Below are 67,863 nucleotides of genomic sequence, written 5' to 3' on the forward strand. Positions count from 1 at the left end.
TTCTGTCTTTTAAAATTATAAAATACTTTTTGAGAAAATAACTTCCCTTTCTTTACAATCATTAATACCTTTTCAAATGTGAAATCCTTACTCCAATTTTGAGAATTTATTACTAAAACACCGAGCCTGAATTCCCAAACATTTGGAAGTAAGTTATATACCTATGTATAAACCTCTTTTTTTTTTTTAACCTGTACCTTCTGTCCTAGAATCAATATTGTGATAAGGGCTAGGCAATGGGGGTTAAGTGACTTGCCCAGGGTCACACAGCTGGGAAGTGTCTGAGGTCAACCCAGGACTTCCCAATCTCTAGGCCTGGCTCTCCATGTACTGAGTTACCCAGGTGCCCCCTCTGTATATAGTTCTTAGAGAAAAGTCTAATCCTATTACTTTCTCAAAATGTACTATTCCATTTAATTAGAAAACTTTTACATCTTTGTCTTATTACTTTGTCTCTACTGCTCACCTGCCATAATAATAGAAATTTGCCATGAAAAAGTACACAGTTATTACAGTGTCAAGATTCATCCTGTCAAGGGCACAGACTGATCTGAAGGGAAAAGCTCCCTTATCTCTGTTTGATTCTAGGCATGAATTTTTTTTGTTTGTTTTTTGTTTTTTAATTTGGAAATTTTTATTTAATTAATTTAGAATATTCTTCTATGGTTACAAGATTCCTGTTCTTTCCCTCCCCTCCCATAGCTGATGTGCATTTCCACTGGGTTTTACATGTGCCATTGATCAAGACCAATTTCCCTATTATTGATATTTGCACTAGGCTGATCATTTAGAGTCAACATCCCCAATCCTATCCTCATCGACCCATGTGATCAAGCAGTTCTTTTTCTTCTGTGTTTCTACTCCCACAGTTCTTCCTCTGGATGTGGATAGTGTTCTTTCTCACAAGTCCCTCAAAATTGTCCCGAGTCATTGCATTGCTGCTAGTAGAGAAGTAGGCATGAGTTTTGACAGTCAGTCATGGTTCAGGATTAACCAGGTAGAAACAGGAAAACTTTCCTGTTCAAGAAGGAAATAGTAGAATGGGAAACTGAGTCAAATGGATGCTACCTTAGACCACGACTGGGTCATCTCAACTTTTTTTCCCCGGCACAGTCTTCTTTCCACCTGACTCTGCTTTCTACCATTGGCTTCATGACAGTTCAGATGCCTGTCTCTGTAATCAAAACTCAGTGCCAAATTATGGTTCCAAGAGTTCTTACCTCAGCTAGCAAAAATCTCCCAATTCAAAGCTTAGGGCTTGGATAGTATTAATTACCTCCTGTTTCCCTAACAGTTACGTCCCCATTCTAGGGTTTCAGACCGGCAAATACCTGAGAATTGACTCATCAATGCATTGGTTACAGCTTTAAATCACGCTGTACAGCAGGGGTCCCCAAACTATGGCCCACGGGTCACATGCAAACCCTGAGGCCATGTATCTGGCCCTCACCCCACTTCCGGAAGGGGCACCTCTTTCATTGGTGGTCAGTGAGAAGAGCCACAAAGTGTGGTGTCGCTATTACTTCTGGTGACATAATCCTTTGCGTGGCACCTTAGAACTAGGCGCCCTGCAAAGGATTATGTGGCTGCATGATGAAAGACGTCAGCATGGTGAGCAGAGGGGATTCCGCACTGTGTATACTACTGCCAGGTTAGGGTTAGGTTTTTATAGTCTGGCCCTCCAACAGTCTGAGGGTCAGTGAAACTGGGCCCCAGTGTAAAAAGTTTGGGGACCCCTGCTCTACAGCTTCATCATTTTTATAAGGGATCACCAGAAATGTTCAAATGGAAACTCGCTCTTTATTATAGTAAACATATTATCGTCGTTGTTTTAAAATAAAATATATTCCATTAAATAGCAAAATGTTCACATTTCCAATCTTGAGCTCTTAAATGGCCTGAGATGAGTAGTTCTATGAGCACTCCTTCCAAGGAGGTAGATTGCAGCCCATTAAAGCCTTTTCATCCAGCGCATCATCCTGTGTTGGCCCTCCTGTGCCCCTTCTGTCAGGGCCCTTCTGTTTGGGTAGCACTGAGTGATGCCAGAGAAGCACATGGGCTGGCTTTCATAATGTTGAACACCTTCCTTTCTGGTAATATGTCTCTTAGGGAGCAGCCCACCCACCATGGCTGTTTTTCTTTATAGTCAGTGTTAAAAAAAGTCATTTCAACTGTTTCCAACTGTTGACCCATTTGGGTTTCTGTTGGCAAAGATACTGGAGTGGTTTGCCATTTCCTTCTCCATTTCATCTGACAAATCAGGAAACTGAGGCAAAGAAGAGTGACTTGCCCAGGGTCACACAGCTAGTAAGTATCTGAGGTCAGATTTGAATTCTGACTCCAGGACTGGCACTCCATCCATTGTGTCATCTAACCGTCTTTTTCTCTATTGCCTTTTTCACATATTGCAAATTTTTTAAAAATCCTTTTCTTTTTTACTGTTATTTTAATTACAAATTTCCACATAGGTTTTCCAAAGTTTATATGGTCCTTATTGTCTCTCCACCCCCCAGATGACAAGCAATTTGGTCTGGGTTACACGTTTATTGTCATGCAGAACATGTTTCTATAGTACTTATTTTTGTAGTGACTACTCTTAAAAAACGCAACCCCCCAAACATAAACCCAAATAAAAAATCGACAAATCATATTAAACCCTTACCTTCTGCCTTAGAATCAGCAGTAAGTACTAAGATACTAAGAACTAAACATGGATTCCGGGGCATTAGAGTGGCCAGGGCTAGGCAGCCCAGATGAAGGGACGTGCCCAAGACTACACAGCTGGGAAGTGTCTGTGGGGGATTTGAACGCAGGACCTTTCAATTCCAGGCCTGGCTCTCTCCACTGTGGTCACACCCGAGGAGCCGCGATATTCCATGATAGCCGTATATCATCGCAGGGTTTATTTTTGATTTTTGGTCAGGGAATGGGCTCCCTGGTGAGGAACCATCCCGAAAGGCCTAGTGTGGAGCGGCGAGGCGGCCTGGAGGCCCAGGGTCACCCCCGTGGCCGCCCCGGCTGACCTTCTGCCTTAGAACTGATACTAAGACAGAAAGCAAAGACTTCGAAAAAGAAAAACACGCGCGCTCTCCCTGCTTTGTCGTCTCCGAAGGGTTAGTGAAGTGCCGGGATCCCTCCGCGTGTGTCAGGGGCGGAGGCTGAACCGAGATCTGCCCACCTTCCGGCCGGCTCTTTATCCACGTAGCTGGGCCGAGGTCTGTGACCGTCCAGGGAGGAAAGTACGCTTCCCAATTAGGACGCCGCGCGGTGTGATCCCTGACGCCTGTTTGCGTGACCCTGAGTAAGTCGCTTAACATCTCGGTAACTCAGACCACTCTATCCATTCAGATCTGTGCCAAAATAACACGGATTGAGTCCGCTCGAGAGGATGTGGAGGATTTATTGAAAGCCCGGGCAGAGCTGGGGGTGGGGGCTGAGACAGCAGAGAACTGCCTAGGCAGGTAGGCACTGCCGATGGACGTGTATTCGTTTTTCTGCACTTTTTTTAAATCCTCACCTTCTGTTTTAGCAATTCTAAGAAGCTAGGAAGAGTCTTGAGGTTGGATTTGAACTCAGACCCTCCCGTTTCCAGCCTGGCACTGTATCCACTGAGCCACCTGTCTGCCCTTGAACCACTTTTTAAAGGTTGGGTTTTTTTTTAAACCCTTACCTTCCATCTTAGAGTCAATACTGTGTGTATTGGCTCCAAGGCAGAAGAGTGGTAAGGGCTAGGCAATGGGGGTCAAGTGACTTGCCCAGGGTCACACAGCTAGGAAGTGGCTGAGGCCAGATTTGAACCCAGGACCTCTATCTGTAGGCCTGGCTCTCCATCCACTGAGCCACCCAACTGCTCCCTAAAGGTTTTTCTGATGAGGAATGGCCCAGAGCCCTCTGCTAGTCTTTGTGTCATGTATGATAAAAACAGCTGAATCCATAAACTGTTTTTAAGGCATGGATCGGTTTTCCAAAGCCAACCCAGGCGACTGGGAGGGAGCATGTGTCAGTGTTTCCCGAGGGGAAGGCCAGCCACCTCAGCGCAGACCTTCAGTGGGTTGGGGCGTAGAGGTAGGGGAGGAATGGCACAAAACTGCCGGGAAAACTCTGTCCAGAGGACACTCTGGATTCCATCCCTCAATCTCAGCATCCAAGACCAAACCAGGAAAAACTAGGATGAGGAAAACATTAGCTGGAAAGCCTGGAAGAGAGCAGGGTTGGGCAGGGAGGACAGGAGGGCCATTTTAATTCCAGGCCTGGGAGGCTGGAGTTCCATGTATGTGGGGATTCGGTCATCATCTACTGGGCACAACTGTGTGCGCCAGCAGGGAGGGGCGGCTGGCTGGTTGCCCTTCTCTGGCCTCTGATCCTCCTGAGTTGTTGGTGGATGGAAGGGGACACCTGGATGGGCCAATGGATGTAAAAGCTAGCCTTCAGCCTCAGCATTGGCTGCTCCCTGGGTCACAGCCGTGGCTTACTTTGGGGGGATGCAGCTCAGTGGCTGTAAGAAGGGTGTTTGAGCTGCACCAGTAGTTGGGAGCAGAGAATCCCATTTGACCCTGCCCAGCTGCTTTCCTTTTTTTTAAATCTTCCATCCTGGAATCCTTAATCCTTTCTCTCTTGTCTCCCTTAATCTTTTCTCTTGTCTCTTGATAAGTCACCAAAGTCTCGGACAACTCTACCTCTCCGGCCACTGGGTAGGAAAATGACAGCCGAGACCCAGCAGCACAGGCCTGACACAGGAGAAGCTTTTCTTCCGGAGGGCTTCAGCTTCCTCGACAAGCCCTTGGCAAAACTAGGAAACCTGAAGCCCAGGCCCAAGCCTGCCCCCCTCTCACACTCGAGACCCAAGGCCGAGCTGCCCTTTGGGGGATGTCCTTATCTATGGAGCATGTTCCCTGTGCTGACAATTCAAGCTCCTGGGCAGACAGAAACATAGTAGGATTCTTGCTTTCCAAAAGCTCCGTTCTGTAGGGGCAGATAAGGTAGACACACTTTAAAAAAAACCTTACCTTGGAATGGATCCTGAGGGTGAAGCAACTGGGGGGGCTAAGTGACTTGGCTGGTTCTGAGGGAGGTACACACTTAACTGTGACACATGAAGCGCAGCAGGCAGAGCACAAAGTGCTAGATCAGAGAAAGGCTTCATGGACGGGAGCCTCTGCACTAGACTGAAGGTGGACTAGAGCAGAGATGGCCTGGCCTGGGAACTCCAGGTAGGAACATGAGCAAAGGCACAAGAGGTCCCTTTGGTTGGAAAAAGCATTAGGGACTAAGGCAGAGTATCTTCCAATGTAGAAGCCTTGACTGCTGAGAGGGAAGTTTGGCCGTTTCCTAATGGTTGTCCTCCATCCTCTTTTCCTCTCTCCACTTTCTCCCTGTGTTCTCCTTTGCTCTCACGGCAGACGATTCCCAAGCCTTCAGCGTTATTCCTCATCATCTTCCCCTGAACTCCACTCCCTATCTAAGGGTACCTTCAGCTCACCAAGACAAACTAAAATCCATAATACCTGGGTTTAGTTCATGGCCTCAGTGTCCCCTGACCCCTCCTCCTTTTTCCTCTGGATCTGGGTGGTTGTTAGGCACATTCCTACTTATATTAATTACATTCATAATGATATCATCCCTAATATACAAATTTATTACCTTTCTCCTAGCCCAGGGCCACCTCTCGGGGCTCAGCTCAGATGCCTCTGCCTCCATGAAGCTTTCCCATGTCACTCCAGCTAAAGGTATTCTTAGCCTTCTCCAGTCCTGCTTCTTCTTCGGCATCATTGCTACCACACTGTGGACTGCTCTAGGCATGCTGGCTGTATTATCCCCAGCATTAAGCAAGACTCCTTTTACCCATTAGTGGGGCATGTCAAGTTATTAGGTTTCTGAGCATTTGAGTGGCTTCATCAGCCAAACCTTTGTCTTTCCAAGACTATTTGCACAGCTCTGAGATAGCTGGAGAGATGGAAAGATAGATGGATAGACAGACTGGAGGTAGGAAGGTCAACTAGGAGGCTCCTAGTGCAATGGTGAGACAGGGTGGTGCAGGGTGGCAGCAGTGCAAATGAAAAAATGAGGACACAGAATCAATAGGCCTTGGCAAGGTCCATGAATGATATAGGAGAGGGAACAAGCCCTGAGACTATGCTTGAAGGATCTGTTGAAAGCACACTTCCAGTTCTGGCTCTATTGTTAACACTCATACCCCTACGTTCTTGGCCCAAAACATGTGAAAAGAGTTTGGAGACGAGAAGGCAAGGAGTCCGTAGGGCCTGGACAGGCTACAGAAACAGATCTTTTTCTAAAAACTCAGTACTCTATTTAGGCTTTGAATCACTCAATTAAAATATGATCTTCAGGAAAAGGTTTAATTTTTATTCTTCACAACAAATACCAGCCATACAAGAAATATGCAAACAAACAGGACATCTAGGTCCAAGCATACTGGAACTTGAAAAATAAATCTTGTCCCCTCTGTAATGTAGAGAAGCCGTGAGATATGATGTTGATGAGAGAAGGATGAGGATGGAAGTTGGACAAGAGGGAGAATAATCAGATGGACTCATGAGAATTTGTTACTGGAAAGTCTTTTCAGCTACTGTATTACCTGAAGACAGACAAAGCCCAGAAGATTTTTATACCACTTGTCTCTAGACTTCTCTATTTACCATGCCCTTTCTCCTCTAAGAACTACTCTTCACTCCATTTCTGACCATTAAATTGAAGAGGAGGGGCAGGGATATCTGGGACTCTTGAGATGGGGGACTCAAGGAAAGGCCAAGCAGCCCTAAAGCCTTCCAGCTCTGAAGACTTGGTTCCATTTCTCACATAGGGGACTCCCAGATCCAGCAGGATGACTAAGGAGGCAGAAGCTGAAAGCTAGAACTTTTATTGAGAGAAAAGATGGGGTCTAGGGAGCAAATGCAGAGTGGATTGAAGCTCCTGGCTCAGGGTCTCTGGAAAAAGCAGAGCAGTGGGACACCTGACTCTTATGACAAAGGGAACAAAAGCTTTGCCAACATGGCAGTTTCAGTTGCATCAGATCCCATAGACCCTCACCATTCTTAAAGACCCTTCTCCTGACCTGAGGATATAGTCTCAGCCTCATCCAGTAATACTGGCCCCAGAACAGAAAAGACCCCAGGTGTGCCAGGCTGAGAAGGATGTGGCAGCTCTTTAAAGAGAAAAGAAAGGTGGTAGGGAGAGGGGAAAAGAGTGGGAGAGAAGGAAGGAGTCATCATAGTTACTCAGTCTCCAGATGAGATGATTCCCCTCCGTGCCCTGTGCAGTCTCCTCAATAGTTAGTAGGGAACGTACCTGGTGGGGCCAGCCCTGAGCAAGATGTGTCAGGGCTCCTCAAATTGGAGAGTAACAGGGGGAATTCTTACTCTGGGAAGGAGACTGAGAAATTTCCTAGGAAGATCAATAAGATCAGTCTCAAGGGGATGAATGCCAAAGACTCTCATTGGGGTGAGGCAACAAGGAAAAGGGGATGAGGCCTGCTACATACTGAAATTGGAGCTTTTCCTGTGGAATGAGATCAACGTGGCAGGAAATAACTCCTCCCTCAAATCAGCCTTCAGAGGGGCAAATTCACACTAATCTTGGGTAGACCAGACCACAGAATCACCTTTCCCTGCCAGTCTGGGTCCAGATAAGGCCAAATGGGGACAGGCAACCTTTTCCAAAGTGAGCCACTTCCTGTGATGTGAAAACAATTTGGCTTTCAATCAGGAGAGTTCAATCCAGCCACAAGTTGTGGGAATCGAGATGCCTGGGTCCCAAACCAAGAAAAATCAAGATCTGAGGTATGGCTGGATAAACTCACACATGCCAAATGGGTGAAGTGTTTGAGGGCTGGATGCCAAAGCAAAAAGGAAAAGAGGCTTGGAGGCATGACTCTGGAGGTCCAGGCTCAGCCATCAGCACCATGGAAACCATGCAGGTCTTGGACCTCCAACCCTGTAGTTCAGCCAATAGATTGTAGAAGTTGAGGGACTTGGATGCAGGTTTTCTCAGCTAATATAGACACGGTGGAAGTCATGAGCCCCAAAAGCAGCATTACACTTTGGGCATTTTCTTTGGCGGGCCTCATAGCGGCCTCGCACACACTCAAAGCAGAAGACGTGAAAGCACTTGGTGAGGACGGCATCTTTCTTCCGGGTATTACAGCAGGGACAGGTCAGCCGCGCCTGGGACACAAGGTATGATGAAGGGTGAGGTCCAGTCTGTTGGTCCATCGTTGTGTCTTTACCCTCCCCAGGCTCAAAGCCTCTCCTCCCTCCTCCCACCCAGTTCGTGCTTCTGGGCCTTGCCCTGACCGCTCACCTTGTACTCCTTTATTTCCTCCTGTAGAATCTCATCAGCATCAGCATAGACCTCTACCTTCTTCTGCTTTTCCAGCTTCCGCCGAAGTCGAGAAATGTCCTCCTAGGGTATATTCCCAGGGATTAGTACCTAGAACCCTTGTTCCTGACGTGCTGCCAGGCAGAGGCCCCATCCCATCTCTTTCCCTAAGGCCCAGCCCCACCTGGGCCCTCTTGAGGTTGAAGCTCTCCTTCTCTCGAGCTGCTCGGCTCTCAGCCAGGCAGGGTTGGATTTCCCGAAGCCGGCTCTGCACATGTTCTAGCTGCACCTTGAGGTCCTCTGCCAGTTGTGCTGCTTCTACTGCCTAGGAGTCGAAGGGCAGATGGTGAATGAACAAAGGGCCTGGGAGAACTTTGGAACATCCAATCACCCAGCCTGGGCTCACCTTCCTTTTATTAAGTTCCAGGGCTTGGCTCCTTAGGGTTAGTTCTTTCTCCACACTCCCCAGGCTGCCCTGAAGAACCCGCTCCTTCTCTTCTAACTTCTGTACCACCAACAGCTGAGCATCCACCTAGGGATGAGAGAATGGGCCCTGGTGGCTTCTTTGCCTCTCTCCTGGGAGGTCCCCCCCACTCCCTTACCCCTCCTAGTGTACCTGAGACTTGAGACCCAGGACCTGTTCCCCAAGCTCATCCTTCTCTTCCCGGAGCAGCTTATGTATCTGATTGGACTTGATTCTCTCTGACATTAGCTTGAAGTTAGCATCGTCTTTTTCCCGAAGCTGCTGTATAAGGCGGCCATTCTGCTCCTGCATATCCTCAAAAGCCTGACCAGTCACATCCATTTCTGAGAGCAGTGCCTCCTCCTCCTGAGGGAATACAGGTGGGGTTGGTGGGAGTAAAGAGGAAACTTGGGAAGGAGAGGAAAAACTGGACAACTTGGCCCCCACACCTGCTTGGTGGCCCCTAGTTTGCGCTGCAGGTGCTCAATCTGTTCTTCTGCAAGCCTGATCCTTCGCAGAGCATCCTCATCAGCCAACTTCTTACTCTCTTTCCTTTCCTTCTCCTCCAGGTCCCGGATTCGCCCCCGAAGTTCATCTACCTGTGAAAAACACAAGGGCTAGTCTAGGGGAAAGATCATTATTGGCCCTTATGAACTTTCTGGCTTCTTTTTGAGAGGTGCCTGGCCTGAGTTGCTTTTCCCCCTTTTCAGACATCTTTCAAGACTCCCTACCAAATCTCACATTGGGAATATATATATATATCTCAGAAGTTGTCTAATGTATATAGCCCTTGTCTGAAAAAAGAATCCCTCTGCAATACAACACTGTCTAAAGACCTTGAGTGATAAAGAACTCATTAGCTTCAATCCATTTCATTACTGGACGGTTCTAATTTTAACAAGATTACCAAAGTAATTTCCAAAAAGTATTCCATGAGGTCAAACAAGAGTAAGTAAGTATACTTCCCCCTTCCACATAATAAGCTTTCAAAGATTTGAAGCCATTATCTATCCTCTGGACAGCCTCTATTCTCCAGCTTAACATCCAGAATTCTTCAACTGGCTATGGTTTTGAGCCCCATCACCATCCCGACTGCCTGTCTATGGACACACCTCACCTTGAGGTCCACAAATGAACAAGACTAGTCACCGTTCTCTCCACTATGTTTCTACTTCTGTAGCTGGAGATCCCCAGGGATTTTTTTTGGCTGTCAAATCACAATGTTTCTGAGCTTATATTCTCAGACAATCAAATCACAGGGGCCCATCAAATGATGCTGATGTTGCACTGGTCTTGGATGTGTCTCTCTTCTTCTCCAAAGGATAGAATGACTTTGAATCTAACACCCTCAGTTCAGTCCACATCCCTCTCTCCCTCTCTCTCTCCCTCCCTCCCCCAGCCAGTCTTTAATCACCTCAGCCTTGGCTTTGCGCTCTGCAGCCATGAGCTGCACCTTGTCCCTCTGCTCCTTGGGGGCAGACTTGTACATGTCCAGAAGCAGTTTCATTTCCTTCTGACTTTCTTGGGCCTTCCTAGGCAGGGAAGAAGCCAAGTGGGAGGAAAAAATAGATTTTGTGCAAGGGTGAAAGGAAGAGGGGATGAGAGAAAGGGGCCAAAGTGTGTTGGAATTGGAAGAAAGGATAAGAGGAAGGGGGAGGTCATAGGGAAGGGGCAATCACTGGGTACAACACATATCAAACAGGGACTAAAGCATTTGGAACACTGTGACGATTAAAGAGTTGGAAACAATTATATAGTCCAACTCGTCCTTAACTGACAGATGTGGAAAATGTGGCCTGGAGTGAGTGACTTATTCAAAGTCATATGGTGAGTGACAGAACCAGAACTAGAACCCAGAAAAAGCCAGAGTTGACTCCCAGCCACTACAGTTTTTCAACTTCTGCACACATTTGTCTTATTTTGCATGGGTAACAGAATGTATAAGAAAATGTTAAGGAAGAGACTCAGGAAGAAAGAACAGACTTGGGATAAAATAGGGAAGAAGTAGAAAAGTTGGTTCTCACTTGAGTTCCCCTCGTAGTCCCTTGAGTAATTCTGATTCTTTCCTCTTGCTTTCCTCAGCCTTGGCCTTGTCTCGATCTCCCCTTGAGGAAGAGGAGGAGGAAGATGATGTTGGGGTCCCAGATGCTGGCCCTTCTCGGTCCCGGGGCTCTCGCTTTCCTCGAGGCTCAGTTTCCCGGCTCCTGGAAGCAGGGGTTTGGGGTGTGGGATGTGAGGCTTGGGCCTGAGTGAGAGGCAATTCCTCCTCAAAAGTGGGCTCTTCTTTCTTCACCACACTGGCTGTGGAAACTGTGGGGATCACTGGGGTTGAGACTGCCTCTTTTTTGATCTCTTGGAGAATAGCTGGCCCTGACCCAGAACTCTCCTCTTCTTTCACTGAGGTCAGTGTTCCCCCTCCGCCTGATCCCTGATCCTCAGAGGCAGTTTGGGATGGAGCTGAAGTGCCTGAGCCCATGGTCTGTGCCCGAAGCTGTGAGAACCCAGAAAGGAGAGAAATGTCAGGGCTGTGAGGTCCCTAGCAGCACAGAACACTCTCCTCAAAGCCTGGTTCATCCAAGACTTTCTACCCCACCCCAACACATGTTCCATCTTCACAGACTTCTAATCAATATTTCCCTGGGCCCATTTACAAAATCATATAAATGATTACTAAGTATCTGTGATGTGTCAGGCACTATGCTAGCCCACGGCTCAATAACATAACATCACATACCTAGGACAACTTTGTAATTACAAAGCAAGCATTGAAAATATTATCCCCATTTTATAGAGGATGAAAAAGTCTTAGAAAGGTCAAGTGACTTGCCTGGGGTCATAAGGCTAGTGCAACGGCAGGTCTCCCCACTGATGGAGCCCCACTCCCAAGCCCCTGACCTTGCCGATCTCTGCCTGCACCTCCCTCAGCTTCCTTTTATATCGCTGGGCATCACCCTTCAGCTGGTGGTTGTGGTTCTGCAGGCTGCTGATCAGGTGCCTCATCTCCCGGTTAATGGGCCCTATGGACAAAGGTGGTTAGAAGGAACTTAAGGGTGGCAGTCTAAGCTCAGGTTTTCATTTCCCATCCAAGGAGTGAAGAGAAGGAAGCACAAAAGTACAGGAAGCTGGGAAATTACCACCAGACTTTTTGTACATATCTTTACAGTTCTTAAAACACTTCCCAAAATATCTGTATTAGTTGATTCTCATAAACCTCTAAGGAGGAAAGAAAGCCTCTTTATTATAACCACTTCATAAGAAGAAATGACTTACAGGACATCATAGACAGCAACAGAGCTAGAATTAGAAGAATCTGGCTTCTTGGCTTGGAGTCCATTGGTCTTCATAATCCATCCTGTCTCCAGACCTAGGTTTATCCCTGATAACCCCATGGACTCCCTTAACCCCCAGAGTCCCTTACCTGCCTGCTCGTTGGCTGCTAGGTTCTGCTCAAATTCAATTCGCAGCATCTCATACTCTTTTCGAACCTGGGCTAATGTATCCTCTAGCTGAATCACCTCCGTTCGAAGCTTTTTTTGTAGGCTCAGCTCATCACTCTGTCCATGGTCAAAAGCACAGAAATTGAGGCAAAGGCCAGAGAAAGGACAACTTTCTTATTGAATCTCCTTACTTAGTGCTGGGAAATCAGGTTTCTTATCCCCTAATCCATCGCACATTGTCCTAGTCCTAGATTGTACCTTAAAGATACCATGCACACGGCACCCTCCTTACCTTGCCCCCCATTCCCTCTTTCCTTTAAAAGACAGTACAACCACATTTCTGCTATGCTGCAGAGTGCAATTCAACTTCTCTTTCCAGGTAGGGAAGGAAGAATTAAAGAATCTTCTTGTTGTACCCCAGTACTGTTTCACCAACAAATGATAAGTAAAACCCATCATGACCCTACTTCATCTTCCCCTGCCACACAGAGGTAAGTCTCTATGTTCAAATAAAAATACACTGAAGTAAAGACTGTATCTAATACAGATGCCCAATTACATGCATATAACAACTATATAAATCCCTGTTCACAGCTGGTCTTTTTTTCCTTATTTAGGATGGAATTGGGTGATATGCACTAGGAATATTGGCTTTGCTTCTTTCCTTCCCCCTCCCTCAAATGGTATGATCCTTCTAAGAAAGAAAAGTTCCCAAATCTTCAAATGTCACTCTGAGACTCTCCTGGGGGGATCATAGAAGGAAGATTACCAGGGCTTAAGAGCAAATGATAAGCCTGGTATAACTCCTTCTCCCTTACCTCCATGTGCTCAATGTGCCTCAGATGGGAGTTCTTGGTAGCCAGAAGCAGCCCCCTTGCTTCATCAAGCTGCGTCTTCACTTGCAAGGATTCATTGTAGAGTAGAGAGAACTGAGCCTGTAGCAGTCGGTACTCACCAGTCTCTCTTACTACCTCCTCAGGCAGGCTCCGCAAGGCCACCTAGGAGTGAAAAAGGATAATGATGTCCTGTATCTACTGGTCCAAATCCTTCTCTACTTTCTAGAAACAGGCTGAGGAAACTTCTCTTTAACTATTCTCTGTGGCCCACCTCTCACCTTGAGCCGTTCATTGCTCCTTACAGCACCCTGTAGCTCCGCCTGAAGCTTCTCTAACTCTGCCATTCGGCTATTGGCCAACTCTTGGTTCTCTTCTAGCTCAGCATTCAGCATCTCAAACTGGGCCAGGGCAGCAAGACAAAGAAAGAGATGGAGATAGGTACACTAAGAGATGGGAACTTGAAAGGGGAAAGGAATTTTAAGGGCTGTAAGAGAATGTGACCCAAAGGGAATGATGGAGAATGGGAGACTGGAAGCTTACCTTTTGCATACTGAGTGTGATTTGGCCCCCTTGGAAACTCCCTGAACTCCCTGATACATAATAGCCCGAATTGAGCTAGAAAAGAATAAAAAGAACCAGGTTCATGGGAGTCTAGAACCCAATCCACTGACCCCCCACCCCATTCATCCTCTCTAATCCCTACCTGCTCTAGAGCTTCAGCAAGGTGCTTATTGAGTTTCTGTTCTCGTTTTCTAAGTTTCTCAATGTCCCACTGGAGATCCTCCACTGAAGTCTCCATCTCTAGAACCTTGGTCTCTGCTGATGTCACCTTGTCTTGAAGCTCAGAGTACTGTGGGGATGAAGTAGCAAGGTGTGAGCTGAATGTTCTCTTATCTCCTCCCTATGATTCATCCAAGTGCCCCATATTAGCAGTCTTACTTCCAGAGAAATTCGGTGGTGCTTTTCCTGCAGTTGTGTGGTCAAATCCTGTAGTCGCCTGTTGTCCTGTCCAAGGTCCTTGGTTAAAGCCCTAAATCCTTCCCCGAGGGTGTCACACTCTCCTGGAAAGGTAGGGATTGATTGAGAGGGGGCAGGGGCAACTAGAAGAAAAAGCTAGGGGCAAGAAACTAAGATTGTATGATAGACAAAAGTTTCCTGGAGGGAACTGAGGAATACATAAAAATAGGAAGACAGCATATAGGCACCAGTAGTAAAAAAAAAACCTGATATGCTTCAGTTCTGCACAGGGAGGGGATCAGTGCTCCTAGGTTCACCTCTGCTTTGGGCTCGATGACACAGTTCTTCTACTCGACGATGCAGTCGGTCTGAAGCCTCCACTACTCTGGACACAGCTGCCTTAGAGAACTCCATTCGGCCCTGGAGCTGAAGTTCTACCTCTTCGCTACTGCTGGCCCCCAGGGCTGCCACAAAAGCCAGAGCTGACTCACTTAATAGGGGTCGAAGCTGGAGGGTGGGGAGATCTGTAACAAGAAATCCAAATATGACTATCATAGTTGACAGCATACAAGTAGGGTCTAAAGAGCACTAGTGAAAAGGACAAATGAGAAGCAAAATCTTGCAGAAGGTATGGTGAATCAAAACCTAATATCTCCTAACATGAGGACCTTTTATTAATAAATAATATTTATACATCACTTTAAAGTGATCCTGACCATGGTCATTCTGCTTATCACTTTCCTCATATCTCTCAGCCACTGGCCTCACCTCTTCTCTCTGTGGTTCCTGGTTCAGGCAGAGAAGTCCCATCAGGTTCAGTGACATCTTGGGCTCCCAGATCCTCTGCCCTAGAGAGTAATTCTCCTCGTCCCTCATGCCGTCGGAGGAGGACTTCTACAGTTTCATCTAGCTGTGAGGGAGCAGCAGAAGAATATTATTTTTCTGAAGGTTTCAATGGCAAAATTATCTCTTCCAAAAGGGGCTATGAAAACTCAGAAAAGGAAGTTGGGAAAGATCTCAAGAAAGAGAAAACTGGGCACTGGTACAGAGTCTGAGGCAGAAAGAATAAGAAAATGAAGTGCCTTGCTTAAAATAGGCAAAGAAATGATTCCATTATCCTGGACTAGATAAACTGAGATAAGTGGCAGGAATCATGATCAACAGACATACCTGGGCCCAATAGCGGTTGACAATGAGCAATGTAGCATCATCAGTGGCTTGTCGCTTTTCTAGCTTTTCAATTCGCTCCCTTAATTCATCTTCACAGGCCTGTCGTTGTTCCAGTCGCTCTGCCAACTTCTTGTTCTTGAACTGCAGTACCTTTAGGTCCATCTCCTCCTTTAGAAGGCAGAGTGAATAAAAGAATGTATGGATTGGGAAGGCTGTATTGTGATGCCAAGAAAAAGAGAAATGGAAAGCTGTCCTCCAGAAAGTATGGTGAGTCAAAACATCATTGTAACTCCTAACCAGGGCACTGCCTAATATCTGACATTTAAACAGTACTTTACAAAGTTCTTTACATATGAGCTCCTTTAAACCACATAACAATCCTGTGAAACAGACATTTCAGATTTCTGGCAAAGAGAAAGTGAGGCTAGAGAAGCTGTGACTTGTAGGAGATTACTGAACTAGTAAAACATCAGAGGTGGATTCTGAATCAAGATTCTTGACTCCAAATCTAGGGCTCTATCCACTATGTCACAAAGCATTAAAAATATTAATGAAGACATATTAATGAAATACATTTAGCCATAAAAGTTGGAAGAATAACGGATGGACAAGCTTCAGTGCTACAGTGCTTCCCCCAACATATGTAAGGAACCAGAAAAAGATCTTCAGTGTTTGGGTAGGTTTTCTGCAAAATATTTACATAAAGGAGGCAGCTAGGTGGCTGAATGGATAGAGAGTTAGGCCTGAAAGTGGGGGGAGGGGTGTCCTGGGTTCAAATGCCTCAGACACTTCCCAGTTGTGTGACCCAAGGCAAATCACTTAATCCCAATTGCCTAGCTCTGACTGCTCTTCTGCCTTGGAACCAATACTTTGTATTACATCCAAGACAGAAAGTAAGGGTATATATTTAAATAAAGGCAGAGACAAAACTCAGAAAGGATGAGTGGTAGGATTGATCCAAGTACCTAAGTAATGACAATGTGTGGGATTTCTGAGTTCGTTCCTTGGGAAGTAATCTCATTTTACAGGTAAGAAGCCCCAGGCTCTTAGGGCAAAATTAACTTGACCGGGGCCAGGATTCTGGATCCCAGTTCCATTTCTTTAGATTTCAATTTCGGCACTCTTTCCAGTACACAGAGTCTGAGTGTGTGGGCGGGAGTAAGCGGCAACGACGGGGTGGGGTGAGGTTGGGCAAGATGGGGTAAGGAAGAAGGGAGAGAAAGGTAAGGAGGGGGCTGCACTGACCGTGGAGGAAATGCCTCCCAGACGGATGGGCTCTATGAGAGTGGTCGTGGTCTTCTCCTCCCGATTCTGCTTTTTCTCCGAGGGGCCCGAGCCTCCATCTCCGGCTGCGCGCTTGTTGCCGGCCCCCGACATGGCTTCAAGAAAGGTGGGCGACCAGAGGAGGCTCTTCCTTCACCTGAGGAGAGGCGGGGCCAGGGAGACTCAAGATCCCTGTGGGGGCGGGGAGACCTCACACCTTCCTTCTTTTTCTCCCACGGAGGCCTCAGTTTCTGCAGCGCAGCTTCCCAGGTGACTAGCAATCTCTTTACCAGGGTCCTGGCCCCCAACATTCCCAAGGGATCCCTCACCTGTCCCAACCTCCGCCAAACGCCGCCATGATGTACGTCACCGGATGTCGCATCTGATTCCTCCAAAACGCGCAGGCGTCGAGAAGTGAGCGGGCACGTAGCGAAATTTGTCTGTTTTCTTTTCTTATTGGACAGAGTCACCCCCCCCACCCCCACCCCTAGTCGAATTTAGAACCGCCTCCGGCCGCCGGAATACTTTCTTACCCAGAAGCCAATCCTCTTCCCCTCCTCCCTCTTTCTCATTGGTAATATCGAGAGCACTGAGCAGCTATTCGCGGTGGAAAGGACTGCGCTTGCGTAGCATGTTCTTATTTATTGCTCCGCTCTTAACTCCAATTACGCCTTTACCCCGCCCTCATAAGTTACCTTAGCAACCTCTACCCCAGCAACGACGCTTCCCATAGATTGGCTGAACCTGGACTATATCTTGATCTCGATTGGCTGACGTGTTACCACAGGAGGCAGTGCCTCGATGCCCACTCGTTAGCCTAGGTTTAGGGTCTTACTAGGCAGAGGAACTGAGCGGCCGAGGTTGGGATAGTGGCAAGTGGCACAATGAAACGGAGGAAATCAAGTGGAGCTCCTGAACTAGGAAAAGAACAGGGCCTGAACTCCGAGCGATGGCTAGACGCGGACCTGGACCTGAAACAGGAATCAGAACTGAAATTAGGGATAGAGAAAGAGCCAAATAAAGAGCCAGAGCCGGAACTTGGAGGAGAAAACCAAGAGGAGGAGCCGGGCGTCAATCTGATCCCGGTGAGGGCGGGACGCGTTCCGTTCACTTCCTAATATTCCTCAGGGGAGTTTACCCTTAGCTTTCTCCTTGGCGGTGCTGCACACCTGTAATCCAGGGGAATGAGTTGGCTTTTAGGCTTTCGAGCTCCCCTTGGCGTTTTCTCTCCGCTTGGCCAGTCTTTGCAAGGCTCCAGCCTCAAGCCTCTCCGCGAAAAACTCCAGAAGTCCTGGCAGGCATTGATATTCTCCATAGTACTTCACTTCGTCCCTGGGAATGGGGTGGAGCATGCCCGGCTTGTGAATACTTATGGCTACATGAATGTTCATGCACCAGGGACCTCTCCAGGGCTGGCTAACTGAGCCACAGGGAACCTTGCATCACTCCCTTGAATTCCCTATAGAAAGCCGAAGCGCAGAGATTTATGGCCTCCTCCCCTCCCCCCAACAACATTGTCACACAACCCTCTTTCTCCGCAGCCGCCACTTCCTCAGCCCCGGATCTGCCTGTGGTGAGCTTGGGACTGGGACTGGGGTGGGGGTGGGGCAAATCACGGAAGGGGAATGAGCAGAAGTTTGGGGGATGTCTTAAAATCATACAACAGTAAAAGGACCTTAGGATTCACCTAGTGGAACTGTTTCATTTTACAGATAAAGAAACAGGTCCCGAGAGGACCAAACCAAAAGCTGATAAAACAAACTATAACTCAGGTCTCTTGACTCTCCTTCCAGATGGAATACGGTGGACTCTTCTGCTGGGCACCCATCCAACCCCTCCCTTTTTCTTTCTTTTCAAATGACAGGAAATACTTGGACATACATTCCATGGAACTACTGGAGAAAACCACCACCTTGGAAGAGATGCAGGAGTATGGGCTAAGTGAATAAGAGGGTTTGGATAGATTACCCCCAAAAGTTCCCCCACTCCCACCCCAATAATGTTTCTTTGAATGGATGAGGAAAACGAGGGAGGGAGCTGACACCAGGAGAAAAGAACTTCCTAGGAATCCAGGATGGGGTGAATCAAAAAGGATCTTTTACTCCTGAACTGGTTGCTCTCTACCCTCACCTTAATCTACCCCAAGGTTGATGGCAGAACTGCTAGGCCTGGGAAAGAAGGACAGGAGTCCTAGGGAGGCAGTGATATTGGATATGTTTTGCCACACTTTGATCTTCTGTCGGCAACAGAACTTCTCTTCAGAGCAAACCTCGGCTGCTTGTGCTCTGCTTCAGGACCTCCACAAGGCCTGTATTGGTGAGTAGAAGTGTTGGAGTCCTAGAGTTTTAATAAGGCCAGTGCTTGATTCTTCAGACCCAGGCAGAGGAGGGTGGGTGGGAAAGGGATTGAGAGGTAGGCAAGATATAGTAAGGTCTATGCTGAGCATGGAATAGTGCCTTTTTGGTACTGGTCTGTGAGCTTATCTGGGTTGAGAAGTAATAAGCAGTAGTAATCCAGCAGCCACAGCCAGTTTTTTGCATGTTGTCTCCATTAGGATGTGAACTTCTTGAGGGAAGACACAATTTTTGCCTTTCTTTGTATCCCTAATGCTTAGTTGTGGGGCCTGGCATACAGGAGGCACTTCAATAAATGCCTTGTATAGAACATGAAGACTATCAGAAGGTCAACTGCAGAATATTGGAGGGACCTCAAGAGTTTTACTTCAGCCTTTTGTAGAGGAGCAAGCAGGCCCAGGGAGGGGAAAAAAAATCCCTTATTTTAGGTCACAGTTAACACTAGGTAGTAGCAAATAGAGCTAACCTTGGAACCAGGAAGACCTGGGTTCAAGTCTTACTTCCAATGCATACTAGCTGTGTGATACTGAGCAAGCTACCCAAGTTATAACTTTTCAGTGTTCTAAGCAAATCTTTTAAGAAGTTGCAGCTAGGCGGCTCAGTAGATAGCCAGTCCTGGAGTCAGGGGGACCTGGGTTCAAAGCTGGCATCAGCTACTTCCTAGCTGGGCAAGTCACTTAAACCCAATTACCTAGCCCTTGTCTTTTTTTCTGATACTTGGTATTGATTCCAAGACAGGAGGTGAGTTTTTAAAAAAAGTTGCCATCAATAATATCTATAATAATATCAATAATAGCTACCTCTTTCCAGAGTTCCCTTTATCACTGCAATCCCTACTTCTAGACATATGTCATTTCATTCCTTCTTTCTACATGGTTGAGGGGAATTATCACTCATTCATATTTTCTTCTCCACAGCAACCCCCTTGGGCAATGTGGAAGACTGTTTCAGATTTTTCACCAGCCTTCTCTTCTGCCATGGAGTCAGGGTCAGTCCCGCCATAAAGGAAATGAGAACTTTGAAGGATTCTAAACATTCCTATCCAATGCTGCATTCAAGCAGAATTGCCCCATTTCTCCTCTTATTGCCTCAAGGTCTAGAAGGCCAAACCTTTCTCCCTTCCCTTGATCTGAAGGTTCTCTAAAAAAATGAACCAAGCTATATATTCCTTACCCTTTCCCACAGCGGCCCCCTTTCAGCATTGACCTTTTTGGAGAAGATCAGCTGATGAACCTATCTGATTATATCGTCAACACCTACTTCCGTCATTTTAAGCTCTACAAGTATGTCTTCACCCCCCAGGTACTAGTCCCACAGGATACAAACAAAACAATCTCCCAATCTACTCCTCCTTTCATTTCCCTATTGTAACATACTTGTCACTCTTCTCTCCCACCTCTGCAACTCCCTGTGTTCTCCTAGGTACGGCTAGACTTGTCTTTGCGCTATATAGGTCTGCCTGTAGTAAAGCCCTCAGCAGACGGTAAGATAAGAGATGAAACTGGGCCTGGTAATGGGGTTGCAAAGTATGCCGTAAGACTCACAGGCCCGTTCCCTTCTGTCTTGTAGTAAAAGAGGCAGAAGGGACATCAGAGCAAGTGTCACCCATTCCTGAAGAGCCAGTGCCAGAAACAAAACCCACAAAGGAGCCAAGTAAGTTATCAAGGGGCCTCTGTTTTCCCAAGCCTTCCCTGGGAAGCTCTTCCATTTCTTATCCAGGAAAAAAATTTCTTTTGCTCAGTCTTCCTGGATAGACTTCTTCTAGCCAACGGGAGCTCTTTACGGGCTGAGAAATACCAAATTAAAAACAGTGGATTTCCTACCTCCCAGGAAAGTGTAGTAGTCTTCTTACTCCCTCATCTGGCACAATAAAACACTCTGAATCCTTTCTCCTCACAATTTGGGACTGATATTCTTTTCCCTTATATAAAGGATTCTTTCAGCTCAAGTTTAAACCATTTTCTCTACAACCCTAGGTCCAGCTGATATACTCCGAGATTTCATCTCAGCTCAGCTTTCCCAGGAGCTGGGACAACTCAGGCAGATGGTGGAGGAACGGCTGAAGGCTGGCGAGGAACTGCTCAATAGCAGGCTGGTTGCCCTTGAGAGTCCCTCTTTGGTCTCTAAGAACAAAACCAAAGCCAAGTGACCCCTGGGGTACTATCCCAAATAAAAGCCTGGGCCAGAAATACTCTGTCCCTTCCCCCAGGTCCCCTTATGAGCACCTTCTCACTCCACCTTGAGACACAGCTTGTTTCCCAGTATGCAGGATGATTTATTTCACATGAAAAATGGACAGCAACAGCAAAGATGTGAATATCATTCTCAGCTGGTCCCTTTTCCTTCCATTCAAGCCCCGTAGTCCTGAGCAACAGGGACAGGGGCATAAAGCTGGTCCCTGTTACAGTAGTATCATCACCAGAGAGCACGAGAGGGGGGGGAAGAATGCCTTCGGCTGGAGTCCAAGGTGACTGAGTTGACTAAATTGACTGAAGTCCTCAGATTGGGGAACCTGGCCTTCCCAAAGCCTTTGGGCTGGGAAGCCGACTTCTGAGATCTCCAGATGGAGGTCTTAACTATGCAACAATGTAGAATCATCATCAGTGTTGATCAGATCTCCCTCCTCTTCTGGATTATAGCCCAGGTATGGGCCAGGAGGCCGGTGTTGAAAGAGGGCAGCCCTGTTCTGTTGCTCACCCTTCTTTACCCAGTGTCCATAGAGGCGGAAGGCACAACTATCAATGAGTTGTCTCACTGGTCGAAGTCCATATGGATCTCCTAATAGGGCTCCCTTGGTCAGGGGCCTTACCCGGCGAGTGCTCAGGGCTACTCGGCCTGCAGCCAACACTGTCCATACTGCTACCTGAGAAGAAAAAGGACAAGAGGAACAAAATCATGGACACATTAAATGTATGAATAGAGACCTGTGAAGGATAGTTGGGTCCCAGGGAAACTATCATTTCTTATCACCTAGGTCCAAGGGAAGGGTAAAGTGAGATAGATGTGGTAGTGGATTTTGTTTTCCTGGGATCCTCTGTCTTGTATTATTTTCTCTCTTGTTTCTTACCCTGAATCGCTGGAGGGGAGAAAGGCTCCAGGCCTGGATACCCTCACATCGCTGGAAGAAGGGATGTTGCAGGGCCTGCTCTGCAGTCAGTCTTTCCTCAGGATCCACCTGGAGCAGTCTTGAAATCTAAGAGAAGGCAGAGGCCACGAGGTACTTCTTTCCCTGACTACTTCCATTGTATCTCCCCCCATCGCTTTGAGCCTTTGTTCTACTCACCAGGTCTTTGACAGTTTCTGATCGGTCATCCCATTCTGGTGACCTGAACTGATACCGGCCCTCCATGATCATTCGTAGCATCAGAATCTGGCGTCGATGCCAGAATGGGGGAGAGCCTGCTAGGAGTGTGAACAGGATCACCCCACAGGCCCAGCTAAGGAGGGAAGAAGACCAGGTTCAGGATTGGGAAATGAAATGGGAGAGAGAACAACAATCAAGCAACCAGAGACTCACAGGTCAACCTCTTTTCCATAGCCAATGTGTGTTTCATCCATGGAGCATCTCAGAATCTCAGGGGCTAAGTATCCTGGGGTCCCACACAATTCTAGAGAGATAGGGACATAGGTTAGGTCACCCTCCTGCTGGCCCCTGGAGCTCTGAAGACTAAAATACCTCCTTACCTGGTTTTCCCTACCTCTAGGCTTTCCCCCTCCCCCAATCCATTGTATTTGTAGCAATTGGCAATCTCAGATATTCTTTTCTTTCTGTCACTTTCCTAAGCTCAAAATACCCACCTGGCCTCCTGATCACATATATCTGATCAAATCTACAATTTCTTTGACTAGACATCAAAGCCATCTCCAACTGTACACCTCCTTATTCACTAATACAACTCTACTAATTTGGTCAACCAAATTTGTTTATAATCCCATACATAATTTGCTCATTTCTAAACTGCAATGCTTTTTTCTCTTGGAACACTCTACCCCCTTTTCTCTGCCAAACCATTCAATCACACTTATTTTCTCTTTGACAGTTTCCCTTGTTACCAATGCAATTTCACACCCTCAGTATCTTAAGGACCCAGGATATTTAAGTCATTAACATTAAAACAGAAATGTTTGGTGAATAAAGCATAATAATTAGCTCATTTTTCTTAGCTAATAAAATTCCCTTGTTTGAAGCCATGTTACCGAAAATCCTTCTAAAAATCCACTGTAGTGCAAGGAACTAATAAGTTTTTGTTAATAGGGAACTTGTAGAGCCTCAAAGGGAGGTTTGACTTGTTGAATGTCAACAATGATTGTCTAGTATAGTAGACAAAGGAAACTAAGACCAAATCTGTAATGACTCCAGCTCATATAACTTACAAGCAGGTGCTTTGAATAAATTGCTATCAGTTAATTTAAGTAATTTGCCTCTTTCACCCATAAATTAAGAATGTCTCATAGTCTAGCTGGGGCTTCCTGCTTGTTGGATTCCAGTTCACTGAAGCTGCATCTTTTTATTCTGTACTTTTGCCAAATTAATGACAATTCTAAAATGATCTCACAAAGACAATTTTCTCTACCCACCTTGAATTGAGTCTCCGAGTACCAGGTTCTATACATCTTTAATAACTTTTCCTCCTTTCTTCTGTACTGAAGGTGTTTCCCAGCGATGACCTTCATCAGGTCTTTGGCCCTTTCCCAATCAAGATTCAGCTACCTAGGATGACTGAATCCCCTTACCTCGAAGTTTCTCGCCAGGTTCCAAGTGGCAGGAAAAACCAAAATCAGAAAGTCGAATCTGCAAATTGTCATCTAGGAGAATATTCTCAGGCTTCAAGTCCCGGTGCACAATGTTGTTGGCATGAAGAAAGCGCACGGCCTCCAGGAGAGACCGCATGATAGACCTGGGGGGAGAGCCTTCTCTGCAGCCCTAGAGCCAGCATCTTTTAAGCCCAGCAGTTCTTTCCCCATTCCCTGCTTCTTTGTGGGGACACAGAAAACCTTTTTCCCTTCTCAATTTCCTCCTTCTCTGGGCACCAGAGCGTTTTGCCCTTCTTTTCCCTTTTCCCTTTGGATTTTATCCCCTCTGTCTCCTTATTACCTGGCTTCCTTCTCTGTGAGAGCAACCTTCTCTGTGAGGTAGTCAAACAACTCCCCTTTCCGCATCCTAAAAAGGTGAAAGAGATTAATGGGAATATAATGCAGTCTTGTCCTCAAATTTAGTTCAATTAAACAAATACTCATTAAATGCCTAATATATGCAAAGATGCTCATTGTAATAGGTACTGAGTATACAAAGACAAAAAAACAAAACAAAACAGCCCTTTTTATATTTTCTTTTCTTGGAAAAAGCCAAAGGGCCTACAACTGACATGTCCAAGTTTTAAAAGTGATGAGGTGACACATTTTAAAGGATTATGAGCTAATCACACAGGCTAGTCAAACAGAGCCTACTCCCTATGAATTGTCAAAGCCCAGAGGAATTGGATGTAGCCAAGCAGGGTATAACCTCAGTGAAGTATTTAAAAATTATTATTATGGGGTTTTCTTGGTTAAATGTATTGCCTTAGGATTGAATAATCACTCTTACTCTTAGGAAAGGAGCCAGAGAAGGCCAAAAGAAAAGGGAGAGAAGCCTGGGAAACAGGAAGGGTCCACAACCAAGGAGAAGGAATGGAGAAAGATGTGGGAAGCAGGTTCTTACACGAGAGAGGGGTGAGATTAGGGAAGTGGACCTGGAAGAATATGGAAAGTTTTTAAATTTAGGCTGGGAGATACTTACAGGTCAAACACCAGGAACATGAAGCTAGAAGACTCATAGGAATCGATCAGGGTGACTGGGGAAAGAGGGAAAAGAAGGAAAGACAGAAAAATGGAAAGGAGGAGACATATTAAAGGGTCTTTCTTTTAGGTGAAGATGGGAGTTATTATAGGGAAGGGATAAGAGATAAAATAGGGAGTTATGGGTCCAAGGACTTATGACTTCATGATGGGACAAAGCCAGGAGAAGGGCAAGATGAACAAAGGCAATGTTGGGGTGGAATGGGGGACCATTTTTGGGCCAATCATGGGGCTGGTCAGGGTAACTGGGTTATCAAAGAAGGAGGTGTAGCCTCACTGATGTGGGGGTGGCCAGCGACCTGGCGCAGGATCTGAGTCTCTCTTCGAGTTGCTTCTCGCACCTCCTCCAGCTGCTCAGGACTCAACCTTTCAGCAGTAACCTCCATGATTTTCACTGCAAACTCCTGGCCAGTAGCACGGTGAACACATCGTCTGACCACAGAGCTTATGCCCCTGGTGGGGTGAAAAGGGAAGGAGGCAGGGATGAAAGGGATGGTGAAAGGATGGCACCTTCCCTCTGCTTGCACTTGCTCATTGTGCCACCCCCTACCCACCTGGTAAGCTGCCTTGGATTTATCATTTGGTTCAGATCACCTTATGGCCTCTCCCTAACTCTATCTCTTAATCCCTCCTCTTTTTCCAGTTGCCTGCACCATAGTATGATAGGCCTTGTCTATAAGAAATAACTTAAAAAATATGATTCATTGAAAGAACATACAGATTGGAGTCAGTTTTACTCCTAATATCGTAATACGCAAGGTTATACAGAAGCAATCTATTTCTTTACCTAATATTTACATTTATAATAGTGATTTAAAGTTTTTAAGTGCATGTCTCACAATATGCCTATGAACAAGGGAGTGAGAATATCTTCATTTTCTAGGTAAAAAAGCTAAGGATCAAAGGGAGTAAATGACTTGAGGGTAATATGTATAATAAGTGATAATGTCAAGATTCAAACCCAGATCTCCTGACTACATGTCTAACTTCTCACTAAATAATGATGCGTGTTTCTTTAACATTATAGGGAGACAATATTATCCTGTGGTTGTTGAGAGCATCAAATAATCTTTCATGTTTATACAATGCTTAAATGGCTTGAAAAGTGATTTCTCCACAACAATGACAGTATCTTGGTGTTAGAAGAGACCTGAGAACCCACATGTACCATATATATATTTATAGCAGCGTTCTTTGTAGTTGCAAAGAACCAAAGACAAAATTAGATGCCTACTGATTGGGAAATACCTAAATAAGGGGTGGTATATGAATGTAATGAATCATTGATGATCTAGAAGAAATAAGTGATGTGAAGAATACAGAGAAATAACGGAAGAACTTATACAAACTGATTCAAAGTAAAGTAAGCAGTACCAGGAAAACAAAGCTATACAAATGGAAAATATGCACAACAACTTGAAACAATTATGTGAAATTATAATGACCAAACTTGTATCCCCAAAGGAGAGAGGAAAGTGTGCCTCCCTGTTCCCTTGTTTGCAGAGGTGGGCACTGTACAGAATGTGAGATTTGGTTGCCATGCTGGTTTAGTTTTGCTAAACTTCCTTTTTCCCCTTTTACGTGGATGGGGAAGAGGGTTATATTGGGAGATGAAAGGGCTAGCAAGAAAACCTTAAATTTTAAAGGGCCTCAGAGGTCACGTATCCAAACTATACCTAAACCTAAGTACCACATCTCCTCATCCTTGGCTGAAAGACTGATCCTCTGAGCAGTTGGTAAGTCTATGCATAGGGATCTTGTACAACCTGGAGGTTGACAGGCTGTTTCACTTCTATACAGCTCTGGTAGTTACAAACATTTGGCTTATATTAAACAGAAATCTGCTTATCTGCATCTTTTCTGCTCATGGCTTTCAGGTCTGTTTTCTGGGACCAAGTAGAACAATGGATCTGTTCAAATCCTATCTGTCACTTCCTCTGTGACCTCAGCAAGACACTAGTCCCCAGATCTTTCCTTTATAAGGCAGCTGGAGGAGAAAGGAACTTTATTATTCTAAATCAATGTTCCCAAACGGAATTCCCTCTTCCACATGAAAACAGCTATTACATCCCTGGGCCTCTGTTACATTATCTGTAAAAGGAAGTGATTCCTAACTTGGCTTCTGAGGTCCATTCTGGTTAAAAATGTAAGATACAATGACCCTGGTCGAGTCTTTCTCCAGGTGATCAACTCCAGTTCCTTCTAACTAGGGTCTTAGTACTTGGTCCCCAAATATAAACAGAGTCAGGGCAAAGTTTTGTTTTTTAAACCCCTAGCTTATAGATGAGGAAACCAGGGCCTACAGAAATGATGGGACTTGCCTCAGGTCATACACACATAACAGTGTGTCAAAGTCAAAGCCTGGAATTCAGTTCTCCAAATGTTCTTTCTGTGGCCCTTTTCTTTCAAATGAATAGCGCTAAAAGCACTTCAGTTTATTGTAGGGGGTAAGGAAGTGGCTAGAACCACTAATCCCAGGGGAAGGGTACCAGAATTCCAGCCCCAGCTCTGACAGCACAGATGTACCCTTTGGCTCCTCTCTTCCTCCGGGGCTATGGGGCCCCCTCACCCATACCCAACAGGGCCTGAGACAGGGTGATCTCTAAGGTCCCTCCAGTCTCTAGAGGCCAGGGAGAACAACAACCCCCCCCCCCCCCTTTCCCTACCTGCCAATGACATCCTTGGGGTCATACTTCTGGTAGAACTCTTTGGCTGCAGCCCAGTCGGGGAGCTCATCCTCCGGCCCCACGTCCCGCGTCATCTTGAAAGACTGAGGTGCCTGCGAGGACACGGAAGGGAGGACGGCAAGGGAGGCGAAGGAGGGCAGTGAGGACCACCAGCCCGAGAACCGGGGCTGGGACTGCGGGGACGCGCATCGGGGGTCCCTGTAGCGCCGAGCGAGCGGCTGAGGAGCCAGGATCTTAAGGGAGAAAAGGGGGGAAGGGTGGGGGAAGGGGAGGCGGGGGAGGGGGAATCAGGGGCTAGGGGAGAGACGCTGAGGGCCTGAGCTCGGGGAAGGCACCCTAAGGAGAAGCCTGGGGCCCAGGGAAGGGTTGGGGGAGGGAAAAGGGAGAGGAGGGGGGGGGTCGGGAGGGAACAGAGGGAAGGGGAAAAGGGGGGACCGCAGTAGCGGGGAGGAAGTGTGGGACCGTTGGCACGCAAGCGCACTGAGGGGGAGGGTTGAGGACGTGGGGTCTCGCTCGGTCTCACCCACCGGGCGGAAGGGAAGGGGGAGGGGGGCTAGTCTGGGAGGTCCGGGGTCTCCTCGAGGACGCTCACTCCAGGATCCTAGGCGCGCTGCTCCTCGTCGGCCTCCAGGCACCCGAGGCCCCGGCTTTCTTAGGCCAAGCCCTCCGACCAATCAGAAGTAGCGCTCCCTCGCTTCCACTCCTCCCACCTCCCAGTCTATCAATCTGCTGGCCGAAGCCTGAGAGGACCAGCCAGTAGGAAACCGATCCTAGTCGTAGGCCGGGAGGGAGGGAAGTGTGGTGGGGGTGGGCCTTGCCCTTCCAGTGTTTGAGAAAGGAGTGCTTTGATCAATCAGCGCGCAGCAAAGGCTGACAGGTGGGCGGGGAAGCGTGACTAGGGAACCCTGGGTAGGAACCCCGGAAGTAGTCGAGTTCATAAATGGACACTGACCGTTCTTTACAAGGTGTAGTCTCCATCAGCGTGGTGGCACTTGTAACCTGGAACTATGACCGCACGCCGGCCCCATCCTAGGTTACACTCGTGCTTCCAATACTTATGCTCAGGAACCTAAAACTAATCCTATCATAACCCACTTTCATTCTTCCCCCTTTTCCCCTTCCCCTCGAGACTAGGCTTCCCGGGGAAGCCTGTATGTTGTCTCCATCTGCTGGCAACGGGAAACAAGACAGCCGCTATTTATCTCAGACCTACACCAGATTTCCTCCCAATTCGGCTGTTGCTGCTGCTGCAAGACGAAGGAATTTGGGGGAAAGGTGGAAAACGATCCCAGAAAAGCTTTCACTTCTGCCCTTCCCTGCCCCACAAAACAACTTTTTTTGCTTTAACCCAATAAGTATAGTACACATAGTATAGGGTATTCCAAGGGACCAGGAGACAGGAGACCCAAGTTCTAGTTTTGACTAGCTGTCACCTTGGACATGTCACTTAGCCTCGCCCAGGTTGTTTTCTTATTTGTAAAGTTAGGGAGGGGTGTGTGTATTAGATGAAAATAGGAGGGAGTGTCCCCCCTCTTCACAAAGATTCAGTGAATAATCACTTCATAGCCATTAGATTGAAAAAGGAGCAGCAACCCTGAGGTTCTTTCCCACTCTCTGAAACTGAACAAAATTATCACCAAGATCTGGGCACAGAAAAGATGATGAAGACCACTCATACAGAGGCATTTATCTCCATCTAAGAAGGCCTTTAAAAAAAATTACAAAATGAATTTTAATGGAATCAGGGCCACTATTCTCCAATCCCATGTATGAGGTTAAGGTCCCATGGATTAGGAGTGAGTCCATGCAAGTCCAAACTTTTTTTTTTTTTTAATCATCAGCCCCATCTGATCAGCTCTCTGTTGTCTGCATGCTGGGGAAGCAGCCTCTGGAAACCACTTTTTGAAAGGGGGTTTAAAAACCCTCCAGGACCTGGGGGACTTTGCTGTTCTTCTGGTCAGGTTGAAGGACCTTGCTGCAGGCCAGGTCCACCTATGATGCCACAGGGGAATGTCATGCGGTCCAGGTTTGTCACAGAAGGGTCACTCTGCTTGGGCAATGGCGTATGATAGAAGCCAGAGTAGTAGGGGTCCCAGTACAAGCACTCCAAGCCACACTGCAATACTAGCCAGGGCAAGCCGCCTGGCACGATTCCCCCAGAACACTGCTTCCTCTGGCTTTCCAGCCTTATGTCGTTCCTCAGCCTGTGAAGTCAGGACCCCAGGTCAGCTCTTTCCTTTCTCATCCTTCATTTAATTGGTTCAAAACACAAATTTGAAGCCTCTAACTTATTAGCTTCTGAGAAATGCCTCATATCTGGTTCCTGTTATACAATTTATACTTCATCTAATTCCTAGGGTTACTGTATAGTAAATGAGGTAATAGTATGAAAACACTTTAGCTTTACGTAAGTGTGGGCCACTACCATTTTATCCTCTCCTACCAAATCCACAGGATCTGAAGGTTTTTTCCTTTTCCAAAGATGACTGAATAAAACATTTATTAAGTGCTCACTATGTGTGAAGAACCCCAAGCACTAGGGAAACAAAGAGAAGATAGTTTCTCTCAAGGAGCTCAAAAAACTCATTGGAGGTCCAGGTTATAGGTTGTCTTAATTGTGCCCAATTGTATCCTGCCATCCTCCAGTTCATCCTTTTTATCCCACCTCTTTAGACCCCCAAACACCTAGCCTACACTACTCGGAACCCATTCCTGCTCTCTCCCAAGTTTCACATCCCTCACCTTGACAGCAAACACAAGAGCCATGACTCCAAGGCAGGAGCAACCGCAGATGATGCTGGTGGCTGCAAGACATCGGAGCGAGCATCTGCAGCAGCCAACAGGAGGTAAGGCTGGAGAAGGGTCATTCTCTATGCTCACCAAGGTCTCCAATGCCTTTTCTTCTTCTCCCATCACCTGCAGAGGACAGTTTGTCAGGGTATTTGGGACCCCAAGCACTAGCTCATCTCTTTAAATCCCAAATGCTCTAAGAACATCAGATAACACATCCCATCTCTCAGGAATGCTGCTTGACCAAGGATGTTAAGTTTCTGCAATGACTCATACATGAGGTAGTTTACAGGTTAAAATTTTCCCCAGGGATTTCCTTTTTCTTACCTTGTCTCCAGCATGGGAAATAAACTGATATGAAAATAGCACTGTCCAAATTAATCACTGGTTTGGGGAGACTTGGTAGATAAAAGAGGAGGAAGGTTCCAGGAGAAACTAAGGAAGAGATGTAAAGGGAAGAGACTAGATGAAGTGGGAGGAAGAAAAAATGCAAAGGAGGGTAATGTGAATGAAGGTATTGTGTGGGAGGATTTTGAACTTGGGTCAGTTTAAGGTAGTTAGGAAGTGGAGGTTAAAATGGCATGGTTAACAGGGAACTGGACAAGGATACAAGGGGTTTGCAAAAAATCAAGTGGGAAATAAACAACAATTTGGGGTTCTTACCTGCTAGTGGGTGCCTGAGTCTCAGCTCCCTGCCTCTTGGTTTTGGTTTGGCTTGGGTGGAGACATCTCTTTCTGACTCAGAGATCTGAGCCCAGAGGTGGGGCATGGTTCTACCTATCCACCCACCCTGAGAGTTAAAGCTACCAGAGAGGAGTGGGGTGGGGCCACCTCAAACCTGTTTGAGCAGAAGGGTGAGGCTAGAAGACGGAAAGCTGAAGCCAAAGGGTGAGGGAGGCAAGAAGTGGATGCCAGGCTATATGACTTCTGAGAACAGAAGGCAAGAATGACCCACTGGCAGCAGGACACAGCTGAGCTTGGGGGAGGGGGGGACTGGAGTCAAGAACCAATATAAATGGATGGTATATCACTCTCAGAAGATTGTATAAGAAAAAGGTCATCCTTAGTTTGAGACTTCAAAGGTTTTGGGGCAAGACTGAAGAAATGGATGAAGCCCAAGCCCCATCCCACCCTCCAACATCCCAGGAAATCAGAAGCCTCCTTACGCTGATGCTCATACGGAAACTAAGTTTATTATTTTTCTTTTTTTCTTCTTAAAAAAAAAAAAAAACTCATCGCAGAGAGAAAGGAGTCCCTCCCCCTCCCCCTGGGGGTGGGGACCTGTGAAAGACAGCCAGGATAGGGAATCAAGTATAGGAGTGGGGACAGTGGCCATCTTGCCACCCTTAACACTGCCCAGCCAAGGGATGGGGGTGGGGAAGATAGAGCCCTGTTTCCATGACAACCAGTTCCCCCTCACACACTTTGGTAGGGGGAGGGGGGGAAGGCCTCCTATATTCCCCTGAAGGCCTCCCCCCAGGACTTCAAGTAGTGGTTTAACAGTCAGGACTGGCTGTGGGGATGGAGGGGCAGAGCTGGCCAGTCAGAGTGGAGAGAGGGCCTGGTCACGTTTTAGCCTTCCGGCCTCTGTGGCTGAGGGAAGGGCCAACTGTATTTATAGGGGCACTGCTTCGCAGGACACGTTGGTCCCCAGGGGTGGCCACAACTGGGCGTCGGGACAGAGGCCGACGGCGGGGAATACCATCACCCTCAGCTTCCTCCTCGCCCGAGGCCTCAGCCTCTGACTCCTCTGTTGACATCTCAGCCCCCAAAGGGCTTCGAGGTCGTGGGTACCTCCTCTTGGCTGGGACAGGGCCACCAATGGCTGGCATCCCTGACCGTTTTCGGGGTACCTTCTCACTCTCCAGTGGGGGGACTAGGGAGCCTGGACGTAGTCGGGTTGAACGAGGAACTGGGAGCAGTGGTACAGGGGGTGTTGTTGAATCAGTGCCACCAGTGCCACTTTCTGCTGATTCTGTGTCATCTCTGTTAGGGATGGCTGCCACAGATCCCTCTGCCTTCCGAACCCGGGGTCCCTCTGCTTCTAAACGGAGGCGGGCTAGGCGAGTAAGAGGACGACCCCCATCCTCATCAGAGGAGCTACCCTCACTTTCAACAGAAGGCTTCTGTTGTTGTTTCCCCCCTCCACCAGCTTCAAGACCTAAGGAACTGTCATGCTCAAAAGCTGGTGGCTGGCTAGGCCGGGGTGATGGAGGGTTTTTGGGGGGTCGGCCCCTTTTCCGTTTGGGTGGGGAAGGTGAAACAGCTGTAGGACAGGCAGGGACAGAAGGAGGAGAAGGGGGGGGAGGAGGAGAAAGAGGAAGGGGAAGAGGTAGAGGAAGGGAAGGGGGAGGAGGAGGTGGCAAGGGGGGTGGCGGTGTCCGACTCTCAGTGCCACCACCTCCCGGAATGGGCAGGGCTCCTGGGGTAGGTGGTTCTCTCGCCTTAGGGGGCCGCCCCCGCCTTCGTTTTTCCACAGGTGATGCCACTAACTCGGCTCCATTGGCCTTGTCCTTAGGTACAGGTTGGAGCAACTCATGTAGCTCACGCCCTGCATCCCCAGGGGACCTGTTCTTAGGTGGTCGGCCACGTTTGCGCTTCAAGACAGGTAGACCTGTGACTAGCTGTCCTTGTTCTCCATTCTCTGGGCTGTCCCCACCAGAACTGCTCAGGTCAATTCGGCGGCGAGCAGGCAAAGGTCGCCGGGCTTGGGGAGGCAGAGTAGAAAGTGACAGAGAATCACAGGAGCCTCCCAGAGGAGGGGAAGACTCAGGCTCAGAGTTGCTCCGGGTTGAAGAGCTTCCAGGGCTGACCCCAATCTCTGAGGCCCCTGTTGCTGGCGGTGTTGAAGCTGGACGCTGCTGTCGTCGCCTTCGCACAAGCTCCTTTTCCTCCACTACTGTGACCAGCCTGCCAGGTAGCTTTCTCAGTACCTTGGGACCTGGGGGCTGCCCAGTCCTTCCTGTCCCTTGTCCCCGAATTTCCACATCAGCACTGGTGCGCCGTCTCGGAGGACGAGCTGGTGAAGGACTCTCAGGAGAAGAAGCAGCTGAAGAAGAAGCTGATGGACCTGTTACCTCTGATGGAGCAGAACCTTGGAGCTTCTCAGGACTGGGTAATGGGACTCGAATCTCCACTGGCTGTTGAATATCTGGTAGTTCCTGGAAAAGCTCTTCAGGGACTCTAGGAAATGGGGACCCAAGGTCATTGTCCTCACTTAGAGCTAGAGTTAACTCTTCATCACTAGGTGGTATTGGTGTGGTCTCCTCAACACACTCTGGAGACTCCAGCTCATGGCCATTGGAAACAACCTCTGCCTTAGGGGTTGGACTTGGGGCAAGTATACTAGGGAAAAGACTCTCCTCTGGTATAGGGAGTTCAGTGGTACTTGATGGCAGGTCTTTTGGAGGGGGAGGGGTAAGTGGAGGGGTCTTGGGGCCAGCCACTGCTGCCTCCTCATACTTAGGCTCCAGTGACTGAGGGAGTGGCTCCAACTGGGTTGATGATTCTACCTCAGGTCTCAAGGTTAGTGGTAGGTTGGGGATTGGTGGAGAAGTGGAAACTGGCAGGGTACTAAGGGGTATTGGGGGGATGGCAGGAGATGATGTGGATTCAGGAGCTGGAACTGAAATGATCCGGGGTCGTGAGGTAGCCCGTGGGGCTCTCTCATTGGCAGGGCTTCGACTATGACGAGGAGCAGTGGAATTACTACGAGTATGATGAGCAGGTGGGGTAGCAGCAGAATTTGCCACTGGAGTCTCAGGCCGGGCTCCACGAAGCCTTTCACTGACCCGGGTTCCTGGACGCTCAGGGGCCTTGGCTTTCTTACTACGGCGATGGCTGCCTCCACCAGTCCCACAGGCTGTTTCATCCCCAGCTCCTGCCCCAATCTCCTCCTCACGGGGTAGACGAAATACTTCTTCCTTAGCTTGGTCTAGGTCTTTTCGTGCAGCCTCTACTTGTTCCTGCCAAAAACAAAAATAAGACGAGGAGGGAGTTGAGAAAGTGGTATAGGGAAGACAAGATCTAAATATCCAGCCCAGGCTAAGGTAGATACTTACTTCTGCCTGTTTCAACTCCTCGCGGCTCACATCCTCCAGCGACGCCTCCAAAAAGTTCATGGCATAGCGCTCAATAGGTGTCAGCTTGAAGGGAGAGACAGACATGAACACAGGGAACCTGGTTCCCTGCCCTCACCCTTATCTTAAGTAGAAGGAACAGAAAGAAGGGAAGAGAGAATGAAGAACAATAAAAGGAAATTAAATAGATTGAGATGAAGGAGATTCAAATAACTGAAACTAGCAACTGTGCATTTCAGGGAGAAACCAAAAAGAAGAGAAAGTGAATTAAACAGTAGTTGGGGAGGGCAGCATCAAGGTAGGGAATAAGATGATACTGGAAGATTATAAGCACTAAGAAGATGAAGCAAGTGGAGAAAAGATGGGATGCAGAGACTGACCTGTTCCACAAGGGCAGCAATCTCTTGCTCAGCTCTGGATACCTCCTCATCTTCAGCCCCTGGCCTACCACTCTCCTCTCCCTCTCCAGTGGGGAAACCTTCATTCTCATTGAACTCTGCAAGCTCTGCCACCTGCTCTGCCTTGGCTTGGGTGGCTGCACGGATATCCTCTTCATCCTCTGCCCGGCATAGTGCCTAGAAAGTGGAAAGGGATGTAGTTGTCAGAACCTTAAAGAACCTTATGCAAAAAAAAAAAAAGCGCTTTTACCAACCACCACACTCTCACTTTCAATTCCATATTCAAAAGAAACTATTTAGTGTAAATCCACAGTCCATACTTTCTAAAACAAAACTAATTCTAAGCCAAACCAATAATAAAGCTTCCAAAATACCTTTTAGAGATTCCCAAAGTTACCAGTATAGTTTTGTTCTTTACAAGAGTCAGAAATTTGATCCATAAGAACTCACCAAACTAGAACAAACTAATTCAGATTGTTTTATATTTCTTTCTGGGCCAGGCAGAAAGCCCCTTGTTAAGATGCTGGCAGATAAACTTAAAAAAAACAAAAAACACTACACCAAGGGGGCAGCTGGGTAGCTCAGTGGATTGAGAGCCAGGCCTAGAGATGGGAGGTCCTAGGTTCAAATCTGGTCTCAGACACTTTCTAGCTGCATTACCCTGGGCAAGTCACTTAACCCCCATTGTCTAGCCCTTACCACTCTTCTGCCTTGGAACCAATATACAGCATTGATTCTAAGATAGAAAGTAAGGGTTTTACACATATCCACACACCCACACCCCCCAAACAAACACTACCTAACAAACTTCTTTTTTGATTTGGAAAGCATTAAGGGTCTAAAACGGTTCCCTCAAGTTCCTTAATCTCACACAGACAAAATGATAGGGCCCGGTAGCTTAAAATAATTCACAAAATGAATTGTGAAGAATCTATAAATGGCTATTAAAAGCAAGCATTGACTAGTACTTGGGAAGCAGTGTTAATAGCTCTTATTTCAACATGTCTACAAGTTTGATAGGGACAAAGTCCTACACTGATGTGCTATCTCTCTTTCACCTGTTCCAAAATGTGGGTCTGCTTGTTGGCCACAGCTTCTTCCTCTTCTTCAGGGGCAGAAGGCAAAGGTGGGACAGGGACAGCTGGCTCTTCCAAGGGCATATCAAACAACTCACGAATTGTCTGCTGTTGGTGAGAAAGGACAAGGGTCAGGATCAATAAATGAGTCTGTGATGGTGAAGGGCCTAAAAGTAGGAAATGTGTTAGGGTTCCATCAACTGGAACAGTTTGGTTGGAAAGAGTTTGGGGCCCTGAAAGATTATTCTCTGATGCCTCAAAGGCAGAAAGAGGCTATTACAGTGTACAGGAGATTTATTATACTAGGGGTAGAAGGTCTCAATACCTGTTTAAAATAGGCTGTGGTGAAGTTGCCACCCTCTATGGCCATATCCCCCAGCATTCGCTTTTGATTGGCCTTCTTCAGGATGTTCTCCTCCACAGTTCGTTCACTGATAAGCCTGAGGTTTGGGAAGAATTGTGTCCATAACTGTGCCAAAGAGGGTAGGAAGCTTGCCTAGCCAGGGATGTGACGGCTCACAAACTGGACTAAGGATGCTTAGGAGACATACCTGTAGATATGCACATCTCGGGTCTGGCCAATGCGGTGGCAGCGGTCCTGGGCTTGTGCATCCATGGTGGGGTTCCAATCACTGTCATAGAAGATGACTGTATCTGCCCCCGTCAGGTTCACACCCACACCCCCACTCCGTGTTGAAAGTATGAAGCAAAAAATTCGTTTGTCTGCATTGAACCGCTCCATCAAAGCCTAGGGAAAAGGGTATAGAATCAGAGTCAAGAGGTAAAGCCAGTGCCCTAAGACAAGCAGTGGGGAGGCAGGATCCTGCCTTTTCTGGGAGTCAAAGGGTCTAGGAAGGGAGGAGTTGGGAGACAGGGAAGAAGGCCGAAAAGACCTAGGAGAAACAAGGGGCTTTAGGATCAAAAGGAATTGAAGATGCAAAGCACTTCAGGGCTAAAGGAGGACAGGGACCCCTGGGTCACCTGTCTTTGTTCAACACGGGTGGAACCATCCAGCCGTAGGTAGAGGTGGCCATGGTAGGTAAGGAACTGCTCCAATACGTCCAACATTCGAGTCATCTGGGTGAAGATGAGCACCCGGTGTGCCCCAGCCTTGAGCCGCCTTAGCAACACTGCAAGTGTCTGCAGCTTTCCTGAGGAAACATGAGGGCAGTAGCACAGTGAGCAGGTGTTGGGGCTGGGAGATTTTAAGAGAGCAATAAGACTGTGGGGACAGTGGATTTAGGTTACAAATCAGGCTTTGGAGGTAAAGTCTCCCCTTTCTGCCATCATTTCCCCAAAGAGAGAGAAAAAATTGTACAGGAGTGGCAGAGTGCCATATCCTCCTCTCTGCAAGAACTACTTCACCAAGTGAAGGAGTACTACTACCACTCTGGTTTTAACTTTACTCAAAAGACTCATCAGGAGACAGGGGATGTCACAAATTGTCAGGCGGCTAGAGACCAAAAAATCTCCCACCATGTATTGATGTGATGACTATATTTATTGGTTTTAAGGCAGGCTTTGGGGAGTGGGAGATGTGGGAGTGGGGAGTAATGAAAGTGATTTGAAAAAGAAAATATAGCATTTCCGAACCACTAACAAATATACACGTGAAAATAAGAGGAAACTCAGAGGGGACAGACAAGCAGGGAAGTTTTGTTACTATCATGCTAAATTTAATGTATATTTGCATGCAACAGGTGCTTGTTATTTCAATTTACTTTTTTGACTAACATTTAAGTAAAAATCCCTTTTAATGAAAAATATTTCACAAATACAGTTCTTGTAATACATTTAGCAATAGGGTTTTTACAAGGCAACCCAATCCATTGTTTTTTAACTCTTACTTTCAGTCTTAGCAACAACTCTAGGACAGAAAGGATAGGCAATTAGGGTTAAGTGACTTGCTTGGGGTCATACAGCTGAGAAGTATCCAAGGTCAAATTTGAACCTAGATCCTCCTGACTTTAGGTTTGGCTCTCATCCACTCTGCCACCTAGCCAATGCAAAATCCATTTTTTATCAACTTTAATTATTAGAAGTTATTACTTCTAACTGGGCTGATTTGTCTCCTAACTTCCACCAATTGATCCCTGACAATAGAATTTCCCTTCAAATATGTGACAATTAACAATTGCATACCCAAGTTTTTTCTTTTCAGGATCAATGTTTCTAGTTCATTCATTCGGAATACTGTTGAGTTGACCTGATCTGCATGTTTCAGTTTTTTTAAAGCTCTTCTTCAAAATACTTCTTGTGTGGTCTGATGCCCAATACAATATGACTACTGTCTCGCTTGGTTTGGGCACTATACCTTTCATAACTGCACTCATTTTACTGAAATCCACATCATACTGTTAAAAGATATTGAGCTTCTGGGCAATTTAAAATCCTCGAAATCTTTTTCACATTAACTGCTAACTATTAACATTTTCATATTTTCATATTAACTGCCATCAACCCCCATCATTTACTTATGTGGCTGATTTGTTTACAATTTAAAGCACAGGGTTTTATACTATTCATTCCTAAATATCTTTTTTCCTCATCTTTCAGAACCCCAGTGGTCATTTGATCTGTCAGCTGTCCTTTTCAGTTTCGGGCCACTTAAAAATACAATAAGCATACCTTCTATTCATATTTTCATTCGATTCAAAATGGCCTCAAGACATACAACTAAAAACTGTCTTCTATGTTGACATTAATTAATCATTTATTAAAAAATTTTAAGAATTCTTTGATCACTTAGGAATCAATGCAAGCTATCATCCAGCTAGCTCACATTTCTTTATCCTGTCCATAATACAAGTGAAACACCTAATGGAAAATTCAGACATACCATGTCACACAGAATGCTGTATATTGCCCAGGAGATTTTAGTAACTCGTATCAAAAAGGAAATGAAGGTTAGCATGATTTGTTTTCAGTATACTCATCCTACTAAAAGAACTTACCACAGTCATACTGTATAAGTCGAAGGTCAGGGAACTGAGTTCGCATGTTACAGACTATACGGTGTAGCGGCCGAGCCCGGGGCCAAAGTTCACAAGCCAGGTGCTCCTTGAAGGCTGCATGGCGTGGAGCCAGCCAAGGAGGTGGGTGGCAGGCATGCAGGGATGGGGCTGGAGCCTCCACAGGAGGCATGACAAATATGAACCTGTGGAGGGGAAAGAGTGTGAAGAGGCATTGAACTGGAAGAACTCCTTCATCTTACTTTCCCCTAATCCAGACAAATCATAACATTATCATAAAACTTCCTCAATCCCATACCACTGACCTTTTCCTCCATGTGCCAGCAGCAAATCTTGCTTACCTCTCAATGATTTCTGCCAGTTGGTCAAGCCGCTGCTGGGGAAACAACACAGCCTGGTGGGCAGCCTCAGTATAAGTCCAAAAGGCAGGATGGCTGGGGCCAGGGACAGGGGGTCCAACTGGGCTGGCCAGGGGTTGGTGCAAGGAACAGAACTGTAGCACCTCAGTCCCATATACAGGTGCCAATGCTCCATGGGCCTCACTCAGTTGAAAGAGCCGTTCTAGGCGTTCTGCCCGTTGTCGCTTCCGCTTTTCCTCCAAAGTGTCCTAGGGATGGGATAAGTTAATAATTACCTTTAGACCTTAAGATCCCTATGACCCTTTGTGGTAAGCCTCCTTATTTTATACAAATAAACCTGGCAATATGCTAAATTAATGTAGTTCTATTGAAGAGTATAATTTCACTAGAATACAGAGAAAATACAAATAGAAGTCAAAACAAAGAGGTAATGAATACTTAAAAAAAAAAAGACATTTCCCAAATAACCCCTCCTAGAAAGAGATGCTTTGAAAAGGATTTCCTGATGAGAGGTATAAGGCTTGGCCCTTGAGGAATCTCTGGACAGACTGATTCTCTTCTTAGTAGAACCAACATGTCTTCAGCTATCTTTGTATAGGACTCATTTGTATAAATGAGACTGAAATTGAGGGGAAGGTAGTTAAGACACAAATCCAGGTTATAAAATCTAAGGAAAGAATGTGAGCTTTTCATAACCTTTATCTATGTTCCTGGATTGATGAAATTCCCATCCCAGTTTCTTGTCTTCAGGCAAAATGATAGTGTTTATTGGATGTGAATGGAAAGAAGGAGCAATCTAGTGTCTTAATCTCATTTTACCACATTCAACCTAACTTTCTAATTCCTATCCTCTCCACCTCTTCCAGTGTTTAACTCAGAATATGTGGCTTCTTATGGTAAAACAATTTAGAGGTAATAAGAGTAAGAAAGGAATGGACAATGAGGGGATGGGATGGGGAAAGAAAAAAAGTCAGCAACTTTTGTCAAGATGATACTCCAAGGTTCTGCTTTCAAGTTCATAAACTTGAGGGAAACAATTCAAGCAAGTGGTAAGAAGACTAGGTAAGAAGATAGCAGGCTAGCTGTTTGTATGCCAACAAATTCAGGTTCCATGTTACCTTTGATGTGCCATCTGTCAAACCTGAGCCTCCATTTACTTTCCTTTCAAAATTCTCTTAAGGGTGGGAATAAGAGGGTGGGAGTTCAGGTGGTCTGGGTCAGGAAAGGCAGATGGCAGTTTGGCAGCTTTTGAAGATGTGGCAACTCCAGGCAGCAAGGGAAATAAGGTACAGAGTAAAGGATTGGGAAATGGGGGGTAGGAAAAGGAATCTCCCCGATTCCATTCATATGAGGATCTTGAAAATCCCATAGAATTTTAATATACTATACTCAGTGTGTATAATATAATTAATATAATATAATATATATAATATCACTTTGAGTGATCTATTAGTTTGTTAAACTCAAGCCAATGCCTCACCAGTTTCATGATATGAAATAATCACAGAATGGTTATCCATTCTTTCCTTAAAAAAGTCTCTAGGAATAGACAGCAAAAATTCCCAAAACTATTCATTACTTTTCATAGGTCAAATACTTGATGTCGATTCATGTTCTCCCTGCCTTTTTGTTAAAGGCCTTAAAAATGAGACATTGTCTCACTTCAAACTAGTCCTCCTGTGGAATTAAAGACTTACCAGATAGAAGGGGGATCGGGGTGGTGGAGGTGGCTGGCGTCGGGGCCGGACTCCACAGAACGAGGTAGCCGGAAGGGGAGGGCTAGGGGGGCCTGAACGCAGTGTCAGAGTTTCAGGCTCATCCTTGGGAGCAGGTAATCGAGAAACCATGGTAACTTGTGAGGGAGCTGGGCCTGAAGCTGGAACCAGGAGGGAAGATGGTAGAGGGGCCGAAGATATTGTCTGTGCTGGAGTCAGGGTCAGTGTCTGTGCTGGAGTTGGGCCCAGAGAGGGCACCTGAACTGGGGCTGGGGTCAGATTCAGTGTCTGAGCAGGAGCCAAAGTCAGTGCATGAGTTGGAGGTGATCCCAAGGGGGAAGCTGGAGCCAGAGATAGAGTCTGAGATGGAGATGGACCCAAAGCTGGTGTGGGTGCCATAGAGAGTGCCTGAGCTGGACCCAATGACGGAATTGGAGCCAGAGAAAGAGTCTGAGTCGGACCCAAGGGGGAAGCTGGAGCTAGAGCAAGCGTCTGAGTTGGAGATGGACCCAGAGGAGTTGCAGGAGCCAATGAAAGTGTCTGAGCTGGAGATGGACCCAGTGGTGCTGTAGGAGCCAGTGAGAGGGTCTGAACTGGAGTTGGACCTAGGGGAGATACTGGAGCCAATGAGAGGGTCTGAGCTGGAGACGGACCCAGAGGGGGCACTGAACCCAGAGAGAGTGTCTGAGCAGAAGAGCTAAGTGGTGGTGCTAAAGCTGGAGCTAGGGCTAGTGTCTGGGTAGAAGGTGGGCCTATTGAAGGTGTTGGAACTATAGCTGGTACCAGGGTCTGAGTTGATGATGGGGCCAGGACTGGAGCTGGGGCTGGCACCAATGAAGAAGTTGAAGCGAAGGTGGATACTGGAACTGATGATGGAGCTAAGACTGGAACAGGAGTTGGTGATGGAACCAAAACAGGTGTAGGGCCCGGTGATGGAGCCAGGACTGGAATGGGAACTGGTGATGGAAGTGGAGATGAAGCCAGGATTGCTGTTGGCGGAACTGGCCCTGGAGTCAGCGAAGAAGTCAGAGCCTGAGGTGCTGTAGATGATGGAGTCAGGATGGGAGCCTGAGTTGAAGATGGGGCTGATATTGTTGGAACAGGGGAGGCCAAAGCTGAAGCAGGAACCAGGACTGGTGCTGGTGCTGAAGCTCCAGTCAGGTTAGGACTTTGTACATTTGTAGAAGCTGATGCCAGAGTCAGAGGGTGGACTGGAGCCTGGACTGGTGCAGGTGAAGGAGTTGTACTCAGTCCCAGTGTCAAGGCTGGAGCTGATGAGGCAACTCCTAATGGTGACTGGGCTGAAGAAGCAGAAGTTGAGACAGCAGAAGCCACAGGAGGCAAGAGAGCTGGAGTTGACACTGAAACAGGAAGTGGAGCTAAGACAGGGAGTGGAGATGAGTTAGGGTTGGGAAGTGGAGTTGAGATTGGAATAGGGAGTGAAGTGGAACCTGAAATGGGGATGGGAGATGAGCCAGGACCAGTAAGTGAAGATGAGACTGGGATGGGAAGTGGAGACAAGATGGGACTAGAGAGAGGAGATGAGCTTGAGCCAGGAAGTGAAGTTGAGACTGGAAGGGGAGATGATGATATGGGGACAGGAGCAGAGCCAGGAACTGAGGCTGTAGAGAAAAAGCAAGAGAGTTAGTCTAGAAGTCTACTTCTCTTACTCAACCCTTTCCAGTCCCCTGTTATTTCTAAGTAGCATCTTAACTATCTGCTTTCCAGGAAGGATCCAGGTATCAGAAATCCATTATAATTAAAATCATAGAATGTTAGAATTGGATGAGTTTTAAGGCTACCTAATTCAATCTATTTATTGTTATCCTCTCCTTCCTGCCCCACAAGAGGGCTAATAATGACTTGCTCAATGTTATCATTTGCTAATGATAGAACAAAAATGTAGGATCTCTCCTAGTCCACTCTTCTTCCAACTTATTATGTTCTCCCAAAAGGTTGTTCAATGTTCTTAATTCCCAAGATTCTATTCCTGATCATGGGATCAGGATGGGACAGGTTTAAAACCAAGAGTCCTCTGATTCCAAGGAGATTCTATCAGTTTAAGATCCCCAGTGCAATCAGAAATCTGACTGATAGAACTAGTTTGGTGTAATATAAGTCCACAGAGCTGGAAATAGGATCTGGGTTCAACTATAGACCTTAACACTTAACTCTGTGTGATCCTGGGCAAGTCCTTTAACTTCTCTAATTTCCTCATCTGTGAAATTGGAATAATACTTGCACTATCTACCTACTTAATAGGATTGTTGTGGGGAAAAGCATATTATTAACCATAAGGTGCTGTACAAATATGAATTGTTTTTAAACAACTGAGATTGAATAAATTCACTCATTAGGGTACTTTTAACATAGCATATACCCTTTATATCCTGCTACCTTCATACTATTTCTGCACTCAGTTGTATCTCAGCTAAGATTCTAGGTATTCTGGCTTTTGAAACTTACCAGTTGTCTCTGGTGGGGGACTATGTAATAGCCTGAGCAGGGGCCTAACCAGTGTGGGCAGAGGACCACGGGTAGGGCCTAGAGTAGGAGTAGGTAGCCGGCCAGAGGGAAGTGCAGGTCGTGGGGTCAGTAGTGCTGGAAGTCCAGAGCTGGAAGGCCGGGGTGGTGGGGCCAGCTGGGGTGAAGGACCCAATCCATCTCTAGGGGCCTGTCGAACTACAATCTTCACCACTCCTGAGCTGTTCACCATGGCTGGGGGCACTGCAAGAGGAAGCCATATTGAGAAGAAACTAGAAAATGAACAGTGCTGAATGAACAGAACTGATAAGACATCAAGAGTTACTACAAGGGGAAGCAGCATTATGGGAAAGCTATATGGGATGGACAAACTCAGGATTGGGAATTGGACAGACAAAAGCCTAAGGGATACCTGAAGGGACCAAGATTGGCATGGGGATGAAGATGAAGCTAAGAGCCTCACCCTGGTTGGCAGCAAGCGGGAGGCTGAGACCAGTAGGGGCAGGGGTGGTGCTGGGGGTCGAAGAAGGCAGCACAGAGACAGGGGTAGGGCCAGGGGTCGGGGCCACTGCCTGGATGAGAGCCACATGGGCAGGCTGGCTGATGACTTGGTGCTGCCCCCCTGCTGACACCAGGTGCACCACGTTCCCTGAGTTAGGTAAAGAGAGAAAGAAAGAGAAAAGAGAAAAATAGGGAAAGAGAGGTAAAGAGAAGGGAGTAGAGAAAGGGGGAGAAAAGAGGAGATGGGGAGAATAAAGGGAAGGAGAGAGAGAAGAGAGAAAAGAAAGAGCGAGAGAAAGGGGGGGGGGGTGGCAGCTGTCAACTGGGGAGGGCAGGGGTGAGAGTAAGAGAAAAAAAGAGAAAGAGGGCATACATCCCAATATCAAGAACCTCTTTTTTCCTTCTTTTATTAAGGCCTCACAAAAATCTGTTCCACTCAGTGCCACCCACCCTAGGCTGCCTACTATGTGGAAGGAGACACAATGAGGTTGAAATTCAAAAAGAAAAGCAGACAAGGTGAGGAAAAGAAGGCAGAGGGCAGGGCAGGACAGGGGGTGGGTTTTACCTACTTTGCAGCGGGCGGGGCTGCCCCACAGCAAGTTGGCGCACCTGGGCACCAGTCAAAGTCAATTTGTTTCCCTGGATCTGGAAGGTGAGGGGTTTACTGCCCCCTGTACTGGCCACTGGCCGCTGTGCTAAGGAGGCCAACTGCCCAATGCTCACCACCTCACCAGCTGTGAGACAAGAGAAAAAGAAGCTTGTTGCTTGTTGACCCTCTATACTAGCCACATCCCCTTGCCCTGAGACAGAGATTCTATATGTTCTGGGTCCTCTCTTGAGGTTCTGTTATTTTTTGACACCAACCCACTGAATACTCACCCCATTCTAACAAATTCCAATCTCCCTCCCTGACACCCATTGTTCCCTTCCCAGCATTCAAGTTCTTCTCACTGGGATCGAATACCTTCCCCTCACCTCCTCCCCCATCCCCGAGTCATTTCAAACTGTGCAAGACTCACAGGGCAGGCGGGCTTGCATGTCAGGGGAGAGGATGAGGCGCTGAGGCCCCGGGGTTGGAGGAGCTGCAGCTGGGAAGGCATAGCCAGGTGGCACCGTCAGGGGCTTTAACAGGCTGGATGAGCCAGGTGGAGCAGAGGGGCTCAGGCGTACTGGGGCAGGTGGAGATGGCTTCAAGGGCAAGGCTGGGGTGGGGGGCCTTGGGGTTCCACCCAGCACCCCCAGAGGGGGTGGCAGCACTGTGGATACAAAGTAGGGGACTATCAGAACTTTGTGTGGTCTGTAGGATTAGTCTAGTTCCAGAAGCCTCCATGGTCCCTTCCATCCCACCCAAACCACTCCTTATTCCCTTTCCCTGACCATTTGGTTCAAGCCCCATTTGCTCCCTACTTCTTCCCATACCCAAGTAGAACATCTGAACTATCCCAACACCTTGGCTTCTTTGCAACTCACCCTGGGGGAGGGGACCACTGTTTGGCTGCAGAGGGGGTAGCAAGACTGGGCCAGGGGGCCGGGATGTTGGGCTAAGCGGAGCCCCAGGGGATGAGGATGACACCAGTAGTGGGGCTGGCAGCACTGGAGGGGTTGGGCCAGGGGTGAGCTGGGCTGAGTGCTCAGGGCCTGGAGGAGGTCGGGCTGGGGCAGGGCTCAAGGGTGTCCGTGGGCTGTTCACCACAACTACTGTCCGGCCTTCAGGCTTTGGCACCGGCTGCAGCATCCTATTGGAGAAAAAAACCAGAAAGACAAGATAAAGCAAAAAATAAGTAATATATATAAAGGAGAGGGGAAAAAAGACAATATAAAACAGATATGAGGAAATCCTGACAAGACTTAAGAAGCAGGTAAAATAAGAAAAAAATCTTAGAATAAACCAACCCATAATTATTTCCTAGGTCTCTTTAGAATTCTCTATCTCCTATCCCCTCCAATGTTCAGAATAATACCTTACGTATCCCAATTTTCTTCTAATTTGCCATTAGCCCTAGTACCTGTTGACTTTCATCTTGACAGGCTTGGGACGGGGAGGGGGATCCGGAGCAGTGGCCACCTCCAGTAGTACCCGGCGGGAGAGGCGATGCCGGGGCAGAAATGTGTCAGCCTCATAACGAGATACTCGGCCCTCCAGTCCAATTAGGTCAAACCGGCCCATGTCCACCCGCTGTCATCAGAGGAACCAGAGAAAGACAAAACAAGTCAAAAGCCAACCAAGGTAACTAGAAGTTGGAAGGCTGAGATAAGGTAAAGCAGTCAGCATGGGAAGGGAGGGGAAAAGTTCAAAGGTCAGAAGTCAGTCACTCAGAAAACTGAGTATTGGGCTAGGGACATAGTAAAGGAATTATTAATGGTTAAGAACAAAAATCAGGAAGGAGTTACTTACTTGCAGGGGATGAGTATCTGTAGCCTGAAGCACCAGTGAAGCAGTGCTAAAGCAGATGCCAGGAGTGATGAAAGGAGAAGTCACAGGTCGTGGATCAAACAAATTTGGATGGTTGCAGACTTTACGTAACTGCATTAGGATGTTAATGACACTCATGAAGTGACCAGTGGCAAGTGTCTCCTTGGTACTGTCAGGAAAAGGAGAAAAACATGGGTAAGGTTCCAGAAATTTCTTTCTATTGCCACTTGGACAAAAACTCATTACTTGGAAGTCTAGCACCTATGCTTATGACCTTGGAGAGAGACTCACGTAGCCTGTGCCATGAAGTCATCATAAAGACAGCGCTGCCGCTTTGATAGACGGCAACGGATCACGTGTTCGTATTTCTTAGGCATCTGTTTTTCAACATCCACCTTAACCCGGCGCAGTAGGAAGGGGCGAAGGACCTAGGGCAAAACACACAAAGCACAAGTTTGAAAACCACTATGGAAAACCTGGAGTCCATGGCTACCCCAACAGGCATATTTTGAATTTTGAATTGCCTTCTCCATGTTACAACCCAAATTCTCCTGCCAATAGGGGTGGGGGTGGGAATGATGGTCGTTAGTAGCTGTCTTCCTTTGTTTAGAGGTCTTGTGGGTATGTTCCCAACCCTTTTAGGTCAACCTTTCTAGCACTGGAATATTTTTAACAGAAATGTTAAGAGTATAAAGAATACTAGATATTGTTTAGTTCAACTCCTGCATTTTATGGAAGAAGTTGAGACCCAGAAAGTTCAAATGACTTGTCTGAAGTTAATAAAAGTAAATGGTAGATCAGAACTTGACTCTATCAAGTTCACTGCTTTTTCACTATATATTATTCTACCTCTAGTTGTGATTTTTAAAATCTTGTCTTAGAATCAATACTATGAATTGGTTCGAAGACAGAAAATCAGTAAGCACTAAGCAACTAGGGTTAAATGATTTGCCCAGGGTCACACAGCTAGGAAGTATCTGAGACCAGATTTGAACCTGGGACCTTCCATCTCTAGACCTGGCTCTTCAACTACTGAGCCACCTACCTGCCCCCTCTGATTGTGATTTTTTTTTAAAGTAAATCTAAATGTATACTTTTTTTTTGCTATGTTTTATTTGGATCCAACAAAAAACTTCCTGACACATCCCAAAACAATCATCCTTACAAAGTCCATTTCCTGAAGAAGCTGGATAATTTATAATACACACACAAGAGATGTGCCCCTTTCAGTATGGTACAACCACTGACTGCCCTTCTTGAGCAAAGTTTTCTACACCAACTTCATATTTTAATTTACTCTTCCTTCCTTTTACCTTATGTAGCCGTTTGACTAGTCCCTCATTGTACTCCTGACTGCCTTCAATCATGCCAGTCAAGGGATTAGAAAACCATTCCTTGAACTCTCGGTGGGACTGGAAGACGTGGGGCATCAGGAAGTGCATCAGGGACCACAATTCCATGAGGCTATTCTGCAATGGTGTCCCTGTCAAGAGCAGACGGCGCTGGCTACAGGAAAGTACAAAAGAGAGAGCAAGAGGGTCATTATAAGGCCTTGGAGATTCAACCTATTTTCTTGGGACTTTCTCCCAGAAATAAGTAAATGGTTAGATGGTCAGGTTGTTCTTGCCAGATGAGACTTGTCCCAAATTTTCCCATCTTCACCTGTTGAAGTTAAGTAGCGACTGCCATCGCTGAGACTTGAAGTTCTTGATATTCTGTGCCTCATCTAATATGAGGTATCGCCAGTTCTTTCGGCGGAAGGCCTGGTGGTCCTGCAGCACCAGCTTGTAAGATGTAATACAAACATGGAAGGCATTGGGCTTAGTCCAGCCCTGTGGGACCAGAAAAGAATAAGAAATAAGAGGGTGAGGAAAGGAATATTAGGAAGGGAGGAACAAAAGCCTTCTAGGAATCAAGAGTAGGATGGAAGAAAATTTTTTTTTGATATTTGAAAAGAGAAAAAAGATCTACAGAAAAAAGAGAAGAGGTCATCAAGGAAGACAGAATCAACAGAGATCAGAGGTGAACAAATAAGAGTAGCAAAGATCTTAACCTGCCGCTTGAGTTTCCTTTCTTTTTGAGCTCCATAGTAAGTGAGGATTTTAAAGCTGGGGCACCAACGCTTTAGTTCCATCTCCCAGTTCAACATGACACTGGTGGGGACAATGATCAAGTGGGGCCCCCAATTACCTATTCAACAATAAAGGGGGAAGATTAGGGATGAGGCAATGAAGTCCCAGAATATTCCACTCTTCCCCAATGGGGTCCTTAGCTTAGCCTTATTTTGTTGTCCTAAGCCCTCATCAATACACAACTTCCCAGTTCCTGTCATCCTTTCCAAATACCAGTCTCACAGCAATTGGCCTTGGCTTTTATGCACCAGACTTCACCCCACACCCACTTGGGTATTTAAATGGTTTCTATTCCTTGGTCAGATAGGTAACCAGGTTACTAGTTAAATAGTTTAAATACCCATCACCCACGTTTAAACTTTTTTTCACTTCCCATCCCCACCTTTCCCACTCAAGGATTACTTTCAAGAAAGCTATGTGGGATCTGAAGGGAAACAACTTTCCTCTATGGCTGTGTCAAGGCAAAGTCCCCAGATCTAGATTCTTTCCCCAGGGACCCCTCCATCTTCCAGGGTTACCCTTCTCGCAAGCCAAGTGTGCCAGCAGGGAGATAGTCTGGATCGTCTTTCCTAGCCCCATCTCATCAGCAAGGATGCCATTGAGCTTCTTCTCATACATAGTGACCAGCCAATCCAGCCCAATATGTTGGTACTCACGAAGCTGGCCCCGAAGCAACAGGGGGATTGGAGTCTTCACCTGGTAGGAAAGGAAAAAATAAAAGGGATACTTTGGGAGACTAACTAGAACAAGTGTTTGAGTTGGAATAGGAACAAGTTATGGCTGGAAGACATGGAAGACAAAGACAGACATGGATGAGTGAGGATCAAGATAGGATTAGTTGTACCTGGGTAGTAGCCAGGGTATAGCCCTTGGGTTGGAGGCTCTCAGCAGCAGCAGCAATATCAGTTATCTCCTTCTTAGGGCCCAATGATGGAGCGGGCCCTGGGGCAGCAGGGCCACTGTCTCCCTTGACTTCACTCCCTTCTTCATCCTGGGCCAGAAGATACTCTACTCCAAAGTCATCATCTTCCTCCTCTTCTTCTTCATCTGCTCTGTTTCTAAGACGGGCCTCCTCAGACTGCTCAGATACTTCTGACTCTGATTCCTCTGAGTCTGAATTCTCACTTGCCTCTTCCTCCTCTGAAACATTTTCTTCCTCCTCCTCAATTGGTTCCTCAGCTTCTGTGTAGACAGGGTCAGGGGTCAGATCTCCCCACACCTAATCCTCATCTAAGTCTACTTCTGGTCCTTTCCATCTTAAAATCCATGATTCCTTAATCCCCACATACCAGATTGACTGCTACTATCCTCATGGGGATGCCTTTCCTCTTCCTGATCTTGTTCACATTCAGAGCTGGTAGCATCGTCTTCATCTTCCTCATCTTCACTGCTCCCTGAGCCTGGGACTGAAGCATCTGAAGCATAGGCCCCTGCATACTGCTGTAGCAGCTCCTCCATTGAAAGTTCTCCTAGAGGACATACTGGAATCAGCCTTCTATCTCCTCTCTAATGTCCTTGTTGTCTCAGACTCTTTGGCCCCACAAATGCAACAGTCATTGATCCAGACTGGGCAGGGGTGAGGGGACTGAAGGATTTACTTTCAGCACCAGCTACCAAATCCTAGCCCCACAGTTGGGGTGGATCTGTGAAAGTGCTATATTCCCAAAAGAAATAAGCTTTTCAACTTGTATAGAATCTCATCCCCAGTTCCCTTCCTTACCTTCTCGGGCCAATTCACTGAGTTCTGTGGCATGGTCTACCTCCCCTGCCAGTTGTTCCTCAGCTGCTATTGTATCCTCTTCATCCTCCGCTAGGGAAAGGAGCAAACAAAGTCATTGGTGGAGAGATATCAAATATACTACCCAAGTAAGGAAAAAAAATAAGAATTTGAAGCACTTATAAGGAATGATGAAATGAAGGATTTCTATATGAGATGAAAACACCTAAATAAACTGATGATGGGGAGGGAAATGAGCAGAACCAGGAGGAACATTGTACACAGAAAGTAAAACATTGTGGAATAATCAAATGTAATCGATTTTGGTACTAATAGTAATGCAATGATCCAGGACAACTCTGAGGGACTCATGAGAAAGAATGCTATCCACATAGAGGGAAAGAACTGAGGGAGTAGAAACACAGAAGCAAAGCATTAACTTATCACTTGTTTATATGGGTATATGATTTGAGGTTTTGGTTTTAAAAGATTACTCTATTACAAAAATGAATAATATGGCAATAGGTATCAAGCGATAACACATGTATAACCCAATAAAATTAATTGTCAGCTCCAGGAGGGGGGAGGGAAGAGGGGTGGGAGGCAGCATGAATCATGTATCCATGGAAAAATATTTAAAAATACAAAATAAAAGACAATATAAAATAAATAAAAAGAAATAAAAAGAATTTGAAGCACTAACCTTCATCTTCATCAGCCCTGAACTCCTCATCTTCTTCATCAGGATGCCATAGCTGCTTGTTACGATGAGTGACAGGTGTTGGGTGCTTCCTCTAAGTGGAGAAAGAAGAGGGTCAGGAAGTCCGTTTAGGAGCAAAGGAAATAAATTTTAGTTCAGATGCCACAGAATGACCCCTAGTCCTACTGTTCCCACAAGTCACTGAAGCCACAGGCATAGCCAGGGCAAGAGAGCAACCAAGGAATTTTACTTTTAGCACCAGCTACCAAGTCTCATCCCCATTGCCTAGGGGAAGACCTGTGGAAGTGCTGATGTAGACAACCACCCCATACTAAATCCAAAACACTTCCAATGCAGACCCCAAGCTTCTTCACATTTAGATATCAGAATCAGAATCACAGATTTTCAGTTGGAAGAGATCTCAGTGGACATCTACTCTAACTCATGAGAGAACGAATTCTCTCAGGAATATACATGACAAGTAGTCATCCAGCCATTGAAAGAATAACTCCAGTGAGTACCTCCACTATCTCTTGAGGCTAAATACTAGGAAGCTGCTCTTATATGAAACCTAAAATTGCTCTTGCAACTTCTATACACTGGCCTGGAGACTATAACGAAAAAGTTTATTTCCTCTTTCAACTGCTAGCCCTTCAAATACACTAAGACAGCTATCACATCCCCTTTTAAGTTTTCTATTTTCCAGAATAAAACACCCAAGTTTCTTCAACCATATAGGAATCAATCCTTCTATGACTTTGAAGACCTTCATCATTCTGGTTGCCCTCCTCTAAACACTTTATAGTTCATCAATAGCATTCTTAAAATGGGACCAGGACTGAACCCAATATCTAGATGTAACCTATCAAACCACAGCAGATAATTGTAGGAACCTCCAGAGTTACTCCACTTATTATAAAGGAGGTTCTAGAGCTGGACCCAAACTCCACTAGTCAAACTCAAAGTTCATTGACTGATCTTATTTTCAGGCTCTTGACATTCAGCCTCTTATTGTTCCCAAAACCCACAATAGATCTAAAATTCACCCCTTTTCTCTACCCTGTCCCTTTCTCTTGCACCTTCATGCCCTGGGAAGGTTCTTCCTCTTCACCATCTTCCTCCAGGACCTCTTGGGAGTCACCATCACTTGATGAAGGGACCTGGGTGGGACTGGAAGGTGCAACCAGCAGCTGGGGGGGCAAAGAACGTAGCAGCTCTTCCAAAGGCAGCTCTCCCTCACGACGAAGAAGCTCAATCTCACGCCTTTGGGTCTCTGCATCATTGCCCTCTTGTTGTTCCTCAACCTCAATAGTCTCTTCATCATCTTCTTCTTCTTCTTGTGGTTGAAAGTCCCGATCTGGCACATGAAAAACAAGTTTTAGAGACTTGAAGCTAACTAAGTAAAACATGGGGATGGGTTGTTTTGGGAAGGGAAGAAAGGTAAGCGGATCCAACAACACCCACCTTCATCATCAAGCTGGGGGAGGACAGGAGGTGGGGGACTAGAAGCAGCTGAACCAGTGTGAGAAGAACCAAGGCCAGGGGAAGAGCCAGCTTTGCTTGGAGTTGGGGCAAGGGGCTGATTGAGGCTCTGGCTCAACAGATCAGAATACTTCTCCGTTTGGCCCACAATGAAATCAAGTTGAAGGTCTAGGGCTTTTTTTCGCTTTTCCTCTAATCGAGACTGCTGTTTGAACTGCACCACCTATTAAAAACAGGTAAGAAGGAATCTGGGTCAGAGCTACTACATAATATGATCCCTGAAGATTGGGACTGTGTTTTCTCCACAACCTGTCTACCTCTTGCCTATGTCATTCAGTACCAGCTAGGACCTACATGAATAACAAAATTGAAAATGGAGTACTCTGATATTAAGGTGGTCCTTTCTTGACAACATCAACCTCTCTGTTTGTTGCCTTGATCCTATGGAACTGATTCAAGCCCAGCCCTCATACCCATGATCCAGAAAAGTAATGCCTATGGAGAAAAGTCCAGTCAGTTATTCCAAGAAATTGTCATCTAACTGTCACACAGGACAGGCAAGCCATCCTATCTGATGCATTGGGGGTTTTGGGGAAGAAGAAAGAGAAAGAATGTACTAGGTGAATCAGACCTCCACCATCGCCTGGAGCGACCTGTATATCTTGATGGTGTGTGGATAGAATTTGCTCCCCAGGACTCTCTTACCCAGCATTCCATTTGCATGCTCACACTGAATGTGCATACACATAGGATTAAGTTTTGGTGTTACCCCACCCCTCCAGTTCTCTCTTTTCCCCCCTGATTTTGGTTGCTGAAACTGGCTTTGAGCCAGGCAGAAGAATTTACTCACATGGTCTTTCTTTTGTTAGATAATTAGGTTTTATGCTTTCTTTCTTTTTTATTTCTTCTACTTCAAGTAATAATTAATAAACTTTATAAAGTTAATACCTGGAGTTATTAATATTAATTTAAATCTTACAATGGAGAAAACTAGAGACTCTGACAGCCAAGAGCCTTGGAATAGCACTTCCTCCAGCTTAGGGTCCTTAGCTATTATCCTAGGAAGAAATCCCTAAGGAGATGCAGAAAATAAAGTTCTTGGCATTGTCAAACAGTTCAACATCAGAAACTGATATCATTTTGTCAGTGGAAATGTTACCAAAGAAGGAACCATTAATATCTGCTCTACTACTGTACCCTGAGGACCATGGGATTTTTCTATAAAATTTACAACTGAAATCTGCCATATATAGATAGTCTCTCCAATTAGGTGAGCTCCTTGAGACCTGGGACTGTGTTGCTATTTGTAATCCCAATGCTTAGCACGGGACTTTGCATATAGTAAGTGCTTAATAAATACTTTATTCATTCACATTCAAATTTCCTCTTGCTTGCTTTGGCAGATCACTCTCTTCTCCCCACTTCTGGACAATCTTTAATCTCTCCCTTTCTATTAGCATCTTCCATGCTACCTACAAACATACCCAGGTCACTCCAACCTTAAAAATTTTCTCTAGATCCTAACCATCCTTCTCAAACTATCACCTTATATTCCTCAACCCAACTCTTAAAAAAAAAAGCTGTTTATACTTGCTTCTTCTACGTCCTCTTCTCTAACTCCCTTCTTAACCCTTTGCAATATATAGCTTTCATATAATGTCTCTCTCTAAAGTTATCAACGATCTCTCAAATGCCAAATATGATGGCATTTTTTCAATTTACATCCTTCTTGACTTCTGGTACTAATACTATAAGATCACCTGCTTCTCTAATATACTTTCACATCTCTAGATTTTTGTGACAGTATTCTCTCTTTTTTCTTTTTATCCCTTCCTGATGTCTCCTTTAATCATCTATGGCAGGTCCTCTAATGGTGAGTGTACCCCAGGAAATTTCCAAACTGGATGTCCTGCAGGCATCTCAAAATCAAGGCCCAAACAGAACTCATGATCATCTTTCCCACTAAATCTATCCTTTTTCATGACTTCCCTATTATTGTTATTCAGGCTCTTATTCTTGATTCCTTATTTTCATCACATCTTCTCTCACTTAAAATAAATCTTTAGTTTTCCCCCTTATATCTGCCCTTTTCACTACATTCATAGTCACCACCCTCATTAGGTCTGTCACCTCTTTTGCCCTGGATTACTGAAATGATCTTCTAGCCTCACTGACTCATATTTCTCCTTATTTTAATCCAAACTTCACACTGTTGCCAAAGTGATTTTCCTAAAGCATAAGTATGATCAGTTTCCCACTACTCAATAAATCCTGATGACTTCATGCTAACTCAGGAGTTATAAAGTCTTCTATTTGGTATTTAAAGTTTATTACAATTAGCTAAATAAACCTTTCCAGACTTTACACGTTATTCTCTTTTACATACTAAGTATATAGTCCTCTTATACTAGAATCTATTTTCCATCTCTCTGCCTCTCCTCTACTTGCCCCCTTACAACTAAATCTTAGAACTTGGTTTCCTTCAAGAATCAGTGAAAAAAACCATCTTCTAAAGAAAACATTTTCGGATCCCACAGCTACTTGCATCTATTCCCAACCCCAATTTTCAATTATTTTGTATTTATTTTGCATATACCTATAAGTTCACATCTTCCTCTGATAAAATGTTTCTTAAAAGCAGGAACTGTTTAACTTTTGTCTTTACATTCTCAGTGCCTAGTACATAATAGGTATTTAATATCTATCGATTAGATTGATAGGAGCTTTAGAAATGGATTGGAGTAGGCAGTTTTCCCCCATATTACATAGGTAGAAGTTTTCTGACCATTTAAGAACATAGCCAAGTCCAAGAGCATTCCCATTTCTCTACACTCCTACCTTCTCCACATTGCTCCAGAACTGCTTCACTTCCTTAGCAATGGATGAGGCAATTCTTCGTAATTTGGCCTGCTCTTCCCGCTTAGCCCGTTCTTCCTTCTGCCGCTGCTCCTCATGATGACGTATTACCATCCGTACTACCTAGTGTAAGAAGTATGTAAAATTGATATCAACAGTAAAACTTTGTCCCCCATGTTTCCTCATCCTTCTCCCCATGGGAGAGAGTGGTAAAAATAAAAAGATTTTCGTGGTCAAAATATATCTAAATACCTAATGGTGTCAGAGCTTACCTCTCCAACATTCCCTTCTGTCCAGATTAGCAATATGATCCCAGCATGTTTCTTTCAACCTTCCCTAAATGGCCTTAAAGAAGTTTCTTCATCTTAATCAGAGCATGGAATTTAGTCAGAGAAATCTGGTGGGGGAAGGGTGCCTACCTTACGAGCCACACCCCGTTTCCAACGTCGTTCCTGAGCAAAGTCAGCAGAGAGCCACTGCATTTCTTCACAAAGGTAGTCCCAATGACCCTTGGGTCGGGCTGGTTCAGGAACCTTGGGCAGTCGCCTTAGTGACCAGAAGCCCTCTTTACGAAGTTCTGCAATTCGTGTTTCTATCTCTGCTTCCTGGTAGGATAAAGAAACATCAAGGCCAATGGCTCCCAAACATAAACATTCCATAGAAATGCACTTAAGAGATGAGTGATTATATCAAAAGGATGTTCTCAGAGACACAAGGAATTTTTTTTTTTACTCTGTCCTTGTTCTAAAGATCTTGAAAATACTGCACTAGGCTTCCCACCTTGTTGCCTATTCTTTTCCCTAGAAACATTATCCCAAGAAAACTTAGCTTAAAGGAGAAGACATGTAATGACAGAAAAGAGAACTTAAGATGGGGGAAGAAGTACTGAAAGGAAATGCAGAAAGCAAAAGCTAGATGCTGACAGTGAGGATGAGAAAACATAGATCTTAGAAGTATAAGAGAAAGGAAATGGGTAAATACAACAAACAGATATGGCTATGACTGTGGTGAGAAGATTCCCAAAGGAGATTTGCTGACCATCAAGTGGGGGTGGGGGTGGGTCTGAAAATACATACATGCTTGGCTTGCTCAGCAATCTCAGCGTGGCTTTTCTCCCACTTAGGCCCCTTACTGGCTGGATCAGCAGGCTGGGATAAGCCAACTCCAACTAGTGGCACAGAGGACACATCAGTGGGACCAGGAGGCCCATCCAAGGAGGAGTCCTGGGCTAGGTGTTGAGGAGAGATGCCACCTGCCCCACTGGAGGCTGGGGAGTCAGTTGAAGCTGGGGATACAGGGTTGCTTCCTGTCATGCTGTCTGATACCATCTGTTAGAGAAGTGGAAGAAAACTGAATAGATTTTTATGGGTACCATAAACACAACTGGTTTCTTGCTCTTCACCCCAAGAAGTACTATACTTCCTACCAGATAAATAATGACTACTTCAACAAACATGTATTATGCTTATGCTATGTGCAAGAGAGTCCCAGGTATAAGAACAAAGATAAAATCAAAACATTCCTACTCTCAAGGAGCTTATATTCTGTCAGAGGCCAGGACATACAGAAAAGTATTACAAGGTAATTTGAAGAGGAAGAATATTTTCAGGGTTTATTTTCTCCTCAAAGCAAAGCCATTTTGTCCTGACTCCCATTTCTATCACCTTGGAACCACATATTAAAGGAGAAGTCTCTCCCTTTCATACCTCTGTCTGGAGAACTGGAAGTTGAGGGTGGGCAGGAGAGGGGCTACTTTGCATTGTCCCACTCCTGGGCTCCACGTAGGATGCCTGGAGGATGACGGTATCTTCGTCACCACTGCTGCTAGCCGAGGGGCTGGCGTCCGGCTGCAGGGCATGCTGGGAGCTGGCCTCATTCTGGGCCACCGGCCACCGGGACCCACTGTCCAGGGCCCGGGGCCCCCCAGGGCGTCCCAGCCTCCGTTCGGGTCCACTGGCCTCTGAAGTACCTATTTTGAATGAGTAGGAAAGAAGATAAGAAGGAATCACAGCCATCCTCCAGTAATAGAAGCAATGTAAGGAAACCCCTTTACTCCTAATTTCTAAACACCAGAGGAGAAACCCACTTTGTTCACTGTTTTCTCTCAGAGTATCCAAGTTTACGCTGCCCTCTCAATAACGAAGCCACACTCTCCTCAGAGACAGCACATTCAAATATCATACCACCCTTCAATACAGGACCCCAGAAATCCTGTCCCCAACCAGCATTTAGAGATATTGCTGTCTTCCACTAATACTATTTTTTTTTTCTTAAAAAGGGCTCTTACCTGTGTGAGCTGAGACCACACCCGCCGTGAAAGTCTGCACTTCCACGGTGCCGCTGTACCAAAGGAGAACACACCTAAAATGAGGGTGAGGGCAAAGAAGTCATTGATTTTGAGGAAATTCTTATGGACTCACATATCCTATTCTACATGCTTTTCAGTTTTTTAATGTACCTTTAGTTAAAAGAATAGAAAAAAAAATTCCACTGAGAGTTTTGAGGAAGAAAGTTCTACTGTTCCAGAAAAGCATAAGCCAGCATATGCACCATGAAAAAAAGAATGCAGTGAAGGAATAGGAATAAGTTTCTGCCACCCAAAAGAGGAAAAAATACTTTTAGAAAAGAAAGCTTTAAAAACGCTGTACAGTCTGTTTAGAGCATAGAACTGTAGACTCTATGAAAAGGAAGGTTCTTGCACACAGGAAAGGTAAACAGAAGCCCTACAAAGATGACTTTTCTGACTTCTTCAGTCAATGAAGGTCTCTGGGTTTCCCAGGTTCGTTCATAACAGAAACTGCCAGTTTTGATGACTGGGCCCCATGAATCCTTGACCAGCTGGTTTCGCAAATACATTTTCTTTGCAGAAATAATACCAGAGGTCAGATTACGGCAGGATTCAGAAGGGAAAAATATCTAACAGGAAAAGCCCCGTACCTGAAGTTGGGAAGATTAACCTCTAAATGCTGGGAAATGACCAGGTATTAAGACATTCATGCTTCATCCCACTCCCCTCCCCATCACCTCACCCCGAAATCTTGACTACTGGGTCTAGTTGACCTCTTCACCTCGACATACTGCAGTACTTAACCAGAGAGAAACACCGAGGTGTCCCTCGTCCCGGCTCCCGCCCTGCCCCCTACCCCGTACCCCCTCCAGCTCTGACCCTTTCTGACCTCTGACTTCTTTAACCCACATTAACATCCAGCTCCTCCCACTTATTTGCCCCTCCCCAACTCCGCCTTTCTATTCCGGGTGCGCGCATACGGGTCCGCGGAAGAAGAGGAGGGGTTCGTAGAAGGCGCGCACAAACACACACAAACACACACTACACATACGGCTCCCCCACACACACACCCCAAGTTAGAACAGGCAGCGCGTGCGCGACAGGGGGTGGGGAGACCTGGCAGGGTTGCCCAAGCAAAAGGGCTCCCGCCCAAATCAATCTTCACCGAGGGTAAGGGAAGGGGGGATGGGGGAGGTAGGAGGAACACAGGGTCGGGGAAAACAGGACTTAGTGCCTCGCCTAGTCCATCACTATTACACCAAGGGGAAAAGAGAGGGAAGGGGGAAAGACAGGTGAGCTTTAATAAGGCCCCCCATCCACCTACCCACTCAAGTGAAGAAACGGAGATGGGCACGCACAAACACTGCCCGACCCACGCTCCCCTACCCACTCCCTTCCTGCGCGCTCGTAAGGGAAAGGGAGACAGGGCGAGAGGAGGGGTCACGGATACGCGCGGCCAAGAGCGCACCTGGATCTTGCGCTCTCCTTTCAGACTCGCTCACCCGAGCACGCGCGCGGAGGGCGGGAAAGAGGGGACAGGATAAAACGCCGGTGCCCCGTTTGGCCCGCCTGGCCTCTCTGTCCCTCTCTATGGGCGCGCGCCGGCAGTCTCGCGCACTGGCCCCGGGGCCCGGCCGGAGATGCGCGCGCAGCAACCCGGGAAGGGGCGGGGGAGGGAGGAGAGCGAGGATGCGCGCGCAATCATTCGTCGTCGCGGGGTGGGGGAGGGAGAGATGGAGGAAGGAGGGGAATCAGCCATCTTGTCTCCCTCTTACCTGCGTCCTCGGGGGCGCGCGCGCCACCCCCCCGCCGGGAAAAGGGGGAGGGGGGAGGGTTTTTCTCTGTCTTCGCGGCCGCCCTAGGTCCCACAGGGCCTGCCGGTACTGCCGCTATCTTGTCTCCCCTTCCAACTCTTTAGACGCACGGATGTAGGAGGGCGGTGGGGGGGAGGGGAGATGCCACTCCCCACGAACCGCCGCCGCCGCCACCGCCGCTCCAGAGGCCTCACCAAAATGGCCGCCGCCGCCTTCGGCCGCCACCACCACCACCACAGATCACTGCCGCTACAGCCGCCGCGGCCCGTCCTCTCGCGATAGATTGTGTGGCGGGTGAGAGAGCAAAGGGGGAGGGAAAGGGAGGAGACGCGCGTGCCAGAAGGAGGTGATGGCTTATTGGCGCGCGGGGTTCTTGGGAAATGTAGTTCTCCGCTGTGTGTCAAACTTTACCTAATATATCTTAAGCTTCCTTGACACAGAAATGAAATGAGAAACTAAATTTTCTAGGCAATATTGCAGACTATCTTCATTTTTCTAATCTATTTTTAGTTAGCTATACTCGGGGCCCTCAATAACTTCTTTGAACTATTTCTCTAGTCTCCTAATAATAAAATATGTATGTAAACTCTATATGATCCCTTCAGAAAGGACAAAGAATGCAATAAACACCTAATCATAAGTTCTATGTGCATTCCCAGCTTTGCTCTTGATATCATAGTATAAATTATCTTTCATTACCTCCTAAATTTTCTAATGGTACAATATCCTTCAAGATCTAGCTCAGTCCTTAACTCCTTGAAAACTTCTCTGACAGCTCTGATCCATGTGGTCCTTGCCATAGGATTGAATTACTACTTTATTTTCTAAACTTTACTTAATTTTTAAATTAACAAGCTTTTACTTTATCATTACCACGACTTATTTCTTTCTTTCTTAAGTGTTTATTATCCTTTTTTTTTTTTACAGCTCCATAGGTCTCTCCCCAGGATCTATAACTCTCCCTGGCAAAGAGCTATTCCATATAACAAAGAGTATTTTTAAACACAAAAAACTTTGTAAGAAATGTGTATAATTAAGCAAAACAAATCCCCACATTATCCATGTCCAAAAAATGTATGTCTCATTCTATATCTTCAATTTGTCACCTCTCTGTCTATAGATTGGTAGCACAGATCATTGTCAATCCTCTGAATTTATAGCTGATCATCACATCAATAAGAGATTTTAATATTTTTAAACTTGTCTTTTTGTTATTGTTAATATTGTGATATAATTTATGGATTAGTTCTGCTCACTTAATTCTATCTGTTATAGTTCTCACAAGCCTTTTGAGGTTTTTCTGAAACTATCATTTTGATGATTTCTTATGGCACAATAGTATTCCATCATATTCATATACCAAATTTTGTTCAGCCATTCCCCAAATGATGAGCATTTCCTTCAGTTCCTTTGCAACTACAAAAATAGCTATTTGTATTTTTTTAACCTTACCTTCTGTCTTAGAATTGATATTCAGTATCAATTCCAAGGCAGAAGAGCAATAACAGTTAGATAATTGGAGTTAAGGGACTTGTTCAGAGTCACACAGTTAGGGCTACGTGTATTTTTGTGACTCCATGGCACAGGCTGTGTAGTCTCTCTCTGAGGTCATAAACATAGGTTCTTTTTCTCTTCTTGTTGATTTCTTTTGGTTGTGCTCCTCTATTAATACCTTGTCTAGACATAACTACAGCATAAAGACCTTGAGGACAAAGGCCATATTTTCTATTCCATTGTATTCAATTTCATCCAATAAGTATTTATTAACTGACTACTACTTGTCAGGCAATATACCTAGGATATAAAAAAAGAAAACAATTCTTGGGCTACTACTTCCCTCCTAAGAGTAGGAAATTATGCTTTATCAGCTGTTCTCTTTTTTAAAAAATCCTTACCTTCTGTCTTGAAATCAATACTGTGTATTGGTTCTAAGGCAGAAGAGTGGCAAGGGCTAGGCAATGGGTGTTAAGTGACTTGCCCAGGGACATACAAACTAGGAAGTGTCTGAGGCCACATTTGAACCTAGGACCTCCTGTCTCTAGGCCTGGCTCTCAATCCACTGAGCCACCCAGTGCCCCCTCTGCTGTTTTTTAGGATCAGGATTGGTAATTACAACTTAAATGAGTTTGGCTGCTTTTTAGTATTGTTTTCATGTATATTTTATAGTCATTGTGTATATTGTTCTCCTGGTTCTCTTTACTTTTAATTGCATCAGTTGATATAAGTCTTACTATATTCTCAGAATTCCTCATATTTGGGTTTTTTTTGCCATAATAATATTCTATTACATTCATATATACCTTCATTTTTTTCCTGTCATCTCTCAAATGGTTAGTATTCATTTTATTTCTGTTCTTTTTTTGTGTATGCTACTGTAAAATAGTCTGCCTGATTTCCCCCTAAACTAATAAATATGATAGAAACAGAAATAGTAGCATCATTTATTCACAACCTTTTAGTGACCCAAATGGAAAGATAAACAACTGGTACTGCTACCTCAGTCTCTACTCAAAGGGTCACGGGAGTTATTGTTCCTCTTCACTTGAAAGTAGCTGGGGAAGAAAGTTATTTCATCTGTTCATGGTTTTTTATATGCACACTGAGCCCCTCTTCCTAACTTTTAAATTTTTTTATTTTTCTTATGAAAGTTGACAGACATAAAAGGCATGATTATTTCCAAACACAAAGAAGAACAGAGAGGCATATGTGAATCTCAATTATGTACACTATTAAGTATATAATAAATATGATTATTCCAATATTCCCTTGTTTATCTCTGAATTTCTTTCAACTCACTTTTATATATTTCATAAATGTTCCTGATTTTCTTTTTTTATCATTACTATCCTCATTCCCCCATAACTCTCCCCTCTTCAAATAAAAAATAAAATTTAATAATACCCTTTCTTTTCACAAATAACTAGTCAAACAAAACAGACACATATTTATCTTGTCAGAAAATGTCTCATTCCACACCCCTTAGTCCATTACTTTTCTAAAGAAGAGATGGAAAGTATGATTATGATCAGTCTTTTGTAGTTATCTATATTCATTGCATTGATCAGAGTAGTTCTTGTCTTTCAGAGTTATTTTCCTTTATATTGCTATTATTATGTAAATTATTTTCTTGCTTCTCTTGCTTCATTCTGTATTAGTTCATACAAGTTTTCTCAGGTTTCTTTGAAATTTTTGAAAAAAATTATATAAATTTTTATGGTATATCATAATTTTTTAGCAATCTTCTAATTAACAGGTACTCCATTCCTTGTTTCTGGTTCTTTTCTACAAAAAAAAAATGTTTTTAAAGTTTTGCCTGAGGGGCAGCTAGGTAGCACAGTGGATAGCGGACCAGGCCTGGAGTATAGAGATCCAAGGTTCAAATCTACCTTCAGATACTTCCTTGGATGTGTGACCCTGCAAGTCACTTAACCTTGATTGCCTAGTCCTTGCTGTTCTACTTTTAAATTGAGGTTAAGACAGAAGGTAAGGGCACCTGGTGGCTCAGTAGAGCCAGACCTGGAGAAGAGAGGTCCTCAGTTCAAATGTAGCCTAAAATACTTCCTTGTTAATCCTGTGCAAATTACTTAACCCCAATTGCCTAACCCTTACCACTCTTCTGCCTTGAACCAATATTTAGTATCAATTCTAAGATGGAAAGTAAGGTTTTTGTAAAAAAAAAAAATTTTTTAAGACAAAAAGTAGGAGTTTGTTGTTGTTGTTTTTTTAAACTAAATAAAGTTCTACCTGACTCTTGAATACTTCCTTAATCTGGCACTATCCAACTTTATTTCCCACTTCTGAAACTGTAGTCAGGTCTTTTTCCTTACTATATCTCTAAAGTTTATTTCCACCTCTGAACTTTTACTATTATACTGACCCTCCAGCCTGAAATCTCCCACCAATGATAATCCAAATCCTCTTCACACTTCAAGTCCAACCTCAGACTCCATCTTCTCTATGAAACATTCCACAACTAATTTCCCACATTGATCTCCTCCTTCTCTAACTTCTGTTGCATGTAGAACCTAGCACTGAATCATATACCAGCCTGTGATTTGTTTTGTTTTTTCATTGTTTTATGTGCCACAGTCCTGTCTCTCCAAACAGATTATAGGTTTTTAGGGCTGCAGATCAATACTTTCTTTACATTTCCCCTCCACCAAGCACTTAGCATTGATGTATGGGTAGGTGTTCAGTACTTGATTATTTAATTAATTGATTCTTTAATTTTTTTTCCTTAATAGGGAAAACTTTTGTCCCAAAATGGAAATTGTCTACCTGAACAGTTTAGGAATCTAGACACTAAACTGGTCAAATTCTGAGATTATTAGTCATTGTGGGGAGTTCAGTCTGAAACCTAGAATAGGTTCCTATAGGGCAGAAAGTCATTGATCATTCATTCAACAAATATTTGTTGAACTAAATATGTATAAATTACTATGCAAGGTGCTATGGGGGAATGAAGAAAAAATAAACAAGATACCCCAAGCTCAACATTTCCAAAACTAAATTTGTCATCTTCTTTCCAAAACTGGCTCCCTATTTCAGGACCTGGACTTGATATTTTAATAATACCCACTATCCTTCCAAAACCCTGATTTCAGACTTGAGAGTTGCCTTTGATTTTTCCTTCTCCTTTGTTCTCCACCTTCAGTTGGTTGCTCACCAAGATCTATCCATTCTACCTCTGCAATGTCTCTCATAATCATCCCTTCTTTTCCTTTACCATTACCATCTTAAACCATCATCTCTACCCAGAGTATTGCAATTGTCTTCTAGCAAATTTCCAACATCTCCTCTCAGCAATTCTTCCAACACACCATTGGCAAATTAGTCTTCTTAAAATATAACACATCACATTTCCCTTTCTTTTACTCAAAAACTTTCAATTCTAATCCATTTCTTCTAGATTAGAGACAACTAGATGGCATAGTAGATACAGTGATGGACATGTAGTTAGGAAGACCTGAGTTCAAATTCTGATTTGGCTTTGTCTGTAAAATGAGGATTTTAGCACCTACCTCTAGGGTTGTAAGAATTAAAGGAGAGAACATTTATAAAGGACTATGAAGACCTTAAAAGCCTTTGGCAATCAAAGCCTTGTACGACATGAATCCTTTTCAACTTTATCTCTCATCATGTCCCAAAATGTACCCTATTCTCCAGCCTAACTGGATGATCTGTTCTTCCCCAAACATACCCCATGCTTTCCTACCTCCACACTTTCTACTACCTATGGAAATCCTACCCATTATTGAAAGCTCATCTCAAATGCCACTTTTTGAGATGCCAGAGAGTTTACATGGGATCCCTTCTGGAACCTCCATGCATCAGTTAGTAATCCACACCTTTCACTTGAATGATCCCTTTGCAGACCCAGTCCCAGGAGCCTATGGAAAGATAATGGTGTCAGTGTCAGCTATGTGTGGGCTTGCAAAGTGGGGAGCTCCTGGAAGTCCTTTACCAAATAAATGCTTCCTCACACTGTTGCCACCCCATTTAAAAAATATTTCTTATGTTTTCTTTACCTTAGTATGACAAATACCTGATACTCTTGGTTTTGTACCTCAATTTTTTATCACCATCTCTGTGTTGTAGAGATTCAATCTTGACAAAAGACCCTACTGTGCACCTGATAAAACCCAGTTCTGCTCCCTATTTAGTACCTCATTCCCCCCTGCTCATCATCAATGTGGGTGGAATTTCTGTCTGGACCATGACTTACAGTTGAAACAGTCCATCTCATCTTATAATTCTTAGCGGTTGGGCTAGATCACTTCCCTCATGGAGGGAAGATGAAACATATGCAAAATTAGAATTGTTCCCTTTGTTCCAGAGGGAAGAAGTAAGAAACGTGGGAAGACATTGCAAAAGAAGCAAATTTAGATTTGACATCAGAAAACAATTTTCCCAATAATTATTCCAAATGTAATTCCAAAATATAAAAAATATATATGTATATATGTGTATATATATGCACATATTTAAATATTCCTAATATAATTCCAAAATATAATATAGATGTGTATTTGTATTCATATGTATATACAAATATTCCAAATATAATCCCCAAATATAAAATATATAAGTGTGTATTGTTTTTATATATGCATATATATATATATATATATATTCCAAATATAATTCCAAAAGTGGAATGTACTGTTTCAGGAGGTGGTGGGCTCCCTCTCATTGATATTCTGCAAATAGTTGCTGGTTGAACATTGGATTCATTTGTTAAGTCATGGATTCCTTTCAGGTCTTGGATGAATTTAGCTGGCCACTGACGTCTCTTCTAATTCTGAAATTCTGTGATTCTTCAAAGTAACTATACCAGAGACTATGCAAATTTGGGGGTTCAGATATGTAATTTCGTTGGTATAGGTAGTTTCCCTGTGAGAAAACTTCTTCTACCATTATAAATCAGTAATTTATAGTCTTAGAGAATCAGTTGGGGTCACTGAAAGGCTAAGCAACTCACTCAGGACCACAAAGCCAATATGGGTCTATAGATGACCCGTACCGCCCCCAGGGGTTCCAAGCAGGGAAAGATCACATGTAGTTGGGGGAATTCAGGAAAGACTAGGCAGAAGAGGGCTCATGGAGATGGTATCTGAAGTTTGGGAAGGGGTCAGCCCCAGATGGCAGCGAAGGCCTTGCAGGCACACTCAGGGAGCAGACTGAGCAGAAGTGCCATTTTCCCTTGCTTGAGCAGCAGAACTGAGTGTTAAGCCAATGGGCCTAAAGATGTGTGCTGGGTAGTTTGGAGGGGGAGAGCCTGGAGCCTATGAAGAGTCTCTGTAGCGCCATGGGAATGGGGCTGGGAGCATGGGAGAGTTATTCCAGAGAACCTCTGATCGGACCCAGTCCTCCATTCCCTGCCATGAATTTGTCAGTTTGGCACCTCCGTGGAGCTGGGCATGCCTAACTCTTTGATGAGAGGACATAGGCAATTCTTTTGATTGGCTTAATGGCCCGGAGTCCAGAGGACTTAGGTTCAAATCTGACTTCAGACAATTCCTAGCTATGTGAACTTGGGCAAGTACTTAAATAAAATTGCCTTCCTGATCATCTTTTCACTCCATTCTGCATCCGTTGCCGTAAACCAGGTAAGAATTTAGTTGAAAGTAGTAGATGTGGAAATGTAATCAAAGGGAAAGACTTGAAAAATATTTTAAAGAAAGAATTGCCAGAACTTGGTGACTGATTGGATATGGGCAATGAGAAAGAGTAAAAGATGATGCCAAGATTATAAGTGTGGTTGTAGGGCAGCTGAATGGCTCAGTGGATTGAGAGCCAGGCCTAGAGATGGGAGGTCCTGGATTCAAAATTGACCTCAGACACTTTCTAGCTGTGTGATCCTGGGCAAGTCACTTAACCCCCATTGCCTAGCCCCATGTTGGTGAACCTATGGTACACATGCTGAAGGGAGCTGCTCCCTCCCCCTCTCCACGCATACCTTAGGACATTTTTCACATGACTCATCCCTCTGCCCAGCAGCCTAATGGGAACACTTCTTCCCTCTCCTGTCTGGAGTAAGTTGGGGGTTGGGTTCACATGCAGCCTGAGGATGCAGTTTGGGCACTCAGTCTCTAAAAGGTTCGCCATCACTGGCCTAGCCCTTACCTCTCTTCTGCCTTGGAACCAATACACAGTATTGATTCTAAGGCAGAAGGTAAGGATTAAAAAAAAAAAAAGATTATAAGCCTGTTGAAAAACGAATAGTACTATCAAAAGAAATAAGGTATTTAGAATTTAGGAGGAGGTTTTTGGGAAAGAGGATGAATACATTTTTTGAAATGAGTATAGGAGGCTTGCAGGATATCCAGCTAGAGATGTCTAACAGGCAGATAGGAATTCAAAACTAGATGTTAGGAGAAAATGAAGGTAGGAGATTTAAACTTGGAAGTCACTCCCAAAGAAAGAAGACAGAATATTAAGAATGCCCCCATCTGCTGGAGAGGGGCCAATAAAGGAGAGTTGATCTTGTGTGTGTAGGTACCCTGCTCACAACCTGACCAATTTCGTTTTTTCCCTGGACTATGGAAGTAGCTGTGAATTTCATATCTGGGAATTTTGGATTGGCTTCCTAGGGAAAGGTCCAGCGAGGTTTGGGATGGTTATTCCATTCTGAGTCCAGCAAGTGAGCTTCTATTTATAAAAACCATTTTAAAATAAATTTCGTAAAATGTCCTATTATGAAGCCCTTTCACAGCTGCTTAATGTCTTCTGAAGCCTTCAGAGACTTACAGCCTAGAATGAATTAATTTCAGCATCTCTCTGCCTCTCCTTCAAAATTCCTTCATAAAAACTATGAAGCAGATTGTTTCTCACTTATTTTAGAGGCTGTCATTAAGCCTTTATCGAAAAATTAAACGTGTTCTGTCTGATGCCAGAAGACAGAACTTGTAGCAATAGATAGAAATTATAAGGGTCCAAGTTTAGGGTTGATGTAAGGAAAAACTTCCTAATAATTAGAGCTTTCCAAAAGTAGAATGGACTGCCCAGTGGGACAGTCTAGTGGGAATAAGTAGGTTAATTTAGGATGAACCACTCTGTTTTGTGGGTAGCTGAGGCAAAGTGGAGGAATAAAGCATGGGAAATTAATAAATTGAGGAAATGGAATGCTAGTTGTAGAGATGGTGCCAATCTGCATTGGAAGAAGTTTAAGTACATCTGTAAGATCCTCATTCTAATGAAATGACAGCTTCAGTCCTGTCTTTATACTTGTTTCCTTTAGCCAAATGGAACA

General features: G+C 45.3%; 5 protein-coding genes, 1 long non-coding RNA gene and 1 other non-coding gene across 19 annotated transcripts; 2 read left to right on the top strand and 5 right to left on the bottom strand.

Moving 5' to 3' along the window:
- Nucleotides 1-6,342: 6,342 nt before the first annotated feature.
- Nucleotides 6,343-17,160, bottom strand: RNF40 (ring finger protein 40). 3 transcript variants are annotated; one of them, XM_007498507.3, is made up of 20 exons: nt 16,790-17,160; nt 16,443-16,617; nt 15,198-15,365; nt 14,796-14,937; nt 14,345-14,551; nt 14,010-14,131; nt 13,774-13,920; nt 13,611-13,685; nt 13,349-13,468; nt 13,053-13,232; nt 12,216-12,351; nt 11,693-11,814; nt 10,822-11,288; nt 10,212-10,329; nt 9,247-9,396; nt 8,951-9,163; nt 8,741-8,866; nt 8,519-8,659; nt 8,317-8,418; nt 6,343-8,180 (listed from the first exon to the last, which is right to left on the bottom strand). In XM_007498507.3, the coding sequence occupies exons 2-20, from the start codon at nt 16,572-16,574 to the stop codon at nt 8,004-8,006; spliced, it is 3,045 nt and encodes a 1,014-aa protein (XP_007498569.1). In that variant the 5' UTR covers nt 16,575-16,617; nt 16,790-17,160; the 3' UTR covers nt 6,343-8,003. The 3 variants fall into 3 exon arrangements, with proteins under 3 accessions (XP_007498569.1, XP_056662348.1, XP_056662347.1); XM_056806370.1 differs by having other exon boundaries at nt 16,994-17,126; XM_056806369.1 differs by having other exon boundaries at nt 16,443-16,902.
- A 34-nt stretch (nt 17,161-17,194) lies between these two features.
- CFAP119 (cilia and flagella associated protein 119) lies at nt 17,195-21,003 on the top strand. Its single transcript, XM_001371557.4, has 9 exons — nt 17,195-17,545; nt 18,002-18,033; nt 18,325-18,390; nt 18,607-18,776; nt 19,732-19,802; nt 20,000-20,116; nt 20,237-20,297; nt 20,384-20,467; nt 20,791-21,003. The coding sequence occupies exons 1-9, from the start codon at nt 17,345-17,347 to the stop codon at nt 20,961-20,963; spliced, it is 975 nt and encodes a 324-aa protein (XP_001371594.1). The 5' UTR covers nt 17,195-17,344; the 3' UTR covers nt 20,964-21,003.
- Nucleotides 21,004-21,065: 62 nt separating this feature from the next.
- Nucleotides 21,066-28,203, bottom strand: PHKG2 (phosphorylase kinase catalytic subunit gamma 2). Of its 4 annotated transcripts, none has more exons than XM_056806372.1 (10): nt 27,864-28,203; nt 27,316-27,428; nt 24,927-25,102; nt 24,591-24,645; nt 23,910-23,975; nt 23,549-23,712; nt 22,332-22,422; nt 22,098-22,251; nt 21,882-22,007; nt 21,066-21,677 (listed from the first exon to the last, which is right to left on the bottom strand). In XM_056806372.1, exons 2-10 carry the CDS (start codon nt 27,408-27,410, stop codon nt 21,387-21,389), a joined length of 1,218 nt encoding a protein of 405 aa, XP_056662350.1. In that variant the 5' UTR covers nt 27,411-27,428; nt 27,864-28,203; the 3' UTR covers nt 21,066-21,386. The 4 variants fall into 4 exon arrangements, with proteins under 4 accessions (XP_056662350.1, XP_056662351.1, XP_001364361.1 ...); XM_056806373.1 differs by having other exon boundaries at nt 27,929-28,035; XM_001364324.4 differs by having other exon boundaries at nt 27,316-28,002.
- Nucleotides 22,197-24,075, top strand: LOC107649558 (uncharacterized). Its single transcript, XR_001623387.2, has 2 exons — nt 22,197-22,333; nt 23,465-24,075. It is a non-coding gene; the product is annotated as an uncharacterized LOC107649558 (long non-coding RNA).
- A 790-nt stretch (nt 28,204-28,993) lies between the features above and the next one.
- Nucleotides 28,994-31,154, bottom strand: TMEM265 (transmembrane protein 265). 2 transcript variants are annotated; one of them, XM_016427396.2, is made up of 4 exons: nt 30,790-31,154; nt 30,454-30,561; nt 30,079-30,252; nt 28,994-29,540 (listed from the first exon to the last, which is right to left on the bottom strand). In XM_016427396.2, exons 3-4 carry the CDS (start codon nt 30,247-30,249, stop codon nt 29,379-29,381), a joined length of 333 nt encoding a protein of 110 aa, XP_016282882.1. In that variant the 5' UTR covers nt 30,250-30,252; nt 30,454-30,561; nt 30,790-31,154; the 3' UTR covers nt 28,994-29,378. The 2 variants fall into 2 exon arrangements, with proteins under 2 accessions (XP_016282882.1, XP_016282881.1); XM_016427395.2 differs by lacking the exon at nt 30,454-30,561.
- A 146-nt stretch (nt 31,155-31,300) lies between these two features.
- Nucleotides 31,301-59,442, bottom strand: SRCAP (Snf2 related CREBBP activator protein). 7 transcript variants are annotated; one of them, XM_056806363.1, is made up of 34 exons: nt 59,073-59,398; nt 57,298-57,371; nt 56,717-56,979; nt 56,087-56,338; nt 55,430-55,615; nt 54,993-55,133; nt 52,137-52,377; nt 51,752-52,029; nt 50,676-50,766; nt 49,976-50,065; nt 49,545-49,724; nt 49,100-49,437; nt 48,774-48,951; nt 48,177-48,313; nt 47,786-47,955; nt 47,437-47,629; nt 46,415-46,551; nt 46,106-46,292; nt 45,717-45,886; nt 45,181-45,446; nt 44,730-44,966; nt 44,280-44,444; nt 43,673-43,858; nt 43,192-43,452; nt 40,708-42,347; nt 38,993-39,258; nt 38,634-38,836; nt 36,661-36,830; nt 36,231-36,427; nt 36,005-36,119; nt 35,662-35,787; nt 34,586-34,780; nt 34,188-34,271; nt 31,301-34,091 (listed from the first exon to the last, which is right to left on the bottom strand). In XM_056806363.1, exons 3-34 carry the CDS (start codon nt 56,768-56,770, stop codon nt 31,692-31,694), a joined length of 9,534 nt encoding a protein of 3,177 aa, XP_056662341.1. In that variant the 5' UTR covers nt 56,771-56,979; nt 57,298-57,371; nt 59,073-59,398; the 3' UTR covers nt 31,301-31,691. The 7 variants fall into 7 exon arrangements, with proteins under 7 accessions (XP_056662341.1, XP_056662340.1, XP_056662343.1 ...); XM_056806362.1 differs by lacking the exon at nt 59,073-59,398 and adding an exon at nt 58,766-58,950; XM_056806365.1 differs by lacking the exon at nt 59,073-59,398 and adding an exon at nt 58,800-58,940.
- Nucleotides 38,840-38,902, bottom strand: MIR7355 (microRNA mir-7355). Its single transcript, NR_127578.1, has one exon. It is a non-coding gene; the product is annotated as a microRNA mir-7355 (primary transcript).
- Nucleotides 59,443-67,863: the final 8,421 nt, after the last annotated feature.

Source organism: Monodelphis domestica, chromosome 7 (genome assembly GCF_027887165.1).
Source record: "Monodelphis domestica isolate mMonDom1 chromosome 7, mMonDom1.pri, whole genome shotgun sequence".
Lineage (NCBI taxonomy): Eukaryota > Metazoa > Chordata > Mammalia > Didelphimorphia > Didelphidae > Monodelphis > Monodelphis domestica.

Coding starts and splice junctions, on each gene's coding strand:
- RNF40 (XM_007498507.3), bottom strand. CDS start 16,574: ATGTCGGGGGCCGGCAACAAGCGCGCAGCCGGAGATGGAGGCTCGGGC. Junction 13,469..13,610: donor TCACACTCAGTATGCAAAAG/GTAAGCTTCCAG, acceptor GCCCTGGCCCAG/TTTGAGATGCTGAATGCTGA. Junction 8,660..8,740: donor TGGAACTTAATAAAAGGAAG/GTGAGCCCAGGC, acceptor TTCGACTCCTAG/GCAGTAGAAGCAGCACAACT.
- CFAP119 (XM_001371557.4), top strand. CDS start 17,345: ATGAAACGGAGGAAATCAAGTGGAGCTCCTGAACTAGGAAAAGAACAG. Junction 20,117..20,236: donor AGTATGTCTTCACCCCCCAG/GTACTAGTCCCA, acceptor GTGTTCTCCTAG/GTACGGCTAGACTTGTCTTT. Junction 20,298..20,383: donor AGTAAAGCCCTCAGCAGACG/GTAAGATAAGAG, acceptor TCTGTCTTGTAG/TAAAAGAGGCAGAAGGGACA.
- PHKG2 (XM_056806372.1), bottom strand. CDS start 27,410: ATGACGCGGGACGTGGGGCCGGAGGATGAGCTCCCCGACTGGGCTGCA. Junction 24,646..24,926: donor CGCTGGCCACCCCCACATCA/GTGAGGCTACAC, acceptor CTCTTTCCCCAG/TCACCCTGATCGATTCCTAT. Junction 22,008..22,097: donor CAGAAACTGTCAAAGACCTG/GTGAGTAGAACA, acceptor GCCTTCTCTTAG/ATTTCAAGACTGCTCCAGGT.
- TMEM265 (XM_016427395.2), bottom strand. CDS start 30,249: ATGGGAGAAGAAGAAAAGGCATTGGAGACCTTGGTGAGCATAGAGAAT. Junction 29,541..30,078: donor CTCTTGTGTTTGCTGTCAAG/GTGAGGGATGTG, acceptor CTGACTTCACAG/GCTGAGGAACGACATAAGGC.
- SRCAP (XM_056806363.1), bottom strand. CDS start 56,770: ATGCAAAGTAGCCCCTCTCCTGCCCACCCTCAACTTCCAGTTCTCCAG. Junction 48,314..48,773: donor ACACTTGGCTTGCGAGAAGG/GTAACCCTGGAA, acceptor ATTGTTGAATAG/GTAATTGGGGGCCCCACTTG. Junction 46,552..47,436: donor TAGTCAAACGGCTACATAAG/GTAAAAGGAAGG, acceptor GTTTTGCCCTAG/GTCCTTCGCCCCTTCCTACT.